Consider the following 72,089-nt stretch of genomic DNA (forward strand, 5'->3'; position numbering starts at 1 on the left):
TATCCACTGCCTTTCAGCATTCTATTATTGTGTACTGTCTTTACTCAGCCAACGTGACTCCCTTCCTCTCTTCTGCCTACCCTACTTTTTTCAATTTCCCTTTTAACCTGTAAGTATAAAAAAAAAAATAAATTACCTGTTTAGCTACAGTTGTGTTGTATGTTTTTAAAGGCAACAATGTGGCAAACAATGGCTCGTTATTTGATACGTTGAAGATTTGATGAGAATTCATGATATAATCTTAGGAAATTATTACACAACATATATACAGTGAAATAATATGCATTATTTCTTTAAGTGCATACCTCTAATATCTATACCAAGCCATCATGCTCTCTCTCTCTCTATATATATATATATACACACATATATGTATACACACACATAAAAATAAATGTGTTCTTAATGTCGTATAACTGACTAAGGCTTTGCTTACTTAAGGTTCACTTGGAGGAGCCTGAGTTGACTGTGTTTGGAAATAAAGGCATTGACAACCATGAAACATTGTTCATGCTAGTTTCCTGTGATAGGGCAGTAAGGAAATGAGAGTTTGTGGTACCGGTTTTGACAAAAAGTGAGATAATATAACATAGTAAAATATAGTATTCACGTATCCTTATATTCATGTTCAGCTTGAAGCAATAACAAACAATAAAAATATTAAATATATAGGCTCCACCTCTCCACTTACTAGGCTTAAATATTGTATTGCTCTTTTGGGAAATAACAATTCAAAACTGCGTGTCTCACATTTATGAAAACCCTACTGACAGTAATAGAGACCAACTTGTCTTGGTTAGTCCCGCTGCCGAACCCTGCTCTTCTTCAGGAGGATCTGATACAGACTAAATGAAGAGTTGATGTTACTTAGGTGCACAGACTGTGAGGAGGTGTAGCATTCTAACACCCCAGAGCTGGTTGGTGCACATGGGCTGCAAAATTGGATGACACATGAGGCCTTATTATAGGGTCAGGTGCAGCCCTTTGTTAACAAGGGGGACAGGGCAGCACAGGCCTAAATGATTACAGAAATTAAGCAATTTCTCTTTATAAGCTGCTTCAAAAATCTTGATTTGGAGGTTTGGACATGGAATAAACTGCAGGATGGCAGCAACCTTTCAGTTCCTCAGATGATCCCAGCTACGTGAGTATGACTGAGGCTTAACAGCAGTATATGGCCCTGATTAAGCAAAAAGATAAACGAGAATACAGTTAAGTGCAGGCCAAAGAAGTACCTGGTCCACGGAGTTTCTCAGGCTGCAAAGCTTTCTTGGCACTCCTGGTCTCTAATTTAGAAACTAGTCAATTACCTAATGTAGCTCCAACTTGAAAAAGTCGATTAATCTGATATTCTGTGTATAATTCAAAGATGTAGCACAATTGCTTGAAACCTTACATTGTAGAAGAAAAAAATGGCAAATTTTCAGAAGGTGATTTGATGTAAGTAATCAACAAGCATGAAAAAATCATAGACATTTTTCAATCTTAATTATTGTCTCAAGATTTTGGGTTTTTTAGAAGGGTGGCATATAATATAGTGTTACACAAGGATGAATGACAGAGTAAGCTTTTAGAAAGATTAAAATAGCAATTGTGTGCAGGAAGAGTGAAAGAGTAAAGATTCTTAAAAAAAATTAAGTAACATGTGTCATAGTTATCTACACAACAGGGACTGAGTTGCTAGATAAGCATTATGAATGTGAGAAACATTTCTAAGAGAATTTAAAACAATTAAGAATTTAGGATGTAGAAACGTCTCTGTTAGAATTGTTGAGTTAGATTCACAGACTAGGTGAACAATGCTCCGACAGAATTTAGAAGGAAATAATAGTGAAAGAGACAGGGCACGCCTACAGTTTGTTCACAGGATTAGCAAGGGAGACATTTAAAATGACAATTTATTACACTGGAATATGGTAGGTACAAATATAGAGTTATGTTTTAAACTTTATAGATAGGCTTCTAGTTATTGAGAATTCAACGAGAAATGAGTTTTTTACAATAATTATGGTAAGAAGTAATTAAAAGTTTAGAGATGTCAACAAATATTAGAGTGAGAGAAAGTAGACAGAAATTGGTGGATGAATAAATCAAAGTCCCAACACAGATATAGGAATAAAAGAGGAAGCTTAGAAGAAATATTCACCACATAATGGCTCCGAATGCCTTGAAATCTCCTGGGAAGAATGGAAGAGAATGAAATATGTAGCTTTGAGAGGAAGATCAAGTGAATGACTTCTACTAAAAAAGCTGCACACCTGACCCCCAGAGTCCTTTTCTTCCCTACCTCCACAAAAGTGCAGTCAGAAAGGAAACACTTACTAGAAACAAAAATATCCAAGGATATGTTGGAATTACACTGATCAGACTGCCTGGAGGTGTTAAGGCTTCTAGAGTGATATATGCAGCCAAGGAAAGCTTTTCTCCTTTTGGCATGTGTCCCCTCCAGATCAACAATCTGTTTCTACAGCCACAACATAAAGTTTATTCAATCAATCAGGCCAGCACACTGAGTTTTGTGAACTCCTAAACCAACCATCCCCTTTGCAGGAGAGGGCTGGAGCAGAAAGGAAGATATCTGAATCACAAAAGAAAAAAACAAGCATCTCCTACAATAAACATGCCTTGATTCACCAAGTATCTATTGAATGTGACTCATTAAATCTCTGCCTTGATGGAATTTGCATCCTAATAAGGAGAGTCAGACAAAAACCATATAAATTAGTATGGTATTAGATGGGGGAAATACCAAGTAGGGGGGAAAAGAAAAAAAAAAAACAAGGCAGGGAAGGCAGCATAGGTAGAGAGAGGCAGTGAAGCTTTAGGAAGCAGAAAGCATTTGAATAAGAGCCTGAAAGCAGTGAGGGACTTGGTCTAAGGAGTAGAGTGTGGTCAGAGGGAACAGCCAGTGCAAACACCCTGGATTAGAGCATTCCAAGTGTGTTCCAGAGACAAAGAGGCTAGTGTGGCTGGAGAGGAGTTGAGCCAATGAGTCGGCAGGTGCACAGATCAGGAGTATAATGAGTTCCATTTCTGTGCACGTAAAAGAGAGCAAACTCTATGATTTATGTGATATCAAGAACAGGCAGAATATAAGTCTTTGAGATATATATAAACTATAGGTTATGTCCAGGGCGTGGTTGACTGTAAAAGGGCATGAGGAAATCCTTTGGAATTGGTCCCTATTTTGTTCAGCATGGTAGTCACATAGCTTTAGACATGTACAAAATTTTATCCATGGTATGTTGAAGATGAATTCACTCAACAGTCTTTTCTATATGTACATTTCACTTCCATAAGAAGTATATAAAAATATCAGGAGACAACAGTATAATATTGCCATATTATACCTAAGCCATCCCTAATAAAATTAATGTGTATTTATTGATTATGTTAAAAGATAGTAAGTAAATAAGTGTGCAGCAATTTTTTTTTATGCAAGTGACAATTACTTCATTTTTTTTCCTTTAAAACATTTTATGTAATCTGTTCACATATAAAACTTATGGCAAACTGAATTTCCATGCATAATTTAGCAGCATGGAATATGTCTAGTAGCAGGTATATATATCTATATATATTAATCATGGACTGGGATTCAGCCCCCATTCACCCTGTTGGCCAGGCATTTGTGTTGGACATAACATGCACAGCATTACCAGTCATCCTTGTTTGAGTAAACTCCTAGTAATTCTTCAATATACATATATATATATATATATATATATATATATATATATAAATAAAACTTGGCAGAGTTTATATATATATACATAAAGAGTAGAGTATACATACATTGGTTAAAATACTTTTGAATGCATTGAAAAATAAGTGCTCTTAATTTAAAACATTTTTTACACTTATTTGCATGATAACATGTTCGTTAGAGTTTAATTGATTTTAAATCTATTATTGTAGGGGCATTTTATTTATTTATTTTGTTTATTTATTTTTTTTGTTTATTGCAGTACCATTGGTTTATAACATTGTATAAATTTCAGGTGTACATCATTATACTTCTATTTCTGCATAGATTACATCATGTTCACCACCCAAATACTAATTACAACCCATCACCACACACATGTACCGAATTATCCCTTTCACCCTCCTCCCTCCCCCCTTCCCCTCTGGTAACCACCAATCCAATCTCTGTCTCTATGTGTTTGTTTGTTGTTGTTATTATCTACTACTTAATGAGGAGGTATTTGACCTCCCTCTGACTTATTTCACTTTGCATAATACCCTCAGTGTCCATCCACGTTGTCACAAATGGCTGGATTTCATCATTTCTTATGGCTGAGTAGTATTCCCTTGTGTATATATACCACATCTTCTTTATCTATTCGTCCTGTAGGGGCATTTTAAATGGTACTGGGCTAATATGATTACTTTTGCTAGACATTAATACAAAACAGGTAAGATAATGCATAATAATATCATGTTTTGAATCAGTTTTTGTCAAATAAAATGCACAATTTTAATAAATTTGGTAGAACCACAAGGAAATTTTTTATTCTCCAAAAGTTAAGATAAAAATATCAAGACACTTGTCTAAATTACTCCCAGAAGAGGAATAGCCCATGAAAAGGGATAGAAAGGAAGCTAATGCCTTGACCATTAAAGAGAGTCAAGAGAAAGAAGAGAAAGAGAAGCAAGAGAGAAGAAAAGAAATAGGTGAGAATATAGAAAAATAAAAATATGCTACTGTGTAGCTAAAGAAATCCTGTGGAAGAGTCTTGCAAAGGAAATGGAAGATTGATTTTATATAAACTAGAATAATCTAAAGACAAAGTCTCTCTTCCCTCCAACAGTATTTATTTATTAAAAAATTTATATGGTACAAACTATATTCCAGGTAATGTTCACACACTATGAATGTGATCTCAGTCTTAGGAACACCCTACAATATAAATATTAACAAATATCAAAAATTACAGAGTAGAAAATAAGGCTTGCAAAAATTAATTATCTAAGGTGTGTGACCAAAATAATCTATTCCAGATGTTTGAACTATGCTCTTGCACTCTCCTCTAGTTTGCTCTGCACTAAAATGGCATATACCAGAATGTCTCGTGAATACACTCATTTTAAGAGATGGAATAAAGGATGGGCAAATTGGTGAGGAACTACTTCCACTACAACTCACCATTATTAACAATAAATATTATTTAATAGACTTCTGATTGATGATTTCTCAATGTCTTCTGTTGACCAGGCATTTGACTAACCCTATTTCATTTTCAGTGGTGCATGCTTCCCCCTACACTTTGGTAGATAGAATTGTTATTAGTGTCATGGTGTGATATTCTAAGTTCCATGGAAAATGCCATTGATTTCCCAGCATTTCATGAGTCTTATGACTTTTAGTGTATTTCTGAAGGGATGATCTGCAGTACATATTTGAGTTGACTGGCTGCTAAAATTAGATTATATGCAATTTTGGCAACCTCCTATGGCCTAATGATAACACTTTTTATGTCTGTTAGCTAATGTGCTTTATATTTAAAATTGCATCAAGATAAAAATAAGCTTTAATATTACTAGTCTATGAATTAAAAAAATTGATGTCCAGAGAAATAATTTTTCATATCTAGAAAATATTGTAAGTGTGATGATCTAGGCTGGAAGTCCTTGACACTTCCATAATACAATCCTGGCTATTTCTCACATGCTGTGTTCTCCACAGTGAATATATTCATCATGGCATGGGAAAATCAGACTTTGAACTCTGATTTCATCCTGCTGGGAATCTTCAATCACAGCCCCACCCACATCTTCCTCTTCTCTCTGGTCTTGGGCATCTTCACAGTGGCCTTCATGGGAAACACAGCCATGGTTCTCCTCATCTACCTGGACACTCAGCTCCACATGCCTATGTACTTCCTCCTCAGCCAACTGTCCCTCATGGACCTCATGCTCATCTGCACTACTGTACCCAAGATGGCCTTCAACTATTTGTCTGGCAAGAAGTCCATCTCTTTGGCTGGTTGTGGTGCCCAGATATTCTTATATGTGTCCCTGCTTGGAGCTGAATGTTTCCTGTTGGCTGCAATGGCCTATGATCGTTATGTCGCCATTTGCCACCCGTTACGATACTCAGTTCTCATGAGCCAGAAAACCTGTGGTCTTATGGCTGTTTCTTCCTGGATTTTTGGCTCCCTTGATGGTATAATTGTCATTGCTGTTGCATTGTCCTTTTCATATTGTAGTGCCTGGGAAATACCCCATTTTTTCTGTGATGTCCCAGCCCTTCTCACTCTCTCATGCACTAACACATTGCTATTTGAAAGGCTAATGTTTATTTGCTGTGTAATTATGCTTCTCCTACCTGTAGCAGTCATTATTGCTTCCTATACTCATGTTATTCTGGCTGTCATTCGCATGGGGTCTGGGGAAGGTCGCCGCAAAGCTTTCACCACCTGTTCCTCTCACCTCATGGTGGTGGGAATGTACTATGGAGCTGCCATGTTCATATACATGCGGCCTGTTTCTGATCGTTCCCCCACCCAGGACAAAATGGTGTCAGCCTTCTACACCATCCTCACTCCCATGCTGAATCCCCTCATCTACAGCCTCCGCAACAAGGAAGTGGCCAGAGCTTTCATGAAGGTGTTAGGTAAGGGCAAATCTGGAGAGCAAATTGCCTAGATTTATAGGTAAGCACACAAGACTTTGAAAGTGGAAAACTGTCTGCATGCTTGTTTGTTCAAATATTATATTTCTTTTGCTATGGAAATTCAAAGTATGGCTATAAGTAAATATTTGCTGCAAGACAATATGAACAACTGTATACTTTGTTTTATATAACACCAGTTAACAAATGAGAGGTATTTACCCATCACGATACCACATGATACCATAATACCACAGAGCACAGTAAACGTTCTGTGTTTTAACATATAATAGTTTTACCTTTGGCCAATCAAAGAGTTCTGCCGAGTTCAATATCATATCTTGGATTGACCGATTTGTTAAAATGAATGACAAAGTTAATTATTTACAAAGTTATAGCTATATTTATAAGATGGTTATAAGATTTAATAAAATACCCAGATAGAGAACAGAGGTATTGGATTGGTGGTCAAGATTTTGGAGCCTATCTTGTAATGGACACTGTCCCTCTTCAGGATACTGGAGGACTGGGGAGCTCCCATCTATTTCCTTTTTTTACAGAAATCAGCCTTATACATGGGAGACCGATATGTGAATATGAATCCTCAAAGTTTGGACTTTTCATCTTCAGATATCTTGATCCTTATCAATGTCATGTTTTCATCATGTAATTCATAACTCCTAAATCACAAAATCTGTTTGCCTGACAGTGTTGTAATTGGTTTTAATTCTGTTTTCATTTAGAAGATAAAAACAACAACAAACACCTAGAGACAGAGATTGGATTGGTGGTTACCAGAGGGGGAAGCAGTGGGGAGGAGGGCGAAAGGGATGATTAGGCACATGTGTGTGGTGATGGGTTGTAATTAGTATTTGGGTGGCAAACACGATGTAATGTATGCAGAAATAGAAGTATAATGATGTACACCTGAAATTTATACAATGGTATAAACCAATGTGATCACAATAAAATTAAAAATAATAATAAATAAATAAGAAAATTAAAAAAAAAGAAAATATGGACTTCTTGAGAGTTCATGTTCAGTCCAGTTATTGCCAGATCTTAGGTACTATTTCTTCAAAACCCTTATCAACAAATAGGCAAAGCTACCCACTTTTTTCACCTGCACATATATGAAGAATATAAGGTATGGTTGGACCACAGTTTTGTTTCTAATCATTTCCTCACTTTGATTCTATCACTTTTACATAGTGGGAAAATTCTGTTTTCTCATCTTTAAACATACACATTAACTAAAAGAATTTAAGTACAAACTACATCCTCTAGTTCCATGTTGGCTGAGATGCTTTCTTATGGTGTGCTTGGTTTTCCTACCTCAAAATTCCTTCCTTTTTTCTTGCCTCACTCCTTTACTTCTTCCTTTCCTTCTTTCTTTACTTATTCACTCATTCCCAAACTTTCTTTATTTCTATATCTGTCACCTCCTAATAACAACTTATTTACATCTTTCTTCAGTCCCTATCTTCCCTCTCCCACCCACCCATTGTCTTTTTTTTTTTTCCTGAGGAAGATTAACCCTGAGTTAACATCTATGTCAGTCTTCCTCCACTTTATATTTGGGTCACCACCACTTCATGGCTGATGAGTGGTATATGTCCACACTCGGGATCCGAACCTGCAAACCCAGGCTGCTGAAGCGGAGTGCACCAAACTGAACCACTATGCTATGGGGCCGGCCTCATCCACCCATTGTCTTTTAACTGACTATTCCACATTCACAATATACCTTTCTCATTTTTGCCTTCATGTCTTTGTTCATGCTGCCAAAGAGATTCTTATATAGAAAAGTGTGCACAGATGTTTATAAGGTTGATTTATGGTTAAATACCTTGAAATTGGTCTAATAATTAACTTGTGAGTGTTTATTGGAGGCTTTGAGCCAGGCAGTGATGTATGGAGGGTGGTATATAAAAAGCCTAGTAGTTATTTTTAAGAGAGACATTGTCTAGCGTTGGCGTACATTATGGATGCAAAAGGTAGTAATATTCAGTTGGTGGGGGAAAATTTAAAATAAGAGGGAGGATATGGACAGCACGGTAAAGGTAGAATAAAGGAAGAAGGAGTAGGAGGAAGGGGAGAAGAAGGAAAAAGAGGATGAGGGGATAGAGGCTAACTCTGGGGCTGCATACATAGATGGTGTAAAGAAGGTAAGAGTTTATTTTTAGGCCACTTGTGTTTGAAGTTCTGTGGGCACAAAAGAAGATACTTAAAACTTGTTGCTGAATGTGCAATAATAAGCTTCAGGGTATAATTCTGAGATCAGAGATTAAGATTTAGAAAACATCATGGAAAACAATGAGAACATTGAAGGGAGTCACAAATTAAGAAAAATAATGTTCATTACACAACTGAAGATCAACATTACATAGAAGAATTTAGGTTAAGAGCAATATATATATATATATGCATACGTATATATATATGTGTATATATATACAATCATCTCAGAAGTATATATATTTTAGGAATAAGGTATAGAAGCAAATATACAAATTGTAGGTATAGGTTAAAAAATTGAACTTATTTAGAATTTAAGGGCATTATTCTTTGTTATGCAGCTAATAGAGGGAATATCTATATGAAAACTTGACCTTGTATATGCCATTAATATTATTTACCCCTCAGTTATCTCATCTGTATAATTGAGATAATGTAATAATAATAATAACAACCTTCCTATCTACTTTACCTTCCTAGACTTTACAGATCTATTGTGATAAAATATAGCATTTAGCACATAATAAAGTACCACAATAATATTTTTATTTTATCTTTTCCCAATTTGATGTACAACCTGAAACTAATATGATATTGAACGTCAATTATGCTTCAATAAAAAAATGCTCCCGGAGCTGGCCTGGTGGCGTAGAGGTTAAGTTCGCATGCTCCACTTCAGTGGCCTGGGGTTCGCAGGTTCGGATCCTAAACATGGACCTATGCACCAAGCCATGCTGTGGCAGGCGACCCACATATAAAGTAGAGGAAGATGGCACAGATGTTAGCCCAGGGCCAATCTTCCTCAGCAAAAAGAGGAGGACCAGCAACAGATGTGAGCTCGTGGCTAATTGTCCTCACCGAAAAAAAAAAAAAAAGCCCTTATTATGCTATTTTAATTTACTTCTCTAACTTTATGTTTATTCATTGAATGTGTTTTTACCTCATCAAAGCTGTTAGTCATTCAAAATCACTTAATATGGATTTATCTCTGTAATGTCTTGCAAAGAAAAGATGCTCTCAAATATTTATTGAATATTTCACATTTGAAAATTAATAATGGCTTAAAACACTTATTTTCAATAAGATACAAATGTAAAAATTTGAGTGAAGCAACCATCAGTCTTTAAAATAAGATTTAAAAATTGTTTTCTTTTCAATTCTGTGTAAATTAAACCTATTTATAGCCTTACTTGTGAATCAATTTTATTTTAACAATATGTGAGATATTGACACTATAATCTTGGATTAAAGGGGTAGAAATTTAGATGACTTGGAAAGTGAACAGGAGAGTTCTGTTTAGATTTCTTTTTACCTCTGTTGTGGACAGAGCCCCAGAAAAAGGTGATGGTGCTGCAGCTCTTCTAAACAGAGAGTCTAAGGGAGACAAGTGAGACAGGGTGGCATATGATGAAATAAAACATCTAAAGTACAGAATATAAAATTTATTAGAAGAAAATACAGTGGAAAAGGGACAGCAGAATTTGCTGTTTTAAAGAACTGGTAGTATGAATAATAAACTCAAACACTTAAGTGTATTAATATTTATGTTTTTAAAGTAGCCAAACATTATGCAAGAACTACCATTCTTGACATACGTGTCCCAACCATCTCTCCACTTATTCTTTCCGATTTATGACAGCCTCTCAGCAAGCCCCCTGTCAAGGTGAGAGCTTCCTCCACTTCCTGTCTCAGATCTAGGATCTGAGCTCCGGGGAGTTTTACCTGGGCCCCCAGGTGAGGTCATGACACCTCAGATTCTCACAACCTTCTACAGTTACCCTATGAAAATTAAGGACCAACTCATTGACAGCTGAATTCAATTTATTAAATTAGTATCTTTTTAAACACTCATCTCCTTCATTAGAATATGAACTAGGCAGAGATTATAACATTTAGTTGACATAACTTTGGCACAGCTGATACTCCAAATATATGTTGTGTTAACAAAGCGTAATTACTAATGATGGCTATTATTGATCATTTGAAAATTACAAATGGTCTCAAACCACAGAAAGGTTTACATGAAAAGATGGAACTGAGAAGATTGATGTGATAGGACCCAGAGAGCACAAGATGCCACACACAAAATGTTAAAATTGGCTCCAGTTGGCTTTATGGTAAACCAGATTATTGAACAATAGTTCCTAATAAAAAAATAAGAAGGCATTTTTAATGATACTTAAAACAAACTTGAACAAAATTTGCTAAATATGATATTTCCATGGAGCAAACAAAAGAAGATGAAAAATAAAAGCAAGAAATGTGAAAACAGGAAGAGTAAATTTAAGGATAAAAATAAAATAGATCATATCAGTTTTCACAGGTAATTTCAATGTCTTAAATTGCTTATTAAAAGGCAACATTGGGGCCGGCCCAGTGGCTTAGTGGTTAAGTGCGTGTGCTCCACTGCTAGTGGCCTGGGTTTGGATCCCGGGTGCGCACCGACGCACCGCTTCTCCAGCCATGCTGAGGCCGCGCCCCACATACAGCAACTAGAAGGATGTGCAGCTATGACATACAACTATCTACTGGGGCCTTGGGGGAAAAAAGGAGGAGGATTGGCAATAGATGTTAGCTCAGGGCCAGTCTTCCTCAGCAAAGAGAGGCGGATTGGCATGGATGTTCCTCACCAAAAAAAAAAAAAAAAAGGCAACATTGCCCAAAATTTAAAAATAAAGATAAATACAAATAAAAGATAATTAAAATAGAATTCCTATAAAAAATTAAGATTAAAGAGTTAAAAATGAATGGTTGTTGAAGATGTGGTACATGTAATAAGAAAGTAGAGTTTAATGAATTAATTTCAGATAAAAATTTCAGATAAAAGAACATTTAAGGAAATCAATAGCAAATGGGACAAAATGCCATATTATGTAAACATTAAAATCCACAATGATTTGTGAATTAAGATATTATTTAAATACCAGGAGTACTCTCTTTCATTGTAACACACCAAAATTCTCCTTGATGAACAGACTTGCCAAAAATTGAAAAGGTAAATATGTAGATGGCACCATCATAGAGCTATCCTACCATAAATGTTACCAGCACTATGACCACAACAAAAGAGTGATCAACATTTCCATTCTAAATGGACAATTAAATAGATAAACGTGTTCAAAACAATGGCAATACAGTATATTACACAATAATGGAACTAAAAATATAGGACAAAAAGCAGAAACTGAAAGCAACAATAAAAATTAAAACTTCTCTCAAAAAAGTTGCCCCCCACATTGGAGAAAAAATAAATAAACAATTGAAAATTAAAACAAACAGCTCTGGCAAACAATGCTACATAAAAATATAATATTAAATAATATTTATTCTCCACTTAATCTGGAGTATACTCTATATGAGGTACTTCACATAAATCAAAACCTTTCATTCTAATAATGTAAATGGAGGAATAGATCAACTTTACTCCCAATTTACAAATAATGACATTGAAGCACATAAAGAAAAAAACTTTCCCAAATAATTAACCAGATAACTACAATTTATTTTCATCTTTTTTACTATGAGAAATTTCAAAAAAATAAAACACATACATAGATACATAATACAGTATAAAGAACCCATTACTTAATTTCAATAATCATTATATATTGTATTATATAATACATACATATGTGTATAATATATACATCTGTATATATTGTATAATATATATATTATACATGTATAACAATATTATACATGTATAATATTGTTTTTCCTACCTAATTTGTTCTTTCCCCTCCTAAAATTCTGAAACAATTCCAAATTATATAATATCATCAATATACACTTAGTATATATCTCTAAAAGAAAAAGACTACTTTACAAATGTAACTACAATATCGTTATGCTTCTTCAAAATTGTAAAGATATATTTTTCACATTTTCCCAATTGTCTCATAGCTTTTTTTTTTATGAGGAAGATCAGCCCTGAGCTAACATCCATGCCCATCTTCCTCCACTTTATATGGGATGCCGCTGCAGCATGGCCTGACAAGCAGTGCATCAGTCTGCACCCAGGATCCGAACCCAGACCGCCAGCAGCGGAGCACGCACACTTAACCGCTATGCCACCGGGCCGGCCCCAAGGCCCTCATAAGTTTTAATCTAGTATAGAATACATTCTTCAAATACAGGTTGAAATGAGGTCCATATATATGTAATAAAAGTCTTCTTTAATCTTCAAGGTACTGCCAATACAATAGACACCAGCTGCATGTGGCTATTTAATTTTAAATTTAAATGAACTAAATTCAAAAAAATTAAAACTTCATCTCCTCATTCCCACTGGTCTTTTCAAGTGCTCAGAAGACATTCAGTTACTAGTGGACATTGTATTAGGCAGAATAAATAAAGAGCATTTACATCATCGCAAGAAATTTCTCTTGATATGCTTCAAGTTCAACTTTTAGTGAGACTACCTCACATGTTACATCAACAAGGAGGCACATACTGTGTAACAGTCTCATTGTGGTATTAGGGTGTTGAAGACAGCATTAAGACAGTCCAAATCCAGCATTTCATTATGGAGTGAAAACTGCTGACATTATAATGATATTACTCCTTATCTTCTGATCATTTACAGTACTTCTACAAAAATAAATGTCTATTCATTAGCTATTTGGCTACCAATGGATAGAATCCACACATAAATGACAAAATAAATGTTTAACTGTTTTCCTCTCTTTACTGGTTTTTTTTGTTGTTTTGTTTTGTTTTTCAATTACTTTATTGAGGTCATAATGGTTTATAACGTTATGCAATTTCTGGTGTACAATATTACACATCAGTTTCTGTATAGACTGCATCGTGCTCACCACCAATAGTCTATTTTTCATCCATCACCATACATACGTTCCCCTATACCCATTTCACCCACCCCCCCCATCCACTTCCCCTCTGGTAACCACTAATCTGTTCTCCTTATGCATTTGTTTGTCTATCTTCCACATATGAGTGAAATCATGTGGTATTGTCTTTGTCAGGCTAATTTTGCTTAATGTCATCCCCTCCAGGTTCATCCATGTTGTTGCAAATGGGATGATTTTGTCTTTTTTATGGCTATGTAGTATTCCATTGTGTGTGTGTGTATATATATATATATATATATATATATATATATATATATATATACATATATATATATACACACACACACACACATATTCTTTATCCATTCATCAGATAATGGGCACTTGGGTTGCTTCTATGTCTTGGCTATAGTGAATAATGCTCCAATGAACATGGGGTACATAAATCTCTTTGAATTGTTGATTTCAAATTCTTTGGATAAACACCCAGTAGTGGGATAGCTGGATCATATGGTATGTCTATTTTTAATTTTTTGATCTCCACACTGTTTTCCATAGTGGCTGCACCAGTTTGCATTCCCACCAGCTGTGTATGAGGGTTCCCTTTTCTCCAGAACCTCTCCAACATTTGTTATTTTTTGTCTCGGCAATTATAGCCATTCTAAGCAGTGTAAGGTGATATATCATTGTAGTTTTGATTTGCATTTCCCTAATAATTAGCCTTGTTGAACATATTTTCATGTGCCTGTTGATCATCTGTATATCTTCTTTGGAAAAATTTCTGTTCCTATCCTCCGCCTATTTTGTTTTGTTGAGGCAGACTCGCCCTGAGCCAACATCCATTGTCAATCCTCCTCTTTTTGTGGTTGAGGAAGTTTAGCCCTGAGCTATTATCTGTGCCAGTCCTCCTCTATTTTGTATGTGGGACACCACCACAGCATGGCTGGTGAGTAGAGCAGGTCCACGCCCAGGATCTGAACCCACAAACCCGGGCCACTGAAGTGGAATGTGCAGAACATTAACCACTTGACCATGGAGCCAGGCCCTCCTCTGCCCATTTTTTGATTAGGTTGTTTGTTTTCTTGCTGTTGAGTTGTATGTGTTCTTTACTGGATTTTAAAATAATGAATTGTTTTCCTAGCATCCGCCACAGTTGACCAAGAAGCATGTTGTTGTTTTGTTATTTTGGCATCATTATAAATGGGTGGAATTAAAGTCATTTGCAATGTTTCTATTCATTGATGTAATAATCCTTTTTGATGTTTAAATTGTCCAATTTTAGTCTAGCGTGATCCTCTTCCATTTGCCTCCTGAAGCTTTACACATCACCCAGGTGAACTTGGATATATCTCTTGCTGTATATCTGACACAATGAGATGTTCCAGTCTCATCTTGTATATTTCCTGCCATGCAACTGACATAAAGTATTTGTTCAATGGTAAATTTAGTGTGAAATTACATTAATCTACTGAAATCATGGCACCAGAGCTGCACTTTTCTGTTGACTTTGTTTCTAGATTTTATCAATGAAGAAAGCTGAGAACTAAATAAATAAATATCTGTATTATATAAATATTTGAACACAAAATATAATCATGTGGGTTCCTAATTCAGCATGTAAGGCACATGGAAGTTGTTGCTGCATTCTAACGATAAACAAAAAGATGACCAAACACAAAATCAATGACTCTTCTTAGGTCTGTCAGAGAATCGAGGTCACTAGGCAAACTGATGCCTCAAAAATTGGAGAGAAAAATAGATGGATACAGAAAATGACAACTTACCTGAGCATAAATCTCCAGAGAATCTCCATGGGACCCAGGGCAGAAACCTCTGAGGAAAACAGTATTGAATACCTTTTACCCAGTATTATGCCTGGATTTCAACAAAAATTACAAGGCATACAAAAGGTCACAAAAGCTTAGTTTGAGGAGACAAAACAAGCCCTAGAATCATACTGAGATATGCTAAGAATGTTGGAATTTTCAGACCAGGAATTTAAAATAGCCATGGCTAATATGCTAAAAACCCTAATGGAAAAAGTATATAAAATGTAAGAATAGATGGTAATGTAAGCAGTATATGAAAATTCTAAAAAAGAATAAAAGAGAAATGCTAGAGGTCAAAAACACTATAACATAAATATAGAATGCTTTTGGTAGGATCGTTAGTACACTAGGCTTGGCTATAGAATTTCTGTTCGAGGATATGTCAATAGAAACTTCCCAAACTGAAAAGTAAAGAGAAGGAGATTTAAAAAAAGAAACAGGATGTCCATGACTTGTGGGGCAAATTCAAGAGGTGTAACATACACACAACGGGAATATCAGAAGGAGAAGAAAGAAATAAAGGAAGAGAAGAAATATTCAAAACAATAATTCCCCCCAAAATAATAATTTTGGAGAGAATTTCCCCCAAATTCATGACAGACACCAAATCACAGAGCCAAGAAGCTCAGAGAGTAAATGATCTCAAAAGAAGCCTGAGGGGGGAAATACAGATTTCCTATAGAAGAGTAAAAGATAAGAATTACATTTACCTTTGCATAAACCATGCAAGAAGAAGAGAGTGGAGTGAAATTTTTAAAGTGTTGAAGGAAAAATAAAACATAATTCTAGAATTTTGAAACCTGGAAAATTATCCCACAAAAGTAGATAGAAATAAATTCCTTTTTTAGAGAAACAAAAATTGTAGGAATTTGTTGCCAGTACCTGCCTTTCAAGAAATGTTAAAAGAAGTTCTTCAGAGAGAAGGAAAATTGTCTAGACCAGAAATTTGACTCCACATAAAGAAAGGAAGAGCATGAGAGAAGGCATAAATGAAGGCAAAATAAAAATTTATTTTTCTTAGTCTTAATTGATCTAATATAACATTTTGTCCAAAATAATAAAAACAACAATGCATTTGATGATTATAGATGATGCAGAAGTGAAATGCATGAGAACAATGATGCAAGAATGGGAAGGAAGAGAATACTCGACTATTAGTAGATATGTGCAGTATCAGTGAAAAGATATAGTGTTATCTTAAAGCAGACTTAGATTAGTTGTAATTGCACATTGCAAACTCTAAGTCAACTACTGAAAAAGTAAAAGAAAAAATGTATAAGTGACATGCTTGAAAAAGAGAACATGGAATCACATATAAAGCTCAATCAAAAACACAAAAGGTAGAAAACGAGTACAAGACAAAAATAAGACAAAAGAACAAGGACAACAGGTAGAAAAGAGTAACATAAGTAGGTATTAATCCAAATATAGCAACAATCAATTTAAATCTCAATGGTCTAAATGAACCAATTAAAAGACAGTGATTGTCAGAGTGGATCAAAAAACAGACGCAACTATATGTTGTCTGCCAGAAATCCACTTTAAATATAAAGATACAAATAAATTAAAATTATTATTTTTTACTGTTTATTTTTTGTTTTTTATTGAAGTAACATTGGTTTATAACCTTACATAAATTTTATGTGTACATCATTATATTTCAACTTGATGTATAGACTACATCATGTTCACCATCAAAAGTCTAATTTCCATCTGTCACTGTACACAGGTGCCCCTTTACCCCTTATGCCTTCCCCCCAACTCCAATCCCCTCTGGTAACTACCAATCTGTTCTCCATATCCATGTGTTTGTTTATCTTCCAATATGAGTGAAATCATATAATTAAAAGGGATGGAGAAAGATATATCATGTTAACAATAATTAAGAAGAATATTGGAGGAACTATATTAATTTCAGGCAGATCAGATATCAGAGCATGGAGAATTATCAGGGATAAAGAGTGGCATTAAATAATGATAAAGAAGGCAATTCTACAAAAAGATATAACAATCCTTAATGTGTATGCACCTAAGTTATCAAAATATATGAGGCAAAATCTGATAGAACTGCAAGGAGAAACAAATGAATATACTATTATAGTTGGAGATTTCAACCCCCTCTATCAGAAATGAACAAACCTAACAGGCAGAACAATTAGTAAGGGTATAGTTAAACTCAAAAGCATTATCAGTCAACTGAATGTTATTGACATCTATAAAATACTTCACCCAACAACAGCAGGGTACACAATCTTTTCAAGCTCATATAGAACATTCACCAAGATAGACCACATTCTGAGCCATATAGCACATAAATTTAGAAAATATAAATTATACAATTTATGCTTTCAGACCACAATAGAAATAAATTAGAAATCAATAAGAGAAAAAAAGTGGAAAAATCCCCAATATGTGGAGATTAAACAATACACTTCTAAACAACACACAGGTCAAAGAAGATATCTAAAGATAAAGTAAAAGAAATAGTTCGAACTAAATGAAAATAAAAACACAACTTATCAAAATTTGTGAGATGCAGTAATAGTGTTCTTAAAGTGGAATTTTAACATTTAATACATATATTAGAGAAGAAGAAAGGTCTAAAATTAATAACCTAAACTTTTACATTAGGAAACTAGAAAAAGAAGAGGAAATTAAAGTCAAAGTAATGACAAGAAAAAAATAGAGCTAAAATCAATGAAATTAAAAATAGGAAATAAGTAGAGAAAATCAACCAAACCAAGAGCTGGTTCTTTTAAAGGATCAATAAAATCAATAAGCCTCTAGCTAGGCTAAGAAAAAAAAAAGGAAGAGAGAGAACACAAAGTGCTCATATCAGAAATGGAAGAGGGAACATCACCACAGATACAATGCATGCTAAAAAGGTAATAAAGGAGCTCTATTAACAACTCTATGCAAAGAAATTTGATAATCTAGATGAAACGCACCAATTTTTTTAAGTGCATGTTGTGCCTAAACTCGCGCAAGAAGAAATAGACAATCTGAATAGGGCTTTACATGTTAAAGAATTTGAATCAACAATTACTAACTTTCCCAAATAGAAAGCAACAAGCCCAGATGGGCTCAATGGAGAATTCTGCCAACATTTCAAGGAAGAAATTATGCCCATTCTTTTCAATCATTTCCAGCAGATAGAAGTAGAGGGAATACTTCCTAACTCATTCTATGAGCCAGCATTACCCTAATGCCAAAACCAAACAAAGACATTACAAACAAATGCGTACTATTGACCAATAACTCTCATGAATGTTTTTGCAAAAATTCTCAACTAAATATTTTCAAATTCATTTCAACACTGCATAAACTTAATTATACAGCAGGACCTAGTGGGATTTATTTCAGACATGCAAGGCTGGTTTAACATTCAAAAATAAATTAATGTAATTTATCACATCAACAATTTTTTTAAAAATAACATGATCATATCAATATATGCAGAACAAAACAATTGATATAATGGAACATCTGTTCTTTTTATTTTTTATTTTTTATTTTTTTTGTTGAGGAAGATTCACCCTGAGCTACCATCTGTGCCAGTCTGCCTCTATTTTGTATGTGGGTTGCTGCCATAGCATGGCTGATGAGTGGTGTAGGTCCACGCCTGGGATCTGAACCCATGAACCCAGGTGGCCAAAGTGGAGTGCACTGAACTTAACCACTATGCCACAGGGCTGGCCCCTTGAATATCTATTCTTGGTAAAAATTCTCAGCAAACTAGGAATGCAGGGGATTTCCTCAACTTGATAAAGAACATCTACAAAACACCTACAACTAACATCATACTTATTGATGACAAATCGGAATCTATTCTGCTAAGATCGGAAAAAGATATCGCCTTTCTTCACTTTGACTCAACGTTGTACTGGAGTTCTAGCAAATAAAATAAGGAAAATAAATAAAAAGAATACAGACTGGGAAAAAAGAAATAAAACCTCTATTTGTTCACAGATGGCAATATATCTATGTAAAAAAATTGAAAGAATCAACCAAAAAACCCTTGGAACTAATAAATGATTACAGCAAGTTTGCATAATTGAAGATTAACATGCAAAAGTTCATTGTCTTTTTATATACTAGCATTGAATAATTGTAATTTGAAATTAAAAACACATTACCATTTGCATTAGCACCATCAAGAATGAAATACAAAGGTCTATATATATATATATATAAATCTAACAAAGGTCTATATAAGGAAACTAGAAGATTTTGATGAAAGACATAAAAGAAAAAACTAAGTAAATGGAGAGAATTCATGTTCATGAATAGGAAGTTTCAATATGAGTCAAGATGTTTTTTTTTATCCTCAAGTTCAACTGAAGATTCAATGCAATCCCAATCAAATCCCTGAAAGTTATTTTGTGTATATCAAAAATGTGTTACTAAAGTTTATACAGAAGACAAAGAATCTAGAGGAGACAACAAAATGTTGAAGGAGAAGAACAAAGTTGGAGAACTGCCATTACCCAGCTTGAAGGCAAGGATTACGCACATGTGTAGTGATGGATTGTAATCAGTATTTGGGTGGTGAACATGATGTAATCTATGCAGAAATAGAAGTATAATGACGTACACCTGAAATTTATACAATGTTATAAACCAATGTTAACTGCAATAAAAAAAAGATATCCTATAAAACTACAGTAATCAAGACAGTGGAGAAATAGATAAATCAATGGAGCATAACAGAGAGCCCAGAAATAGACCCTCACAAAATGATTTTTGACAAAGCAACAAAGTCAACAGAATGGAGCAAAGACAGTCTTCTTAACAAATGGTACTGCAACAACTGGATATTCACATGCTGAAAAATGTATTTAGATACAGACAACACTTTCCACAAAAATTAACACAAAATGAATCATAGACCTAAATGTAAAACACAAAATTATAAAACTCCAAAAAGATAAAATAGGAGGTAATTTGGATGACCCTGGCTATGAAGATCATTTTTTAAATAAAATACCAAACAGACAATTCATGTAAGAAATTGATAAACTGGACTTCTTTAAACTTAAAACCTTCTCTGTGAAAGATGCCATCAAAAGAATAAGAAAACCCAAACTGGGAGAATATATTGGCAAATACCTATCTGAAAAATGACTGTTATCCAAAACACATAAATCCTTAAAACTCAAGAATAAGAAAATGAACCACCAAATTAAAAAAAGAGCAAAAGATCTGAATAGATACTTCACCAAAGAAGATATACAGATGGAAAAGAAGGGTATAAAAAGATGCTCAACATCATATGTCACTAGGGAATTGCAAATTAAAACAACGAGATACAACCACAACAATGAGATACCTATTAGAACAGCCAAACCCAGAACACTGACAACACCAAATGCTGGGTAAGACATGGATTAACAGGAACTCTCATTCAAAGCTGGTGGAATACAAAATGGTACAGCCACTTTGGAAGAAAATTTGACAATTTCTTACAACGCCAAACATGCTCTTACCATACAACCCACCAATTGAGTTGTTTGATATTTATCCCAATGAGTTGAAAACTTTTGTCCACATGAAAAGCTACACAATTATTTGTTTTATCCTCCAAAACTCACACAGCACACATAGAATAATAGTACCCACAAAATCATCACTATTATGAATTTCTGAGACATTTAGTGTGTTTCCATTTTATTTTTTCCCTAGATGTTTTCCACTAAGGATATATAGTCAAATTATTATGTTCCAAAGTTACTTGAATCAATTCTTTAGCTACCTTGTGATAATATCTTGACATATTTCAATTTGTTTGCTATATTTTTCTTCTTATTTTTCTGAAGTTTTAAATTTTTTTTAATTAGAAATAATGTTATAGTGATGGAATTAGTGAAAATAGGAAAAAAAAACTTTAGAGAAACTGAACAAAGAAAATCATTCTCAGACAACACAATCCATGACAAGTGTCATTAATCAAATTCAGTATGGACAATGATATATTGAAATGGAAAAAGGAATATAGAAAAAGACAATAAAAACATCTTTTTTAAAAAAAGCATATTGTGAAAATCTTCCCACTAATAGACTATGAAACCTTAGATAGAATGATTTAGTTACCCCAACTGACTCAAAAAATGTATAAAAATGTATGAAAAGGTTACACATATAATGTAATCCTAAAATAAATTGTCCTAAAACATCTACTTAAAAGGAAAGAACATAGAACAGGATGTTTCTCTAGGTATATGCAAGTTACTGTTCTAAAGACATTTACATAACTTCAAATAATATTACGAGACAGCAGTTGCCATGTAATTTCATGATATCTAAACTGCAAAATAATATTTCAAAAAATATTTAGTCTTTCTCAATTGTCAATAATAATTTAACAAATAATCAAAATATATGCAAATAAAATCTAACAAGACAGGAGAAAACAAACAAAACAAATCTTGTGGGAGTCACCCATGAACGCTGGGTTCCAAAATTAAACATTCTAGTCCCAATTATCCATTGTTGCATAACAATCACCCCAAATTTAGTGGCTTTAACCAATATGATGATTTTATTATCTCTCATGTTTTCTGAGTCAGGAATCCAAGCAGACCTCGTCCGGGCGATCGTAGCACAGATTCCCTCACGTGGTCGGTCATACGGAGGCTGACCCTGGAATAGCAGGGTTCTGAGGCAGTTGGGAGCTGCCTGAGGATCTTTCCCTCTCTCTCTCTCTATCACATCCTTTCTCTCCATATAGTCTCTGCATATGGCAAATTTGTTCTCCACATCATGAAAACCTCAGGGAAGTAGATTGTTTATAACATGGTTGACATATTTAAAAACAAGTATCCCCAAAAGAACAAAGTAGAAATACAGAGTCTCTTCATGGCCTTGCCTCAGACGTCACAGAGTATTATTTTGGCCACTCTATTTGTCAATGCAATTTTCCTAATATACAGATCTTCCTCAACTTATGATCGGGTTACATCGCAATAAACCCATTGTAAGTTGAAAATATCATAAGTCAAAAATACATTTAGTGCACCTAACCTACCAAACACCATAGCTTAGCCTAGCGTACCTTATACATGGTCAGAACACATACATTAACCTACAGGTGACAAAATCATCTAACACAAAGCTTAATTTATGATAAATTGTTGAATATCTCATGTAATTTATTGAGTACTGTGCTGAAAGTGAAAAACAGAATGGTTGTCCGTGTGCAGAATGGTTGTGTGTCAGTTGTTTACCCTCGTGGTGGTGTGACCGACTGGGTGCTGTGGCTCACTGCCCCTGCCCAGCACCATGAGAGAAGACTGCACCACATATCACCATCCCAGGAGAAGATCAAAATTCAAAATCTGAAGTACAGTTAATTTTGAATGTGTATCACCTTCACACCATCATAAAGTCAAAAAATTATAAGTTGAATCATAATAAGTTGAGGACCATCTATATATTTACGTATAACACAAAGATATATTTATGAAGCTATCCTGGTACAAGCATCATAAAATTAAAGGAGATCATTGAGACATTATTGAGATCTCAAAACACAACTTAAAGCATTACAAAAAAAAATTCATATAAAAATGACAAAAAAATTGTGACCTGGTGTAGAGAAAGCTTGCTTATTACATAGAGGAAAAACAAATTTAGATTCTTACTTAAACATATATTCAAGCTGGACTCTAGATTGGTTAAAGTCTTAAGTATGGAATGCAATGGTACAGAATTATTTCAACATAAAATAAAACAATCTATTTCATATGAAGAGAAATCAATTTATTATACTATAAAAGTTTAATATAATGTTATTTAATTACTTTAACATTAAGAATATTCATCTGGTAAAGGACCGCATGGCCAAAATTATCACACTGAAACAGACTGTAGGAACATATTTTCTATGTTAAAACCAACAAACCAATAAAAACTAAAATATTCAAGGAACCACTACACATTCAAAATTTGTGAAACAAAACAAAGTAACATTTATCTGAAGAGACATATAATTTTATTAATAATCAGACAAATAGCAATTTAACAATGATAAACTATCACTTTGTGCCCAATAGACATGTAAAATTTCAGAAGCTGAGTAATGCTAACTGATGGCAAGGATGAAGACAGAAAAAAATTCTCAGAACTGCTTTTGAAAACGTTCTGATATTGGCACCTTGGAGAGCAATCAGCTGGTATCTAGTTAATTTATATTTACATATAAATTAGAAGGGCATTTCTGTTCATGGCTATTAACACTAAACAAATTCTAATTATAATCCAGAATTAAGAAATCATCCAAATAATTTAGAAATTTCTTTTAGTTATAAATAACTGATTTTCTATCATATGTGACTTCATATGTGACTGAAACACAAAATAATTCATTTTGTCATGTTAAAACCCGGACTTAAGCAGTTTGAGGATAACATGGGGCTTCTCAAAGGCTCCAGTGAACCACATGTGCTGTAATTACAATACTATAAGTCACAACAGTTTTTGAAGAAATTAAAAAAAACTCATTATAAGATTAATATGGAAAATAAAGTGGAAAGAATACTTACTAAATCTTTAAAAGTAAAGAATATAACAAGGGATGAAATTGTTGGTGGCGCAAATATTTGTTTTTAGCCATAGAAATAAAAACCAAGTAATAATCTAATAAAAAAAATGAATCCATTTAAAGAGTCCAGAATCAGAATCTTTAACATGAGAATTTGGTTAATGATAATAGATGGCATTATAATGCAGTGTAGAAAGAGGGTCCAAGCCCCCAACATAATTCTACAAAAATTGACTATCTATATAAAAAGTATGAAATTATATTTCTATACTTTTGCTTTCACAAAAGATAAATTAATGATGATTTATTTTTCAATGCAATTCATTGAAAAGCAAATACAAATAGCCAATAATTACATGAGACAACCACACCAGTCAGTAAAGAAAATGCGCATTAATGTAGGAGTGAGAGACCATTTCTCACAACATAGGTTCACAAAAGTTTAAAAAAAACAAGCAAGCAATATCAAATGAACTTGAGAACATGATGAAAGCAACTGCTTTTTCTGTTTACATAGCTAGTGAGTACGTAAAACAGTCCAAGAACTCTTGCATGCAATCATGAAGTAATCCTGAAAATGATGGTATTTCTTCTCTAAGATATTGTTCCTGCATAACACCTAGTGAGGAGCATCATTAACAACGTGGAGGGTGACTTACAAGCTGAAATGGACTTTTTTAAAGCAGTAGATTCATTGGCAGATGAAAGTTCAGAATTTGGCAGTCAGTATGAGGCAAGAAAGAACTATCAAAGTACTATAAATGGTAGGCTTGTGGTAACATCTGTAATTCAGAAAAAACATACATGTTGGAAACATGCAGATGGAGTCATCATAAGTGTGAACAAATCGGAAAGAGAAGCAAGTGCCTAAAAATCATGGGGAATCAAATTATTCCATGGAGAGAAAATTAAGCCAGTATATTAGAGGATATATATTTCATAAGGCAACTAATAGTAGAATCAGAAAAGAATAACAACCAATGGCAAGTTTTCAAACAAAGAATAATTTGCAATAGTGCTGAAATCTCAAACATAGGAATCTCAAGTTTAATGATGCCCAGAATAAGACCACTTAATTTATCAGTTTGAAAATATTGTTGAACTTTAACAGAGTTCTATTTACTGGTAACTAAGGCCAAAGCACAATGAGGAATTTATCTATTCTATATAAAATGAGAAATTCAACTGCAATTTTTACCTTAATTTTATGGAATTAATAGAAAGAGTTTGAAAATATGAGAGAGAAAAAAAGGAGAGTGAAAGTGGTATCAATATATGAATGAGTCAGGAGAAAGAGGAGAAAATAATAGAGTTTATATTATTAGTCAAGGTAACAGAACTTTTTACTTGATTTTAAAATCAATAAAATTTATATTTCCTAGTTGGAAACTAATTCTACATGAGGCCCTAGGAGAAAAAGTGGATGATAACTCACAGTACTATAATTGAAGACAAGGGACTGAATTCCTTGGAGGGATATAAAATTAAATCACAGATGACTTAGTAAAATTGTGTTGTGTAGGTTTTCTCTAGAAGTTTAAAGGTTTTCAGTGACTCTGTGAGTAATATCACTTCTTGTTGAGAACATCTAGAAGGTAAGACCGAGGGAGACATACATTCCAAAATATCTAAGGCATTCAGTTCAATCAAATGAAACCAAATTGTATTCAAAAGTTATATACAGTAGAATTTTTGATATTTTAAAATCCTTGAAATAGATAATTTTTCAGGTTGAACTACAACTTATCTCTATATTCTCTGTAAAATCATTATGTTTCTTATATGTCACAGGTTTCTTTGAAGATTAACTGAAATAATACATGTGAAGATGCAAGTAAACATAAGGCATGATTTAGAACAATGTAATATATGCTAAATTATGAATAATTGCAACATTTTCCAGTGGATCTAGTCTATTTGATAATGCTCTCAATCACTTATGGGGATCTTATGTCCTCCATCTGTGTCCAAACCTCTCTTGTTTGATTAAGAGCATATAAAATAAGCATATAGCTTATGAAACAGGAACCAATGATACAGTAAAGAAAACAGAATATTTTCAAAAATAATCACAGGTGAATAACGGTGGAGGTTATTGGAAGATTACAAAAAAATAAAAATGTGACAAGAATCTGTATAATGATGGTAATGCTCACGTAGTAAATTCATACTGTGAAACATGTATCTGATGTGGAATTTTTAAGAATTAACTCATTCTGTCTTTGCATCAACCCTGTGAGGAGTGGAGAGAATTAAAAAATAGTCTCAGAGATGTTAGTTAACCTACTTGGTGACATAAGAATTGGTGGCAGAGCAAGATGGCAGACCCAGGTTTGTGTGCTCTGAAGGTCCATGATATTCTCTTTCATACAGAAAGAGGTAGAGGCCACACTTCTGTGAGTTCAATATACGCAGAACTTGCTGTCTACAGAAGAAACAGGCATGAGGAAAGATACGTGCGTGTGTTGGAACTTGAAGGAGAGATATGATGTACAAAGGTAACGGGTTGTGGGATATGAAACACATTCAGGGAAGAGAAACCTCCTCAGAAGAGCCCTAAGCTCAGTTTTACGTGTTGTATTATTGGGACCTGTAAGGAGAAATGCAGAGTTTGCACTGGGAAATGGAGAACAGATTACTGGAAATAGAGGCTTGAATGACTCTCTGCAGTACCTCACAAGCAAGATCCATAAGGAGATGGAAGTCTGTTCTGCAGATAATTTGAGCCATTTGAGAGTTGAATTTTTAAGTGGAGTGACACAATCCAATGGTGCTTTGGGAAAATCAAAAAGTAGTGTATGGTACAAACTGAAGAATAGAAAGTTATTTTTATCCATAATATCAGTGGGTGCAGATGCAAAGAACAGGGGGTTTACACACGCACTGAAGAGCCTTTCCAAAAGGCATCAGCAATCATTTTTGTGAGTTGTGATTTGAAGATTCTGCCTGTACGCAGGGGATGTATTAGGTGAATAATGTCAAGTTTCAGCAATGACAGTTCCTATGTGCCACTGTATTTATAATGTAGGGTCTAGTTGTTGTATCTTTGTTAGGAGGTGGGGGCATGACTTCTCTGTGGACAGAATGCAGCACATCTAGGGCAGCCATGAGATCTCAGTGATCCCAATCGGCATTCAACCTGCTCCTTCTTGTCTCATTTTTATGTCCCTTATTCACTGTTCTTCTCAAATTTCTCTCCAACTCCATTTTTCCCTTTAATACACACTCTTTCAGTATTCTGCTGATGTAAACTGTCTTTACTCAGTCAACATGACTCCTTTCCTCTGCTTTTCCTACCCACTCCCTCAAATTCCCTGTCATCAGAATATACTCCTTGTAGCCTGTGAATATAATTACTAAAAACAAAAATTAACTGTTAAACTAAAGTTGTATCGTAGACTATTTTTGATGTATTTGGGGGCAAATAAAGGCTATTAATTTTATACCATGAGGGATTTGATTGAATTTATGATGTGCATAAGCTTGTGATGAAATTATTATACAATTTATAAAGCAATGAAGTCATGAACATTATGTTTCTAAGTTCATAGCCATAATGTCTACATCAGTTTCTCATGCTATTGTATCTATAACAAAATGTATTCTTATGAATATTACATAACTGACTTTCACTAAGACGTCACGTACATGAGGTTGATGTGGAGGAGCCTGAGTCGAAGGTGTTCAGAAGTAAGTGCCTTGACAACCATGACATTTTCACAGTTGTTTCCTGTAACATGGTAGTAAAAGCAATAAAAATTTATGGGAGGGGTTTGCCAAAAAGAGAGATAATACAATACAATACAATACAATACCGTTCCATACAATATAATATCATATAATAGTTATATCCTTCTATGCATGTCGACCTTGAAGAAATAAGAAACAGAAAAATTACAGAAATATATAGGCTAAACTTCTCCACCTACTATACTGTAAACACTACATTTCTCTACTGGGAATGAACAACTTAAAACTGCCTCTCAACTCAGACTGATCAAGATTTTACTAACTGACGTTAATAGAAACCAGCTTGTCATGATTAGTTCTATTATCCCACACTGCTATACTTCCGGAGGGTTCTATCACAAGCTAAAATGAATGGATAATTTTACAGATGTGGACCTAAAGTGAAGAGACAGAAACTTAAAATATATTGCAGTTTGTTGTTAACACAGGGATCATGAAAAGCATCCATGAGCAAAACTCGGGATGGCAAATGAGCCCTAATAACAGAGTGAGGTCTTGCCATTAGTTAATAGTGGGGACTAGGGCAGTATGGTGCTGAACAATTACAGCACTGCCTTAAGCAATTTCTATTTTAAAAGACGCTCCAAAGAAATTTGATTTTGAGGTTTGGACATAGAATGAACTTCAGGATGGCAGCAACATTTCACTTTCCCAGATGATCCCAATATGTGAATAAGATTGAAGCTCAACAGCAGTATATGGCTGTGGCTAGGTGGAAAGATAAACAATAAGAAAATTAAATACAGGTCAAAATATTATCTGGCCCATGGAATTCCTCAGGCTGAACAGCTTTCATGGCACTCCTAATCTCCTAAATTATAGAGAAATCGATTATGCAATTTAGGCCCAAATTGAAAGAATTGATGATTCTGTTGTTCTGGATATTATTCCAGGATGCAACACAATTGACTGAAACACTGCTTTATACAACAGACAAAAGGAGCAAATTATCAGGAGGCGACTTCATGTGTGCTGTTTTTCATAAGTATTAACATTTATTTTTTAAAACACACGGAGAGAGAATATCCACCCATGTGTAACATCATGAGTGAACTTGAAATAGAAAATACATGTCACTTTTTGGGACTGAAATTATACTGAGTCAAGTGATATGATAATTTTCTATTGGGCAATAAATTTCAGTCAAGTGGTATGAAAAATCAAGGGCAATTTTCAATAGAAATGTTTGAAGGTTTTCCTGTGGTGTGTATAATGACAGGTTTGCAAAACATTAAAAGAATGTTTTAGAGATTTAATTAGCAGTTTTGTGTAAGAAGAGTGGAAAAATAAAAATACCTGAAAAAAATTGAGTAGAATTCTTTATAATTATTCACACAGTGTGGGTTTAATTTCCTGATAAGCATTGTATATGAAAGAAATATTTGTAAATGTGTTTATAACTAATTAGAAATTTCGGATGCAGTGAACACTGGCTTATAATTGAAATGTTGTTATATGCACAAAATTGGTGACTACTACACAGGTAAAGCGTTTAGGAGAACACAAATGTGGAAGAGACAGAGTTATGTCTACAATTTGTTCAGGCGGTATTAGGGGAGAAAGAAAGTAAAAGAATGTCTTGTTCCTTGGAGAGGGAGGTAAAGAAAGAAAAATAAATAGATGCGAAAATAGAGAATTATAAATATGCTATTGTGTAGCCAAAGAAATCTCGTTAAAGGGACTTGCTAAGAAAATGAAAGAGATTAATTTTATGTAAACAAGAATAGTCTAGAGATAAAGTAGGAGTAGCCTTTCTTCCCTCCAATAGTGTTTACTTATTTTAAAAAAATACTTATACAATACAAACTATATCCCAGATAATGTTCATACTTTATGAATATGATCTCATTTAGTGTTCATAACATCCTATGATACAGATATTATAAATATTCAAATTTGAAGAGTGGAAAATAAATCTTGGAGAAATTAATAATTGCCTAAGATCACACAGCTAAAGTGATCTGTAGCAGGCATTTGAACTATGCTCTTGCCGTCTCCTCTATCTTCCTTCTTGAGTAAAATGTCCTATATCTGACTTTCTCATGGACACACCTCATTTTTAGAGATGGAGTGAAGAAAGAGCATATTAATAAGGAACTACTTCCACTATAATTCAGCATTATTCAAATAAGTATTACTTAACAGACTTCTCATTGTTGATTGCTAGATGTCTCCTGTTTACCTGGCATTTGACTAACAATGTCTCAATTACACAAATACATGCTTCCCTGTACACTTTGAAAGAATTTTTATTAGCATAGTAGTATGATATACTGAGTTCCATGGAAAACCAATGAAAATGACTTCCCAGAAATTCATGAGTCTTTCATGATATCAGTGTAATTATAAAGGGATGATCTACACTACACATAGAAGTTGACTTGTTGCCCTACTTGATTATATGACTTGAAAAAACTCTCATATATTTATTATCTCTATTAACAATGTATTTTGCATTAAAAATCACATAAAGCTAAAAATAAGCTTTAATATCCCTAGTATAAAAATATAAAAATCAATGACCAGAGAAACAATTTTCCCATGCTTAGACAATTGGATAGATGTGATGACACAGGAGGAAAGTCCTTGATATTTTGATAACACAATCCCAGCCATTTCTCACATGACATGTTGTATTCTATGTAGTGAACATATTTATCATGGCATGGGAGAATCAGACCACCAACTCAGACTTCATCCTGCTAGGAATCTTCAATCACAGCCCCACTCACATCTTCTTCTTCTCTCTGGTCTTGGGCATCTTCACAGCGGCCTTCATGGGAAACACAGCCATGGTTCTCCTTATCTGCCTGGACACTCAGCTCCACACGCCCATGTACTTCCTCCTCAGCCAACTCTCCCTCATGGACCTCATGCTCATCTGCACCACCGTACCCAAGATGGCTTTCAACTATTTGTCGGGCATAAAGTCCATCTCTCTGGCCAGTTGTGGAACTCAGATATTTTCCTATGTGTCCCTGCTTGGAGCTGAATGTTTCCTGTTGGCTGCAATGGCCTATGATCGTTATGTTGCCATTTGCCACCCATTACGATACTCAGTTCTCATGAGCCAGAAAACCTGTGGTTTCATGGCAGCTTCTTCCTGGAGTCTTGGCTCCCTTGATGGTGTAATTGAAGTGGCAGTCGCATTATCCTTCTCATATTGCAGTACCAGGGAAATTCCTCATTTTTTCTGTGATGTCCCTGCCCTTCTCACTCTCTCATGCACTGACACATTGCTATTTGAAAGAATGATATTTATTTGCTGTGTAATTATGCTTCTCTTCCCTGTAGCAGTCATCATCGCTTCTTATGTTCGTGTTATTCTGGCTGTCATTCGCATGGGGTCTGGGGAAGGTCGCCGCAAAGCTTTCATCACCTGTTCCTCCCACCTCATGGTGGTGGGAATGTACTATGGGGCAGCCATGTTTATATACATGCGACCCACTTCAGATCGTTCCCCGACCTGGGACAAGATGCTGTCAGCTTTCTACACTATTCTTACACCCATGCTGAATCCCCTCATCTACAGCCTTCGCAACAAGGAAGTGGCCAGAGCTTTCATGAAGGTTTTAGGGAAGGGCAAGACTGGAGAGTAAATTGCCTAATAATCCTTATGCTTTGCTTTTTTCCCTACATCCTTTGCTTTATGCTTAAATTGATTTATTCAACCTATACAATTCAGTATCTAACATTTACCCATTATTATAGATTTATAGCAACAACATAAGGTTTAGAATCTGAAAAAACTGTTTGCATTCTTTTTTTTCAAATATTTCATGTTTTTTATAATAAATTCAACATATGATTATAAGGAAATATTTATTGGAAGACAAAAACGCATAGTTTATACTTTTTTAATCACATCAGTTAACAAATGGGAGACATTTTCCCATCATAATGCCCATCAACTGATGGTTGGATAAAGATGTGGTATATATATATAATGGAATACTACTCAGCTGTTGAAAAAAACAAAATCATCCCATTTGCAATGACATGGATGGACCTTGAGAGTATGATGTGAAGTGAAACAAGCCAGACAAAGACAAATTCTGCATGATTTCACTCATATGTGGAAGGTAACAAATACGTGGATAAAGAGAACAGATTAGTGGTTACCAGAGAGGAGGGGGGGTGCGGGGTGGGTGAAAGGGATACATATGTACGGTGATGGACAATAATTAGACTACTTGGGGTGACCACGATGAAGTCTACTGAGAAATTGATAAACAATAACGTACACCCGAAATTACACAATGTTATAAACCATTATGATCTCAAAAAGTTACTGGGGAAAAAACAGAGTTAAATAGTGTCTCAATTAATAAATTTTAATCGAGTAGGAAAAGAAAATGTTTTTAAGAGTGGAAAAATATAAACTTATTACATAATGATAAAGGAGCAATTCTTCAAGAATACATAACAATCTTTAACGTGTACATGCCTAAAAACAGAGTGTCAACTTACATGAGGCAAACTATGATGGAACTGTAAGGAGAAATGGACAAATCCACTATCATAGTTGGAGACTTCAACACTCCTAGATCAGAAATGGACAAATACAGCAGACAGAAAGCAGGAAACATACCTGAACTCAACAACACAATCAGGCAGTTATATAATATTGACATCTATAGACTACTTAACATAATAACAGCAAAATATACATTTTTCTCAAACTCACAGGGAACATCACCATGGTAGGCCACATTCTGGACCATAAGGCACAGCTTAACAAATACAACATAATAGATATCATACATCTGCTCTCAGACCACAATGAAATTAAACTAGAAATCAATAATGGAAAGAAAACTGGAAAATCTGAAAAAAAAAGTGAAGATTAAACCACACAATTCTAAATAACACATGAATCAGACAAGAAATCTTACCATAAATTTAAAAAATATTTTGAACTAAATAAAAATGAAAACACAATGTATCAAAATTTGTGGAATGTAGCAAAGGCAGTGCTTAGTGGAAAATATAGATCATTGAATGCATGTATTAGAAAAGAAAAAAGATCTGAAACTAATAATTTAAGATTTGATGTTAGGAAACTAAAGAAATGAATCTGAAGTAAGTAGAAGATAAGAAAATAATAATTAGTATAGAAATCAGTAAAAATGAAAACAGAAAACAATTTGAGAAAATCAGTGATATCAAGAGCTTTTTATTTGGAAAGATCAACAAAAAGAAGAAGCTTCTAGCTAGGTTAACTAAGAAAAAAATAGAAAGAGCATAAATTACTAATATCAGAAATTAGACAGGAGATATCACTTCATGCCCAATGACTATTAAAAGGAAAATAAAAGAATACTTTATAACCAGAAATTTCATAACCTACATGAAATGGACCAATTCCTTGCAAGATATAAGCTGCCAAAATTCACACAAAAATAAATAGAAATCTGAATAAGCCTATATATATATAATATATTAATATAAACAAAATCAAATCAAAGTTAGTAACATTCCAAGAGAGAAGACACCAGGCCCAGACGTGTTCACTAGTGAATTCTACCAAACATATACAAAAGAAATTATACTGATTCTCTACAATCTCTTCCAGAAAATAGAAGAGAGGGAATACTATACCATGGCTAACTGGGAATTAGAATAGAAATTCAAGGTTGATTTAACATTCAAAAACATTCTTTGTAGTTAAACATAGTATATAAATAATAAGAAAATTTATGTGATTATCAGCATGGATGCAGAAAAAATGACAATATCAGATCTCCATTTTTTAAAATAACAGTAAATATAATAGAGATATAAAGAAAATTCTACAACCTAATGCAGAGAATCTATGAAAACCCTACAATTAATATCACATTTAATGGTAAAAATATGAATGTTTTCCCTTTAAAATTAGGGAAAAAACAAGGATTTTCCTCTCTTACCATTTCTATTGAACATTGTACTGGAGGTTCCACCAAGTGTAGTAAAGTAAAGGGAAAAAAATAAATCCAGATTAAAATAGGGAGGGGTGACTATCTTTATTCACAGAGACTAAGATCATTTATGTAAAAATATCAGACTTTTGATTTCCAGTCTGGCAAATAAAAAGCTTAGATTTTGTCTCTTTTGTCCACACAACAGAAAAAAGTTGAACAAAGTGAAAATCAACAACTCTTTACACATTTTTGAAAACTAAAGTTATAAAGCAAATAGCTATCCCAAATTTAAAAGGACAAAAAGGTGGATACAGAGAAAATAAACTTACAAGAACGGAAGCCACGGATCAGAGAAATCTGTGAGAACAAGGAGTAGGGCAGGAAAATAAAGTAACTGGTGAATTCCTGGAGGCTCACACACAAAAGTTTGAGAGCTAAAAGCTCCAGTCGGGATCTGGAACCCCCAAACCTTTAAGTTTTACTTCCAGAAGTCTTACCACAGTCTCACAGCAAAGATCTGAGCATATCCCCTTGTACTTCTGGCAGGAAGAGCTATAAAGGAGCCATTTTTAGGTGAATTCACACAATTATATTCTTCTTATCAAGGCTTACATATAATAGAAACAATTTTACCATAACCTATAAAGAATTTTCTAGAGAAACCCAAAGACAAGTGGGGAGACAAAAACTATTATAGACAGAAAAGTTTATCCTCTGACACCTACGATGACAACAAACAGTAAAAACAGTATACCCTCTCGCAAGAAAAAACATTAAACATCATACTAATGTCCTATTTACCTGTTACTTTTATGCAGAAAGTTATGTTCAGGTTAAAACAGAAAATTACAAGGGACACAAAGAAAAAATAAAGAGAGGGAGAAAGAGTCAGAATCAGAATCAGATATGATAAAACTGTTGGAATGACCAGATCTGCAATTTAAAACAACTGTGTTTGTCAAGTTTTCCAGAAAAACAGAACTAAAAGTAGATTTTGTATATACATACATGTAACTTATAATAATTAATGATTTAAATTATGAATAAATATAAATTTATAATTTATACATTTCTAATGTATAATATATATTTATATATTATATTATAGCATTATTAGATTTATATTATATATAAAGAATTTATATAATAATTATATATCTGGTTATGGAGGCTGAGGAGCCCCACAATCTGCCATCTGGAAGCCAGAAAACCAGGAAAGCAGGTGGTACAATTCACTCTGAGGCTAAAGGCCTACAGTCTTGAGGTGAATGATGTAAAAGCCAGAGTATAAAGGTCAGAGAACCAAGAAAACCTGATGTCCAAGGACAGAGAGAGATGGATGTTCCAGCTCAAAAAGAGAGGAGGAATATACCCTTTCTTTGTCTTTGTTCTATCTGTCCCTCAACAGATTAAATAATTTCTTTCCACATTGTTCAGGGTGGATATTCTTTACTCAGTCTACTGAATCAAATATTAATTTCCTCAAGCACATCACTATAATCCAGTCAAGTTAACACATAAAATTAACCATCACAACAAACATGATTAATATGCTAATAGCTCTAATGAAAAGAGAAGAATACAGAAGATCAGATGTATAATCTGTGCAAATTGATGGAAACTTTAAGAAAGTATCGAAAGGAAGAGCTACAAGTCAAGAATATCATAACAGAAAAAATAATGCCTTTGATAGGCCCATCAAGAGACCAGAAAATTCCAAGGAAAGACTCAGACAGTTTGAAGAAATGTCTATAAAAGTATCAAAAACTAAATATCAAAAACCTGGCTGCTTATTTCTTGTAAGAGGTTTAATAATAATATCCAATAAAAGTATTTTGCTTATCTCTATAAAGCATTCATGCCATGGACTATTAGTGCTCTCTTTACTACAGCAAATTAAGTCATTGGCATCTTTATATCTAATCAGACAAAGGAGTCAAGTTGAGAAACCCCAGGCCAATTCAGAAAACTCATCCTGGGCCGGCCCCGTGGCTTAGCAGTTAATTGCGTGCACTCCGCTACTGGCGGCCTGGGTTCGGATCCTGGGTGCACATCGATGCACTGCTTCTCCGGCTGTGCTGAGGCCGTGTCCCACATACAGCAACTAGAAGGATGTGCAACTATGACATACAACTGTCTACTGGGGCTTTGGGGCTAAAAAAAAGAAAAAAAAGAGGAGGATTGGCAATAGATGTTAGCTCAGAGCCGGTCTTCCTCAGCAAAAAGAGGAGGATTGTCATGGATGTTAGCTCAGGGCTGATCTTCCTCACAAAAAAATAAAGAAAGAAAGAAAACTCATCCTTAAAATTTTATTCTTCTATACTCATTTATGCTACCCAAATCTGTATTAGTTATTATTCTCCAGATAAATAGAACCAATAGGAGATTTTATATATATATAATTTGGCAAAACCAGTAGAGTATCCCTGAGTCTGCTGACGAGCTGAGAACCAAGAAAGCTGATGGTATGGATTCCAGTTTGAGCCTAAGGACCAGAGAATCAGGAGAGCTGAGGGTAGGAGAATATTGGTGCCTCTGCTCAAGCAATCAGAAGAAAGGGCTGAAATCTTCCTTTTTACATTTTTTGATCTACTAAGGCTTTCAAAATACGGTGGAGGGAAAATTGCCTTATGAATCCACCCATTTGAATGCTAATTTCATCCAGAAATGCCCTAACAGTCAAACTCAGAAATAATACCTAGCCAAATATTGGGGCATTCTAGATCCAGTCAGGTTGAGGCATAAAATTAACCATCATAATAATCAGCAGGGAAATGCAAATTAAGACTACAATAAGATATCACTTCACATTTGTTGTGATGGCTATCATAAAAAAATATGTAACAAGTGTGTTAACAAGGAGAAAATGCATCTACACTTTTGTTCATAATGTAAATTGGAGCAACCACTATGAAAAACAACATGGAGATCTCTCAACAACTTAAAAATTGAACTGCCATATTATCTAGTAATCCACTTCTGGATATATATACATCTACAAAAGAATCTCAAAGAGATAACTGAACTTCTATGTTTATTAGAGCATTATTTACAATAGTCAATATGTGAAAGCCACCTAAATATCACGGTGAATGAAAGGGTAAAGAAAATGTAATGCATACATACAGTGAAATATTATTCAGCATAGAAAAAGAGGAAAATCCTGACATCTGCAGCAACATAGATGAACCATGAGGACATTATGCTAAGTAAAATTAGCCAGACACAGAAGAAAAAGTATTACATAATCCCACTTATATGAGAATTATAAAATTGCCCAAATCATAGAAACAGAGAGTAGAATGGTAATTATCAGAAGTGAGGGGATTGGGGCTGGCCTGGTGGCACAGGTGTTTAAGTATGTGCACTCCACTGCGGCAGCCCGGGGTCCACCGGTTCAGATCCCAGGCGTGCACCGATGCACCGCTTGTCAAGCCATGCTGTGGCGGTGTCCCATATAAAGTAGAGGAAGATGGGCATGGATGTTAGCCCAGGGCCAGTCTTCCTCAGCAAAACAAAGAGGAGGATTGGCAGATGTTAGTTTAGGGCGGATCTTCCTCACAAAAAAATAAAAAAGAAGTGAGGGGATTGACAAATGGGGAGATATTGGACAAGGGTACCAAGTTTCACTTACACAAAATTAATTATTCTTAAAGATATACTCTACCTATAGTATCATTAGTTAACCATACTGTATTGTATATTTAAGAATTTTCTAAATGTATAGGATCAAAGAACGAGGACACAAATATAAAACAGTAACAAATATGATAGATATTAATCAAATTATATCAATAATCACTTTAAATATCAATGGTCTAAATGCACAAATTAAAAAACAGAGATTGTTAGAATGGATTAAGAAACAAAATCTAGTTTATGCTGTATATAAAAAAAACACTTTAAATGTAAAGACACATACTATTAAATGTATGTGGATGAAAAATAATGTATCATGCTAATGCTGACTAAAGAAAAGCAGTAGTTGTCATTGTTAGTGATAAATTGATTCCAACTGGTAGTGACCCCGTGTACAGCAGAGCAGAACCCTGCTTGGTTTTCTTGTGCCATCCTCTCACTTTCTGGTGCTATATCAGACAAAGCTTTAGTGCTGTTCATAGAGCTTTCATGGCCAATAATTTTGGAAGTGTGTGGCCAGGTCCTTCATCCTAGTCTGTCTTAGTCTGAAATCTCTGCTGAAATCTGTCCACCATGGGTGCCTCTGCTGGTATTTGAAATACCAGTGGCATAGCTTTCAGCATCACAGCAACATGCAGCCACCACAATATGATAACTGACATACAGGTGATATTGGTGCATGACTGGAAGACAAACCTGGGCTTTGGTGGTGAGAGAACCACATCTTAACCACTAGACCAGCAGGTCTGGCTAAAGCAGGAGTAGCTATATTAATTATAGAAGAAGCAAAATTCAAAGCTCAGAAAGGTATTGGGATAAATATGGGAATTACATATTGATAATGGGGTCAATTCTTCAAGAAGACATAATAATCCTTAATTGATATATGTATAACAACAGAATATCAAGTTATGTGAGATGAAAACTCATAGAATTACAAAGAGAAATAGAGGAATCCATTACCATTCTGTTGCAAATTTTGCTTCCCTCTGGTGGGACTTGAACCCACAAGCAGAGGGCACCCAAGGAAGAGCCCAGGGCCAGTGGGCCGCAAACCCACAATCAGCCCTTTTCTTCCTTGGAGGGTTCTTTTCTGTTTGGTGTCACAGATCTGAAACAAAACTGAAGCTGAGCATGCCACAGCACAAGCTTTATTCAATGGCCAAAGAATGGAGACATGGGAACTATGCTCACAAATCAACTTCTCAGCTCTTGGGGTGATCCAGCAGTGATTATAAATGTTCAAGGCAATGCAGGGGAGGAATATTCATAGCAATACAGGGAACTGTGCAGGCATTTCTGATAAATGGGGTTGTCACTCATCTTTGGTCCTTACATGGTTTGTTTCCATTGTTGTTGTGGCAATTGTAAACTGTCATGGCACTAGTAGGTGTGTTATGTAGCATGATAATGTATTACATGCTAATGTATACATGAGTGTATAATGAGCTGTGAGGTCTATGTCAGGTCAAGTCAGACTGCCATGTTGCTTTCAACTGTCTTTAACTGGTTTCAACTTTACCTCAGCCTTCTTCTTCCTCTTTTTGTGGTTTCCTGTAAGCTAGAGATAATATGTTAAGCTTGTTCTGTGCCTTGTTGTGGTTAATGTCTTATGGGGTCGGTGGGCTGGGTAACAATAAGAGGAGATTTCAACACCCATCTATGAGAAATAGAAAGATTCAGCAGGTAGAAAATCTGTGAAGACACAATCGAATTCGACAGCACCATACACCAACTGATTATATAACTCTCATCTCTAGACTACTTCACCCAACAACAGTAGAAAGTACATTCTTCTCAAGCTCACATTAAACATTCACCAAGATAAATCACATTCTGGGTCATGAAACACAGTTAGCAAATTGAAAAGAATATATATCATACGATGTCTGCTATCAGACAACAATAGAATTAAACTAGAAATCAATAACAGAAAGATAACTAAAAAAATTCCAAAATATGTGATGATTAAACAACACACTTCTAAATAATACCTTTCAAAGAAGCAATGTCAAGAAAACAAAAATATTTGAAATAATTGTAAATGAAAATCCATTTATAAATTCTGAAACTTAGCAGAATTTGTGGAGTGGAGAGGAAAACAGCTCTTAGAAGGCAATTTGCAGGATTGACTGAATATATCCAAAAAGAAGAAAAGATCTAAATCAATAATCTATGTTCACAAATAAGGAAACTAGAAAAAAAGAATCAAATAAATCCAAAGTAAGGAGAAGAGAAGAAATAACAAGAATTAGAGCAGAAATCAATGAAATTGTAAATAAGACATCAGTAGAGAAAACCAACAGAACCCAAAGCTAGTTTATTGAAAAGGTCAATAATATCAATAAACCTTTGTTAAGTTAAGGTTAACTTAACAAAGAGAAAATGATAATACAGGAAAACTATGAAAAACTCTATTTCCACATTTTGATAACCTAGATAAAATACACCAGTTCTTTGAAACACACAAGCTTCTAAATTTTATACAAAAATAAATAAACAATATTAATAGGCTTATATCTATTTAATAAACTGAATCAATAACTGAAAATTTTCCAAAATAACGCAAGCCCAGAAGGGGTTTCTGGTGAATTATATCAAACATTTAAGAAAAAAATACCAATTTTATACAGACTCTTTCAGAAGACAGAAACAAAGGGAATACTTCCTAACATTCTTTGAGGCCAGCATTATCCTAATACCAATACTAAACAAGGACATTACAAGAAAAAAAACCTACTAATTAATATCTCTCTTAAACATGGTTGCAAAAATTCTCAACAAAATGTCAGCAAAGCAAATCTAATAATGTGTAAAGAGAACTATACACCTGATCAACCAACTAGGATTTATGCAGTGTATACAAGGCTGGTTCAATATTAAAAGATCAATAGGCTAAAAACCAATCAATAGGTTAAAATAGCTAAATAGGCTAAAAACAAAATCACATAATCATGTCAATACATACAGAAAAATAATTCAACACACATCCATGATACAAGGTCTCAGAGAACTAGGAATAAAGGTTATCTTTCTCAACTCAATAAAGAATATGTACAAAACAATCTGCAGGCATCATATTTAACAGTGAAAAACATGAAGCTGACCCACCATGATCAGGAGCAAAGCAAGAATGTTCCTTCTCACCACTTCTTTTTAATGTTATCCTGGAAGATTAGCTAATGCAATAAGACAAGAAAATGAAAAAAAATATATACAGATTGGGAAGAAAAAAATAAAACTGTCTTTCTTTGCAGATGATATGACCGTCTATGTAAAAATCCAAAAGAAAAGACAAAAACTCCTTCAACTAATAAGCCATTATAGAAAGTTTTCAGGCTACAAGGTTAATATACAAAAATCAATAGTTCGACTATATACTTGCAATGAACAAGTGGAAATAGAAATTTAAAACACAATACCATTTACATGAGGAACAATAAAAATTAAATACTAAGGTATAAATTTAACTAGATATGTACAATATCTATATATGAACAACTGCATACCTCTGATAAACAAAATCAAAGAATAACTAAGTAAATTAAATAAGATATTCCAGCAGTAGTAGTAAAAGTATACACATAGGCCCAGAAAGTATGCCTTTCTAGAAAGCAGTTAAGAAAATGTTTATTCACCACAGGTGGTTCTCAAGGCTCAGTGTCCTACTCTTTGGTAAAGATCTTCCACACATGTCTTCAACGATAGAGAAAGGAAGCTATTAAAATATCCTATTAAAAAAGAATACAGTGCAATAAAAGAAAAAAAAAGAATAACGGTTCAAACAACAGAAAAAATAAATCTCCAGAAGCAGTCAATAAAGAAAGAAATAAACCAGACATACTAGACAAAATTCTAAAAACAACTGTCTTAAGTATACTAAAAGAGCTAAAAGAAAACACAGGCAGATAATTCAAGAGATTCAGAAAAATTATATATAAGCAAAATGAGACTATCAACAAAGAGATATAAATTATTTTTAAAAACAAACAATGCAAATTCTGGGGCCAAAACATACAAAATCTTAATTGAACAATTTACTAAAGGTTTTCAACAGAAGACTGAACAGGCAAAAGAATCAGTGAACATGAAGATAGGCGATTTGAAATGATGAAATCTGAAGAGCAAAAATTTAAAACAGAAGAAAGAAATGTGAACAGATCCTAAGGCACTTATAGGATGCCAACAAGCAGACCAATATATGTAGAGGGGTGTCCCAGGAACTGAAGAGAAGGAAAAAGAGAAAGAAAGAATATTTGAAGAGATAATGGCATAAATATGCCCAAATTTGAGGGATGATATGGCTATACATATCAGAGAAGCTCAGAGACTCCCATTCTTCTAAAATTTTTGCAAAAAATTGAAAAGATAGGATTATTTCCTAACAATCTATGAAGCCAGCATTACCTTGATACCAAAGCCAGACGAAGACAGCACATGAAAACTACAGGCCACTGTTTCTGATAAATAAGGATGCAAAAGTCCTCAACAAAATGTTAGTACACAAATTCAACAGCAAACTAAAAGTACTATGTGCCACGACCAGGTGGGATTTATTTATGGAATGGAACGGGGCTTCAAAATAAGAAAATCAATCAATGAAATACACTTCAAAATGTTAAGTGTAATGAATTTAGAAATACATCACTTGCCCATGCATTGGAAGACTAAATATTGCTAAGATGCCATTACTACCAAAAATGATCCATAGACTCAATGCAATAACTACCAAAATCTTAAATTTTGTTTGAATAAATAGCAAAATCCATTTTAAAATTTACATGAGATGTTACGGAGCTTCAAATAAGAAAAAACTGAAAAAGAACAAAGTTGGAGTTCTCACACTTCCTAATTTCAAACTTACTACAAGTTACGGTAGTCAGTACAGGTAGTACTAGCATAGGTATAGACCTATAAACCAATGGAATAAAAATGAGAGCTGAAAAATAATCCCACACATATATAGAAAAATGATTATGAAAAGGGTACTTAGACCATTCAGTTGGAAAGTACTTTCTGTTCATAAATGGTTCTTGAAAAACGATATCAATATGCAAAAAAAAATACATTGGATCCTCAACTAAATATATTTATAAACTCCTACAAAAACTCCTATAGCCATCATAAAAGATGTAAAGAGGTATCTCTTTCACGACTTTTTTTCTTTTCGGTGAGGAAGATTCGTCCTGAGCTAAAACTTGTTGATAATCTTCTGCTTTTTGCTTCAGGAAGAGTGGCCATGAGCTAATATTTGTGCCTATCTCCCTCTATTTTATACGCGGGACACCACCACAGCACTCAGCATCCAGTGTGTTGTGAAAAAGTAACAGCTAGGTCATTTATCTTGGCACTGGCCACTGCAATGTGAAAATGTGACATACAGGTAATTTAGCCAGGTAGTGTCCAGTGCTGTGTGAAAAGATGATGTCTGGGGCACTTAGCCAGGCACTGTCCAGTGCATTGTGAAAAGGTGACATCTGGCTGACTTAGCCTGGCACTGTCCAATGCAGTGTGAAAAGGTTACGTCCAGTTCATTTAGCTGGGCACTATCAAGTGCGGTGTGAAAAGGTGACGTCTGTATCATTTAGCTGGGCGCTGTCCTATGCAGTGTGTAAAGGTGACTTCTGATCATACACTTGTGCCCTGCCCAGTGTGGTGTGAAAAAGTGAAATATGAGTCATTTAGTTCATCACTATCCAGTGCAGTGTGAAAAGGTGATGTCATTTCATTTATCTAGGCACTGTCCAGTGAGGTGTGAAAAGGTCATGTCTGGGTCATTCATCTGTGCACTGTGCAGTGCAACTGGGGGCTATCTACCATGTCAGGCACACCAGATGACCAGCAGCTTCTTCCCCTGACGTGGCTGATGACACCTCCCAGAAAACTCTCAGGATTCCAGGCTCTTTCCTCCCTAGTAGTCCTGCTGACAGAGTCTTGGCCCCAGAGACTGGGATGGCTGGCCTCCTTGAATAAAGCAGGCAAGCTGTAGGGTGTTCCTCTCCCTCTCCCTCTAATCTGCGCACTCAGGGAGTGGTCAGGAGAGAACCTATCACAGCCCTTATTGTCCGATTTCTCCCAAGGGTAGCGCCCTAGACAGCAGGAAACAGGGCTTTCCTGATGCCAGAGTTGAGGGTGGGTCATGCTGATGGAAGAGCGTGCCCTGTGTGTTCCCGGTTCATTTCCGCAGTGGCCTGCCTCTTGTGCCACACTCCTTTGCAAACCTCTCTCAGCTTTCAGACTTGACAGTCTTTCCTCCTCCTGAAGTGAGAAGTCCACTCTCGAGGTGAGGCCATGATTTTGAGCAATAAATCAGCCCAGAAACTAACCACCTGGCAGAGGGATATCTTTGGTGTACTCCGCAGTCCGTTGTTGGCAAACAGAGCCAGAAAACCACCTCCAGGTATTCAGCAGGGTCCTGAGCACAAGGGCTAAGGGGATGTGAGGCTCAGCTGAAGGAAATGTGAACCTGAGTGCTCCTGCACCTGAACCTGGTCTCCACCAGAGGGCGCCCCTACACCCTTAGAGCCCTGCGGACCCATTGCTTAGCAATTACATTGACAATTCTCCATGGACTCTGTCACCATGCATGTGCAGTTGGAGTGACGGGTTTAAAACAAGGCCATCATGCTCCCAGAGGGGTGAGAGTCAGTAGGACCAATGGGAGAGGTCAGGGAGGTGGGGAAGGTGCAGATGTGCCCATCATCCTCTCCTCATACCCCCAAGATCCCAGATGACTGAGTTGCAGATGACCCTGCCACCAAAGTTGCCACCGACCAACCACCATTTCTGCGGCTACTGCACACAAAATCACAGTGTAGGCCAGACATGGCAGTGAAAAGTGGATTCCCGGTCACATCCGTGGCCTCCAATCTGGACCTCCGTGCTTGGTGAATGGATTAGAGGGGGCTCATGGGGCAGGATGAAATCCACTTATTTAGTGGTGATGAAGATGCCCATATCCCACTCTAGGTGAGGACTGTGGCAACCGTCAATCTCTTGACCCTGAGACTGGTCCCTCCCTCAGACGTGGACAGAGGCAGCCCATTCCCTGATGCCACACAGGGATCTCTACCTCTACAAGGGCGACCCAGGAAACTATGGAATGCCTCTCTCACTGCCAGCCTCCCTCCACCCACCACCGCCAACAGAATCATCCTCCCTCGGGAGGCTTGGCATGTCAGCAACTACCCGGATGTGGCAGGCGCTACCTCCCAGGTTGGGCATCCAACATGACCAGCAGTTTGCTCCACCAACAGGGCCGATGACACCTCCCAGAAAACTTTCAGGACTCAGGGCTCTTTCTTCCAAAACTGTTCCACTGAGAGAGTCTTGGCTCGAGTGGCTGGGACAGCTGGCCTGTTTTGGATAAAGCAAGCCAGCCATCGGCTGCTGCTCTCCCTCTGCCCAGCACCTGTGCACTCAGGGAGTGGGCCAAGACAGGGCGTATCTCAGCTGTTATTGTCAGATATCTCCCAAGGTTTGTGCCTTAGGTGAGAGGAAAGTGGACTTTCCTTTGTCCAGGTTGACGGTGGGAACTGCTGATGGGAGAGCACGCCCGGAAGTTCCCTGTTCACTCCCTAGGAGGCCTGCGTAGTGTGCCACACACTCCTTTGGCAGCCTTCTGACTTGACAAATCTTTCTTCCTCCTGGAGTTGAAAGGTTCATTCGTAAGGTGATCCTGTGATTTCTGAGTAATAAGTGAAGCCTGGAATGAGTCAGCTGCTAGAGGGACAGTCTGGGTGTCCTCCCCGGTCCGTTTTCGGCAAATGGGCAGAAAACCATTTTTAAGAACGCAAGCAGTGAATGGAGCAGTAGAGAAGAAGGAATGTGAGACACAGCTGAACTAAATGTGAACACGAGGTCACCTGCAGCTGCACCTGGCCACAGTCAGAGGGCTCCCAACACCCTCAGAGCACAGGGGAGCCATCCCTTAGCAACCACGAACATCATTGTGAGGTCAGAGGCCCTTGTCGCTGTGCATGGGCAGTTGGAGTGACAGATTAACTCAAGTGAGCCAGCCTCACAGAATTGTGAGTCAGTATGACCGATGGGAGAGGTTGGGGAGGTGCCGAGGGTGTGGGTGCAACAACCATCCTCTCCTCAGGTCCCCGAGATGCTAGATATCTGAGTCACAGCTTCATATGCCGCCAAATTTGCCACCACCACAACCAACGCCATTTATCCCGCCACCGCCAACAAAATCTCAGACACGGTGGTGAAAGTGGGTTTCCCAGTCACGTCCATGTCCTCCAATCTGGACCTGGGTACGTGGGCAATGGATCAGATGGGGGTGGTTATGCAGGATAAAATCTGCTGTGGCAGGGGCAATGAAGATTGCTGAGTCCCTCTCCAAATGATGGTTGTGGCAACTTTCTCTCTCCTGACCCTGAGATGGGACCCTCCCCCAGAAGTGGCCAGAGGCAGCTTGTTTCCTGGGGCCACACTAGGGGGGGGTCCCTGCCTCTCCCAGGAAAACCCAGAAAACTATGGAATGCCCAACTCACTACCCACAACCCTCCACATGCCACCGCCAAAACCACCATCTGCCCTCAGGAGGCTGGGCTTGGCCAGCAAGGACCCAGAACTGGTGGGTGCTACCTCCCATGTCAGGAATATCAGGTGACTGGTGGCTTCCTCCACCTACAGGGCCAATGACACCTCCCAGAAAACATTCAGGACTCAAGGCTCTTTCTTCCATAGTGGCCTCACTTACAGAGTTTTGGCCCAGGGGACTGAGATGGCTGGCCTGCTTTGGATAATGTAAGCAAGCCATAGGGTGCTCCTCTCCCCCTGCCCTGCACCTGTGCACTCAAAGAGGGCCAGGAGAGGGCCTATCTCAGCTGTTACTCTCGGCTTCTCCCAAGGGTAGTGCCCTAGGCAGTAGGAAAGCCTAGCTTTCCTGACTCCAGAGTTGAGGGTAGGACCTGCCAATTGAAGAGTGTGCCTGGTTGGTTCCCCGTTTGTTCCTTAGGTGGCCTGCCTGCTGTGGCCACACTCCTTGGGCAAGCCTTCCTCAGCCTTCAGACTTGACAAAGTCTTTCCTCCTCCTGTAGTGGAAAGGTTCATTCCCGAGGTGAGGCGGTGATTTTGATCAGTAAATCAGGCCAGGAACGAACCAGCTGGCAGAGGGATAGGTTTGGTGTCCTCCCCAGGCCGTTATTGGCAATCAGGGCCAGAAAACCACTTCCAGGAATGCAAGTAGTGATCTGAACAGCAAGGTAGACAGGGATGTGAGACACAGCTTAAGGAAATGTAAACACAAGTGAGCCTGCACCTGCACAGGGTCACTGCCTGAGGGGCTGCTTCCAAACACTCAGAGCTCCGCGGACCTATCGCTTAGCAACCACGAGGGTCACTGTGAAGCCAGAGTCCCCAGTCGCCTTGCAAGTGCATTTGGAATGTTGCATTTAAACCAAGACCGCCTGGCTCCCAGATGAGTGAGAGTCAGTAGGACCGATGGGAGAGGTAGGGTAGGTGGGGAGGGTGTGGGTGCGCCCATGGCCCCCTCCTCAGGTTCCTGAGTTCCCACATCTATGTGTCTCAGCTGCCCCCGCCACCAATATTGCTGCTGACCCCATTGCCATTTCTCCCACAACCGCCAGCGAAATTGCAGAGTTGGCTGGACATGGCAGTGAAAGGCAGGTTCCTCGGTCACATTTGTGGCCTCACATCTCAACCAGGGTATGTGGGGTATGGGTCAGAGGGGGTGGTGGGGCAGGATGATATCTGCTGAGGCAGGGGCCCTAATGGTCCCCGAGTCCAGCTCCAAGTGACGGTCGTGTCAACCATCAATCTCTTGACCCTGAGATGGTTCTTCCCTCAGATGTGGCCAGAGGAAGCCCATTCCCTGGCACCACACCACAGGGGTCCCTGCCTCTCCCAAGGCAACCCAGGAAACTATTGGATGCTCCCCTCACCATCTGCATCTCTCCACCTGCCAACGCTAAGACCATCATCCCACATTGGGAGGTTGGTCTTTGCTGGCAATGACCCAGAATTGGCAGGTGCTACTCTCCATGTCTGGCAAACTAGATGACTGGTGGCTTCCTCTCCTGACAGGGCCGATGAGACCTCCGAGCAAACTTTCAGGACCCAGGGCTCTTTCCTCTGTAGTTGTCCCACTGACAGTTTCTTGGCCCTGGTGGCTGGGAGGGTTGGCCTCCTTTGGATACAGTAGGAAAGCCATAGAGTGTCCCTCTTCCTCTGCCCTCTTCCTCTGTGCACACAAGGACAGAGCCAGGAGAGGGCCTACCTTGGCCCTTATTGTCAGGTATCTCCCAAGATTTGTGCCCTAGGTGGCAGGAAAGCACGTCTTTCCTGACTCCGGGGTCTAGGGTGGGAACTGCCAATGGAAGAGCATGCCCGGTGGCTACCGCATTCCTCTCTTATGTGTCCTGCCTGCTGTGGCCACACTCCTTTAGCAAGCCTTTCTCAGCCGTCTGACTTGACAAAGTCTTTCCTCCTCCTGGAGTTGAAAGCTTCATTCCTCAGGTGAGGCCGTGTTTTTTGATCAATAAATCAAGCTCGGAACAAACCAGCTGGCAGAAGGATAGCCTGGTGTCTTCCTCAGTCCGTTGTTGGCAAATAGAGACAGAAGACAACTTCCAGGAATGCAACTAGTGACCCGAGCAGAAGGTTTGAAGGGGATGTGAGACACAGCTGGAAGACAGACACGTGAAACCGAGTTCACCTGCACATGCACGGGGCCACGGTCAGAGGGCGCCCTCACACACTCATATCCCTGCTGACCTATCACTTAGCAACCACAAGTGGCATTGTGAAGACAGAGGCGCCAGTTTGCCAAGCATGTACAGTTGGGGTGACGGGTTTATCTCAAGGGAGCAGGACTTCCTGAGGGCTGAGAATCAATAGAATTGATGGGAGAGGTTAGGGAGGTTGGGAGGGTGTGGGTATGCCCACCATCCTATCCTCAGTTCCCTGAGATCCCAGATCTCAAGTTCGCAGCTGCCCGCACCACCAATGTTGCCGCCATCCCCACTGTGATATCCCCCACAGCAGCCAATAAAATCGCAGTGTAGGCCAGACATGGTGGTGAATGGAGGGTTCCCTGTTCACAACCATGGCCTCAAATCCAGACCTGGGTGTGCGGGGAATGGATCAGATGGGGGTGGTGGGGCAGGATGTAATCCACTGAAGCAGGGGCCATGAAGATCCCCGAGTCCCAATCCAAGTGACCGTCAATCTCTTGACCCTGAGACGGGTCCCTCCCCAACACGAGGCGAGAGGCAGCCCGTTTCATTGCACTACACCACAGGGGTCCCTGCCCACCCAGGACAATCCAGGAAACAATGCACTACCCCCCTCAAGGCCCACATCCTTTCGACAACCACCGCCAAGACTGTCATCCCCCCTCAGAAGGCTGATCATGGCCAGAAAGGACCCAGAAGTGACAGGTGCTACCTCCATGTCAGGAAAACCAAATGACCGGCAGCTGTCTCCCCAGACAGGGCAGATGACACCTCCCAGAATACTTTCAGGACACAGGCTCTATCCTCGTAGTTGTCCCACTGACAGAGTCTTGGCTCAGGTGGCTGCGACAGCTGGCCTCCTTTGGAGAAATAGGTCAAGCCATGGGGTGCTCCTCTCCCTCTGCCCCCTATTTGTGAACTCGGGGTGAGAGCCAGGAGAGGGCCTATCTCAGTGCTTAGTCGTGGATTTCTCCAAAGTTTAGTGTCATGGGGAGCAGAAAAGCGTGGCTTTCCTGACTCCAGAGTGGAGGGAGGGGCCTCCTGTGGGAGAGCATGCCCGGTGGGTTCCCTGTTCATTCCCTTGGTTGCCCGCCTGCTGTGGCGACACTCATTTGCAGGCCTTTCTCAGCCTATGACTTGTCAAAGTCTTTCCTCCTCCTGGAGTGTAAAGGCTCGTTCCTGAGGTGAGGCCCTGTTTTCTGAGCAATAAATAAGCCCAAGAATGTACCAGCTGGTAGAGAGATAGCCTGGATGTCCTCCCCAGTCCATTGTTGGCAAACGTGGCAGAAAACCACTTCCAGGAATGCAAGCAGGGACCTGAGCAGAAGGGTAGAAGGGGATGTGAGACACAGCTGAAGGAAATGTGAAACCAAGTGGGCGTGCATCTGCACCTGACCACTGAAATAGTGCATATCCACACCCTCATAGCGCTACAGATCCATCACCACAACAGCGAGGGTCATTGTGAGGCCAGAGGTCCCAGTTGCTGCACATGTGCAGTAGGAGTGATGGGTTTTCCTCAAGGGAGCAGGGCTCCCAGAGGAATGAGACTCAGCAGGATCGATGGGAGAGGTCAAGGAGGTGAGAAGTGTATGGGTGCACCCACCATTCTGTCCTCAGGTCCTTGAGATCCCTGATCTCCTGGACGCAGCTCTACCTTCCCCCTATGCTTCCTCCACAGCCACCACCATTTCTCCCACTACTGCCAAAAAAAATGGAAGTGTACGCCAGACATGGAGTGAAAGGCATGTTCCCCGTTCAAATCCTTGGCCTCATATCTGGACCTGGGTTTGAGGGGAAAGGATCAGATGGGGGTGGTGGGGCAGGATGAAATCTACTGAGGCAGGGGCCATGAGGATCCCCTTGTCACACTCCAAGTGACTGTCACTGCAACCATCAATCTCTTGACCTTAGGATGGGTCCCTCCCCGAGACGTCGCCAAAGGCAGCCCATTACCTGGCAGAACACCACAGGTGTCCCTGCCTCTCCCAGGCCAACCCAGAAATCTATGGAACCCACCCCTCACCTCAGGCATCCCTCCTCCCACCGTCACCAAGACCATCATTCTCCCTTGGGAAGCTGGGAGTGGCGGGCAAGGACCTGGACGTGGTGGGGCTAACTCCCATGTCAGGCACATCAGCTGATGAGGAGCTTCTTCCCCCGACATGGCCGATGACACCTCCCAGAAAACTTTCAGGACTCTGGGATTTTTCTTCCCTAGTTGTCCCACTGACAGAGCCTTCTGCAAGAGGCTGGGACAACTGGCCTCCTTTGGTTAAAGTAGGTAATCCATATGGTGCTCCTCTTCCTCCGCCTTAAATTTGTGCACTAAGGGAGAAGGCCAGGAGAGGGCCAATCTCCGCATTTATTGTCAGATATCTCCCAAGGGGAGTGCCCTAGGGAGCAGGAAACTGGGTTTTCCTGACTCCACACTTGAGGGGTGGGACCTGCTGAGGGAAGAGCATTCCCATTGAGTTCCCCATTTGTTCCCTAGGTGGCCTGCTGACTGTGCCATGCACCTTTTGCAAGTCTGTCTTGGCCTTCTGACTTGACAAAGTCTTTCCTCCTCCTGGAATCAAAGGTTCATTTGTGATGTAAGGCCATGTATTTTTGAGAAATAAATGAGGCACGGAATGAGCCAGCTGGCAGAGGGATAGCCTTGGTGTCCTCTCCTTTCTGTTGTTGGCAAACTGGTCCAGAAAACCACTTCCAGGGAGACAAGGAGTGACCTGGGCAGAAAGGTAGATGGGGATGTGAGACACAGCTGAAGGAAACGTGAACCTGAGTTTGCTTGCAGCTGCACCTGGCCACAGCCAGAGGGCGCCCCCACACCCTTAGAGCTCTACAGACCCACTGGTTAGCAACCCTGAGGGTCATTGTGAGGCCAGAGGCCCCAGGCAGCATGCATGTGCAGCAGGAGTGATGGGTTTAACTCAGGGGAGCAGGGCTCCCAGTGTGGTGATAGTCAGTAGGACTGATGGAGGAGGTCAGGGAGGTAAGGAGGCTGTGGGAGCACCCATCCTCCTCTCCTCAGGTCCCCATGATCCCAGATGTCTGCATCACAGCTGCCCCTGCCTCCAATATTGCCAACACCTCCACCACCATTTCTCACCCCATGGCCAAAAAAATCGTAGTGTAGAACAACATGGTGGTGAGAAGCGTGTTCCCCAGTCACATCCATGGCCTCCAATCAGGACCTGGGTTTGTGGAAATGCATCAGATTGGGGTGGCGGGGTGTGCTGAAATCCACTGAGGCTGGAGTGGTGGAGATCCCAGAGTTCTGTTCCATGCGGCGGTCATAGCAACCATCAATCTCTTGACCCTGATATGGATCCCTCCACAAGATGTGGCCAAAAGCAGAGGAGTGGGATTCCCTGTCGCCACACCACAGGGGTCCCTGCCTCTACCAGAGCAACCTGGGAAAATATGGAATGCCCGCCTCACTGACAGAGAACCTACACCCACCAACCCCAAGGTCATCCTCCTCCCTTGTGGGGCTTGGCATGGCTGGCAAAGACCTGGAAGTGACAGGCGCTACCTCTCATGTCAGGAACAAGGTGTACAGCGTCTTTTTCATCTGACAGAGCCGATGACACCTCCCAGAAAAATTTGGGGACTCAGGACTCTTTCCTCTGTTGTTGTCTCACTGACTGAGTCCTGGCCCCTGTGGCTGGGACAGCTGGCCTCCTTTTGGATACAGTGTGCAAGCCACAAGGTGTTCCCGTCCCTCTGCACTGCATCTGTGCACTCAGGAAGAGGGCCATGAGAGGACCTATCTAGGCTCTTATTTTTGGATATCTCTCAAGGATAGTGCCCTAGGCAGCAGGAAATCATGGCTTTCCTGACTCCAGGGCTGAGGCTGGGTCCTGCCGATGGAAAAGCGTGCCCAGTGGGCTCCCACTTTGTTCCACAGGTGGCCTGCCTACTGTGGCCACAATCCTTTGGTAAAGTGTTCTTGGCCTTCTGACCTGACGAAGTATTTCCTCTTCCTGGAGTCAAAAGGTTCATTCCTGAGGTGAGTCGATGTTTATGAAAAATAAATTTGGCCTGGAACACACAAGATGGCAGAGGGATAGCCTTTGTGTCCTCCCCAGTCCATTGTTTGTAAACAGGCCCAGAAAACCACTTCCAGGGAATGCAATTAGTGACCTGAGCTTAAGGGTAGAAGGGGATGTGAGACACAGCTGAAGGAAATGAGAACCCAAATTCCCCTGCAGGTGCACATTGCTACTGCCAGAGGGCGCCCCCTCACCAGCAATGCCCCGCAGACCCATCTCTTAACAACCGCAAGGATCATTGTGAAGCCAGTGGCCAAGGTCGTCCTGCAGGCGCAGTTGGATTGACAGGTTTAACTCAAGGGAGCAGATCTCCCAGAGAGGTGAGATTCAGTAGGACTGATGGGAGAGGTCGGGGAGGTGGAGAGGGTGCATGTGTGCCCACCACCATCTCTTCAGTTCCCTGAGATCCTGTATGCCTGAGGGCAGCTGCTGCTGCCCCCAAAGTTGCCGCCACCCCCCACTGCCATTTCTCCCATCACTACCAACAAAATCATAGGGCAGCCCGACATGGTTGTGAAAGGTGGTTTCCACGATCACATCCATGGCCTCCAATTGAGACCTGGGTGCATGGGGAAGGATCAGATGGGATTGGTGGGGCAGGATGAAATCCGCTGAGGCAGGGTCAATGAAGATGCCCAAGTCCAGCTCCAAGTGACAGTTGTGGCGACTATCAGTCTTCTGACACTGAGATGATTCCCTTCCCCAGATGTGGCCAGAGGCAGCCCAGTCCCTAATGCCACACCACAGGCATCCCTGCCTCTCAACAGGTCAACCCAAGAAACTGGAATTCCCCACTTACCACCAGCATTTGTCCACCCACCACTGCCAAGGAGGCTGGGCATGGCAGACAATGATGTAGATGTGGAGGTGCGACCTCTCATCTAGGTCACACCACATGACTGGTGGCTTCCTCCCCAGACAGGGCTGATGAACCTCCCAGAAAACTTTCAGGACTCAGGGCTATTTCCTCCATAGTTCTCCCACTGACAGAATCTTAGCCCAAATGGCTGGGGTAGCTGGTCTCTTCAGATAAAGTAGACAAGCCATAGGGTGCTCCTTTCCCTCTGCCCCGCATCTGTGCACTCAGGGAGTGGGCCAGGAGAGGGCTTATCTCGTCCTTTGTTGTTGGATATCTCCCAAGTGTAGTGCCCTAGGTACAGGAAAGTGGGATTTCTTGACTCCAGAGTTAAGGGTTGGACCTGCTGATGGAAGAAAATGACTGGTGGGTTCCTCATTCTTTCCCTAAGTGGCCTGCCTACTGTGCCACCCTCCTTTGGCAAGCCTTTCTCCGTCTTCAGACTTGACAAAATCTTTCCTTCTCCTGGAGACAATTGGTTCATTCGTGATGTGAGGCCATATTTCTCTGAGCAATAAATGAGGCACGGAAAGAGCCAGCTGGCCCAGGGATAGCCTCGGTGTTCTCCCCAGTCCATTATTGGAAAACAGGCAGAAAACCTCTTCCAAGAATGCAAGCAGTGGCCTGAGGAGAAGGGTAGAGGGGGATGTGAGACACAGCTTAAGGAAATGTAAAATCAAGTTTTTCCTGAACCTGCACCTGGCCACTGCCAGAGGGCACGCCCACACCCTCAGAGCCCCGGGCACCCATGGGTTAGCAACCACGAGGCCCTTGTGGGGCCAGAGGCCACGGTTGCCATGCAAGTGCAGTTGGAGTGACAGGTTAACTCAAGGGAGCAGGACTCCCAGAGGGGTGACAGTCAGTAGGACCCACGGGAGAGGCAGGGAGTATGGGAGGGTGTGCATGCACCCACCATCCTCTCCTCTGCTCCCCAAGAAGTAAGATCTCTGAGTCACAGCTGTCCCCACCGCCAATGTTGCTGCCACCCCCACCATAATTTCTCCCACCACTGCCAACAAAATCCCAGTGTAGGACAGACACGGCGGTGAAAGGTGGGTTCCTGGGTCACATCTGTGCCCTCCAATCAGGACATGGGTGTGTGGGGAATGGATCAGATGGGGGTCAGGGGACAGGATGAAATATGCTGAGGCAGGAGCATTGAAGATCCCTGAGTCCAATTCGAAGTGATGTTCGTGGAACCTTCAATCTCTTGACCCTGAGACAGATCCCTCCCCCAGACGTGGCCAGAGGCAGCCTGTTTCCCGGCACCATACCACAGGAGCCACAGCCTCTCCCAGGGCAGGCCAGGAAACTATGGAATGCCCCCCTCACCTCTGGTGTTCCTCCAACCACCACCACCAAGACCATTCTCCTCCCCCAGGAGACTGCACATGGCCACAAGGACCCAGAATTGTGGGGTGCTACCTCCCATTTTGGGCACAAGATGACCAGTGGCTTTCTCCCCCAACAGGGCTGACGACAACTCCCAGAAAATTTTCAGGACTCCAGGCTCTGTCCTCCATAGTTGTCCCACCGACAGATTCATAACTCAGGTTGCTGGGATGGCTGGTCTCCTTTGGAAAAAGTAGGCAAGCCGTACAGTGCTCTTTGCCCTCTGCCCCGCATCTGTGCACTCAGGGCTAGGCCCAGGAGAGGGCCTATCTCGGCCCTTATTGTTGGATATCTCTCAAGGGTAGTGCCCTAAACAGCAGGAAAGCAGGCTTTCCTGACTCCAGAGTTGAGGGTGGGTCCTGCCGGAGGAAGAGCATTCGCAGTGGCTACCCGTTCATTCCCTATGTGGCCTGCATGGCAAGCCTTTCTCAGTCTTCTGACTTGACAAATTCTTTCCTCATCCTGGAGTCAAAGGTTCATTCCTGCAGTGAGGCTGTGTTTCTTGAGCAAAAAATAAGGCCCGGAATGAGCCAGCAGTCTGAGGAATCGCCTCGGTGTCCTCCGCAGTCTGTTGTTGGCACACAGGGCCAGAAAACCTGTTCCAGGAATGCAAGCAGCGTCCTGAGCAGAAGGGTAAAAAAGGATGTGAGACACAGCTGAAGGAAGTGTGAAACCGAGATGTCAGCACCTGCACCTGGCCACCGCCAGAGGGCGCCCCCACATTCTCAGAACCCCGCGGACCCACCGCTTAGCAATCATTGTGAGAGTTATTGTGAGCCCAGAGGCCCCAGTTGCCCGCACATGCGCAGTTGCGATGACGGGTTTAACAAGGGAGCAGGGCTCCCAGAGCAGTGAATCAGAGGGATGGGAGAGGTTAGGGAGGTGTGGAGGGTGGCCGTACGACCACCGTCATCTCCTCAGGTCACTGAGAACCCAGATCTCTGGGTCGCAGCTGCCTCTGCCGTCAATGTTGCTGCCCCCCCACCGCCACTTCTCCCACCACTGCCAACAAAATCACAGTGTAGGACAGAATTGGCAGCAAAAGGCGTCTTCCCTGGTCACAGCCCAGGCCTCCAGTGCGGACATTGGTGCATGGGGAATGGATCAGATGGGGGTGGGTGGGCAGGAGGGGAATCCACTGAGGCAGGGGCCCTGAAGATCAATGGGCCTGCAGAGCTCGGAGGGTGTGGGGGCACACTCTTGTGGCGGCCAGGTGCAGATGAAGGCACACTGGGTTCACATTTGCTTCAGCTGTGTCTCACATCCGATTCAACACTCCTGCTCAGGTCGTTGATTGAGTTCTTTGGAAGCGGCAGCCTGGCTCTGTTTTTCAACACTGGGTTGGGGAGGAGATCAAGGCTATCCCTCAGCCAGCTAGTTGGTCCCAGGCCTTGTTTCTTCCTTGAAGAAAAACACGGCCTCACGTCATGCCCACACCCTTCGGCTCTGGGGCCGGAGAGACTTTGTCAAGTCAGAAGGCTGAGACAGGCATGTCAAAGGAGTGTGGCCACACTAGCCAGGATGGCTAGGGAATGGGGAACTCACCAGGCATGCCCCTTCCATCAGCAGATCCCAACCTCTTCTCTGGAGTTGGGAAAGCCTGGCTTTCCAACAGCCTAGGGCACAACCCTTGGGAGATATCCATGAATAAGGGCTGAGATAGGCCCTCTACTGGCTCTCTCCCTGAGTGCACAGATGCGGGGCAGAGGGAGAGGAGCACCCTACAACTTGCCTACTTTGTCAAAGGGAGGCCAGCCGTCCCAGCCACCTGGGCCAGGCCCTTGTCAGGGGGACAATTTTTGGAGGAAAGAGACTTGAGTCCTGAAAGTTTTCTGGGGGGTGTCATTGGCCACATCAGGGGAGGAAGCTGCTGGGCAACTGGTGTGCCCGACCTGGGACGTGGCAGGCTGCCACATCTGGGTCCCTATTGCACCTGCCCAGGCTCCTGAGGCAGGACGATGGTCTTGGCAGTGGCGAGAGGAGGGGCACTGGTGGTGAGGGAGGCATTCAATAGTTTCCTGGGATGCACTGTGAGAGTCAAGGGCCACTCTGGTATGGTGCCTGGGAATGGGCTGCTTCTGGCCAGGTCTGGGGGAGGAACCCATCTCAGGGTCAACAGACTGATGGATGCCATGGCCGTAACTTGGAGTGGGACTCGGGGCTCTTCATCACCCCGGCCTCACTGGCTATCTTCCTGCCCCACCACCCCCGTATGACCCATTCCCCATGCACCCAGGTCTGGATTTGAGACCACAGATGTGACGGGGGAATGCTGCCTCTCACTGCCATGTGCATGCAGCCCATCCTGCGGTGGTCTTGGCAATGGTGGGGGAAATGGCACTAGTGGTGGCGGCAGCAGTGGCAGCAATGGCGGCGGTGGCAGTGGCGGCAGCAGAAGCAGCGTCCCGGCGGGCTGGGATCTCGGGACCTGAGGATAGGATGGTGGGTGCAATCACACCCTCCCCACCCTCCCGAGCTCTCTCATGAGCCCTACTGTCTCTCCTCTGGCCTCACAATGACATTTGTGGTTCTTAAGCAGTGGGCCTGTGGGGCTCTGAGGGTGGGGGGCACTCCTGCAGTGTCCGGGTGCAGGGGAAGGTGCGCTGGGTTCACACTTGCTTCAGCTGTGTCCCACACCCCCTTGGACGCTTCTGCTCAGGTGGCTGCTTGTATTCTTTGGAAGCAGTGGTCTGGCCCTGTTTGCCAGCACTGGGCTGGGGAGGAGATCAAGGATATCCCTCCATCAGCTGGTTCATCCTGAGCCTCATTTCTTCCTCAAAAATAAACACAGCTTCACGTCACGCCCACTACTTTCAATTCCTTGGAGAGGAGAGACTTGGTCAAGTCAGAAGGCTGAGACAGGTGGGGCCGTGTATTTTGAGCAATAAATCAGGCCTGGAATGAAGCAGCTGGCAGAGGGATAGTCTTGGTGTCCACCCAAGTCCACTGTTGTCAAACAGGGAAAGAATACCACTTCCAGGAACAGAAGCAGTGACCTTAGCAGAAAGGCAGAAGGGGATTTGAGGCCCAGCTGAAGGGAATGTGAACCCAAGTTCCCTGCACCCGCACCTGGCCACCGCCAGAAGGTGCCCCCACACCCTCACAGTGCCACAGACCAATCATTTAGCAGGCTCGAGTATCATTGTGAGGCCAGAGTCTCAGGTCACTGTGCATGCACAGTTGCAAGGACAGGTTTAACTCAAGGAAGCAGGGCTCCCGGAGTGGTGAGATTCAGTAGGACCTACAGGAGAGTTCGGGTAGGTGGGGATGGTGCTGATGTGCCCAAGATCGTCTCCTCATGTCCCCAATATCCAGGATGTCTGAGTCTCAGCTGACCAGCCTCCAAATTTGCCACCCCATCCACTGTCATTTCTCCCACCATCATCAACAAAATCGCGGTGTAGGCTGGACATGGCAGTGAAAGACTGAATCCTTGGTCACACCTGTGGCCTCCAACCTGGACCTGGGTGTGTGTGGAATGGATAATATGGGGGTGGTGGGGCAGGACTAAATCCTCTGAGGCAAGGGTGATGAAAATCCCTGAGTTCTGCTCCAAGTACAGTCATTGCAACCGTCCATCTCTTGAACCTGAGACGAGTCCCTTTCCCAGATGTGGCCAGAGGAATCCCGTTCCCTGGCACCACAGCACAGGAGTCCCTGCCTCTCCTAGGGCAACCCAAGAAACTATGAATTGCCCCACTCATCATTGGTGTCCCTCCACCCACTACCACCAAGACCATCATCCTCCTGGGTGGGGTGGGGGGGGCTCCTGGGCATGGCCAGCAAGGACCTGGACATGGCGAGTGCTAACTCTGATGTCAGGCATACAACATGACCTATTTCTTCTTCCACTGACAGGGCCAATGACACCTCCCAGAAAACTTTCAAGACACAGGCTCTATTCTCCGTAGGAGGATTCATGATGTGAGGCCGTGTTTTTTTGAGCAAAAATGAGGCCAAAACAAGCCCGCTGCTAGAGGGATAGCCTTGGTGTCCCCCTAGCCTGTTGTTGGCAAACAGGGTCATAAACCTCCTCCAAAAACACAAGCAGTGCCCAGAACAGAAGGGTAGAAGGGGCTGTGAGACACAGCTGAAAGAAGTGTGAACCTGAATTCACCAGCAACTGAACCTGGCTGCTACCAGAGGGGGTCCCCTCACCCTCAGAGACGCACGGACCCATTGTTTAGCAACCACAAGGGTCATTGTCAGGCCAGAGGCCCCAGCCGCCATGCATGTGCAGTTGGAGTGACGGGTTTAATTCAAGGCAACAGGGTTCCCAGAGTGATGAGAGTCAGTAGGACCAATGGGAGAGGTTGGGGAGGTGGAAAGGGTGCAGGTGTGCTCATATCCTCTCCTCAGGTCCCTTAGATCTCAGATGTCTGCGTCACATCTGCCCCTGCCGCCAAAGCTGACACCACCAACACCGCCATTGATCTCACCTCAGCCCCTACAATTGGAGTGTAGGCTGGAAATGGTGGTGAAAGATGGGTTCCCTGGTCACATCAGGGGCCTACAATCTGGACCTGGGTGTGTGAGGTATGGATTAGATGGGGGTGGTGGGGCAGAATGAAATCTGCTGAGGCAGGGGCTATGAAGATTCTGGAGTCCTGCTCCAAGTGATGGTCATGGCAACCATTAATCTCTTTACCCTAAGATGTGTGCTTCCTCCAGACATCGCCAGAGGCAGCCCGCTTCCTGGAGCCACACCACAGGGGTCCCTGCCTCTCCCAGAGTAAGCCAGGAAACTATGGAATACCTTCATCAAAGCTGGCTTTCCTACACCTACAACCACCAAGAACCATCATTCTCACTTGGGAAGCTGGGCATGGCAGGCAGTGCCCTGATGTTTTGGGTGCTACCTCCCATGTCAGGCACACCACATGACTGGTGGCTTCCTCCCCCTACACGGCCAATAAGAGCTCCCAGAAAAACTTCAGGACACAGGTCTCTTTCCTCCATAGTTGTCCCACTAACAGAGTCTTGCCCCAAGTTTCTGGGTTGGCTGGCCTACTTTCAATAAAGTAGACAAGCCATAGGGAGCTCCTTTCCCTCTACCTTGCATCTGTGCACTCAGGAAGGGGTCCAAGAGACGACATATCTTGGCCGTTATTGCCAGATGTCTCCAAAGGCTAGCGCCCAAAGCAGCTGGAAAGCGGGATTTCCTGACCCAAGAGTTGAAGGTGGGACCTGCTGATGGAAGAGCATGCCCGGTATGTTCCCCGTTCATTCCCTAGGTGTCCTGCCTACTGTGCCACACTGCTTTTGCAAGCCTTTCTCAGCCTTCTGACTTGACAAAGTCTTTCTTCCTCCTGGAGACAAAAGTTCCATTCATGATGTGAGGCCATGCTTTTTTGAGCAATAAATGAGCCCCAGAACTAGAAAGCTGGCAGAGGGATAACCGTGGTGTCCTCCCCAGTCCATTGATGAGAAACAGGGCTAGAAAACCACTGTGAACAATGCAAGCAGTGTCCTGAGCAGAAAGGTAGAAGTGGATGTGAGACACAGCTGAAGGAAATGTGTAGCCAAGTTCACCTGCAGCTGCACCTGGCCACCGCCAGAGGGCTCCACCACTTCCTCAGAAACGCAGGGCCCATTGCTTAGTAACCACGAGGGTCATTGTGATGCCTGAGTCCCCATTTGCTGTGAATTGGCAGTTGGAGTGAGGGGTTTAACTCAAGGGAGCTGGGCTCCCAGAGTGGTGAGTTAGTGGGACCGATGGGAGAGGTTGGGGAGGTGGGGAAGGTGCAGTTGCATCCACCATTGTCTCCTCAGTTCCTCTATATCCCAGATGTCTGGGTCGCAGCTGCCCCCACAGCCAAAGTTGCCACCGTGCTCACTGAAATTTCTCCCACCACCTCCATCAAAATAGCAGTGTAGGCCAGACATGACAGTGACAGGGGCATTCCTTGGTGACATCCGTGACCTCCGATCCAAACTTGTGTTGGTGGGGAATGGAACAGATGGGGTTGGTGGGGTAAGATGAAATCTGCTGAGGCAGAGTCGAGAAGCTTCCCGAGTCCCACCCAAGTGATGGTCGTGGCAACTGTCAGTCTCTTGACCCTTAGACGGGTCCCTCCCCTAGACATGACCAGAGGGAGCCTGTTCCCTGTCACCACATCACAGCTTCCCTGCCTCTCCCAGGGGAATGCTGGAAACTACTGAATGCGTGCCTGATCACCCACCACCAGAAAGACCATCATTTTCCCTCGGAAGCCTGGGCACAGCCGATAAGGACCCGGATGTGGCATATGATACCTTCTGTGTCGGGTACAACACATGACACATGACTTCCTCCCCTGAAAGCACCAATGAGACCTCCCAGAATACTTTGAGGAATCATGGCTCTTTCCTCTGTAGTTTTACCACTGTCAGAGTATCACCACAAGTGGCTGGGATGGATGGTCTCCTTTGGATGAAGTAGGGAAGCCATAGGGTGTTCCTCTCCCTGCGACCTGCATCGGTGCACTCAGGGAGTGGGCCATCAGTGGGCCTACCTCACCCCTTATTGTCAGATATCTCCCAAGAGTAGTGTTCTAGACAGCAGGAAAGAGGGCTTTCCTGACTTCATAGTTGAGGGTGGGACCTGTTGATGGGAGATCATGCTGAATGCATCCCTGATTCATTCCTTAGCCAGGCTGCCTGCTGTGCCACACTCCTGGAAGGCTTCTTGGCCTGCTGACTTAACAAAGTCTTTCCTCCTCCTGGGGTCCAGAGATTCATTGGTAATGTGAGGCCGTGTTTTTTCAAGCAATAAATGAGGCCCATAATGAGCCAGCCAGCAGAGGGATGACATTGGTGTTCTCTCCTGTCCGTTGTCGGCAAACAGCGCCAGAAAACCACTTCAAAGAACACAAGCAGTGACCTGAGCAGAAGGGTAGAAGGGGAAGAGAGACACAGCTGAAGGAAATGTGAATCCGAGTTCACCTGCAGGCTCACCTGGCCACCTCCAGGTGGTCCACCCAAACCCTCATAGCCCCAGGCACCGATCGCTTAGCAGCCGCGAGGGTCATTGTGAGGCAGAGACCCCAGTCATCACGCAAGAACAGTTGCAGGGATAGGTTTAACTCAAGGAAGCACAGCTCTCAGAGTGGTGAAAGTCAGAGGGCCAATGGGAGAGTCCAGGGAAGTGGGGAGGGTGAGGGTGCAGCTTCCACTCTCCCCTCAGGTCCCTGAGATACCAGATCTCTGCATCACAGCTGTCCCCATGACCAAAGCTGCCACCACCCCCACCACCATTTCTCCCACCACTTCCAAGAAATTTGCAGACTAGGCTGGACATGGGAGTGAAAGGCAGGTTCCCCGGTCACATCTGTGGCCTCCAATCTGGACCTGGGTGCTTGGGGAATGGATCAGATGAGGATGGTGGGGCAAGATGAAATCCACTGAGACAAAGGAGATGAAGAGCCCCGAGTCCCACTCCAAGTGACAGTCGTGGCAACCGTCAATCTCTTGATCCTGAAATGGGTCCCTCTCCCAGATGGCAAGGACATCAATATGGCAACGCTACCTCCCATGTCAGGCACACCAGACGATCAACAGCTTCTTCCCCCGACAGGGCCAATGAAAGCTGCCTGAATACAGGGCTCTTTTCTCCATAGTTGTCCCACTGACAGAGTCTTGTCACAAGTGGATGGGATGGCTGGTCTCCTTTGGAGAAAGTGGGCAAGCCATAGGGTGCCCCTCTCCCTCTGGCCCACCTATGTGCACTCACGGAGAGGGCCAGGAGAGGGTCTATATTGGCCTTTATTGTCAGATATCTCCCAAGGGTAGTGAACTAGGCAGCAGTAAAGCGTGGCTTTCCTGAATCCAGAGTTGAGGGTGGGACCTGCTGATGGAAATGGATGCTCCTTGGGTTTCCCTTTCATTTTCTGGTGGCCTGCCTGCTGTGGCCACACTCCTTGGCAAGTCTTTCTCGGCCTTCTGACTTGACAAAGTCTCTCATTCTCCTTGAGTCGAAAGGTTCATTCCTGACTGAGGCCTAGATTTTGAGCAATAAATTAAACCAGGAATGATCAAGCTGGCAGAGTGATAGCCTTAATGTCCTCCCCAGTCCGTTGTTGGCAAACAGGTTCAGAACACAACTTCCAGGAACACAAGCAATGACCTGAGCAGAAGGGTAGAAGCAGATGTGAGGCACAGCTGAAGGAAATGTGAACCTGAGTGTGCCTGCAGCCTCACCTGTCTACTGTCAGAGGGCGCCCCCACACCCTCAGAGCCCCGCAGACCCATTGCTTAGCAAGCATGAGGGTCATTGTGAGGTCAGAGGCCCCGGGAGCCACGCATGCACATTTGGATTGATGAGTTTAAATGAAGGCTGCCTGGCTTCCAGAGGGGTGAGAGACAGTAAGACCAATGAGAGAGGGTGAGGAGGTGGGGAGGGTGTGGGTTCGGCACCGTCCTCTCCTCAGGCCCCCAAAAGCCCAGATCTCTGGGTCACAGCTGCCCCTTCTGCTAACGTTGCTGTGACCCCCACAGCCATTCTCCCACCACCACCAAAATCGCAGTGTAGACCAGACATGGCAGTGAAAGGAAGGTTCCACAGTCACATCCATGTGCTCCAATCCAGATTTGTGTCCATGCAGAATGGATCAGATGGAGGTAGTGGGGCAAGATGAAATCCGGTGAGGCATGAGCGATGAAGATCCCTGAGTCCCATTCCAAATGACGGTCATGGCAAGCATCAATCTCTTGACCCTGAGACAGGTCCCTCCCCCAACGTGGCCAGAGGCAGCCCATTCCCTGGCACCACAGCACAGGGGTCCCTGTCTCTCCCATGGCAACCCAGGAAACTATGGAATGCCCCCTCACCATTCGTGTCCCACCAACCTCCACCACCAAGAACATCATCATCCCTCAGGAGGCTGAGCATGGCCGGCAAGGACCAGGATGTGATGGGCACTACCACCCATGTTGGGCACAACACACGACCGGTGGCTTCCTCCCATGACAGTGCTGATGACACCACCAGGAAAACTTTCAGGACTCAGGACTCTTCCCCCATAATTGTCCCACTGACACAGTCTTGGCACAAGTGGCTGGGATGGTTGGCCTCTTTGGATAAAGTAGGCAAGCCATAGGGGGCTCCTTTCTCTCTGCCCTGCATTTGTGCACTCAGGGAGTGGGCCAGAAGAGGGCCTATTTTGGCCCTTATTATCAGATATCTCGCAATGGTAGTGCACAAGGCAGCAGGAAAGCAGGCTTTCTTGACTCCAGAGTTGAGAGTGGGACCCGCCGATGGAAAAGCATGCCTGGTGGGTTCTGCATTAGTTCCCTAGGTGGCCTCCCTACAGTGTCACACTCCTCCGGCAAGCCTTTCTTGGCCTTCTGACTTGACAAAGTCTTTCTTCCTCCTGGAGTGAAAAGGTTCATTCGTGATGTGAGGCCATGTTTTTTCAAGCAATAAATGCAGCCTGGAATGAGCCAGCTGGCAAGGGGACAGTTTGGGTGTCCTCCCTAGTCCGTTTTGGCAAACAAGCCCCCAAAACAACTTCCAAGAATGCAAGCAGTGATCTGAGCAGAAGGATAGGAAAAGATGTGAGACACAGCCGAAGGAAATGTATTATTGAGTTTCAAAAGAGAAAACACACAGCAACAATAGCATATACGTTGGGAAGGGAGTTTAAAGAAATTAAAGTGTGTTGACTGTTAGGTCTTTTTAAATGTAAAAACCCGTATCTCAGAGGTAGTTAGGAATACAGGACTAAAGATGAGGAGAGATCCATGCACAAGGTCAGCCATGAAGTAATCCTTGAGCCTTGAGAGTGAAAGAAAGCTCTCTGAAAAAGAACTAGAAGAGAAGGAGCCAGATACTGATCTGACGTTTCAGTAGGAGGACCCATTCAGTAGTGAGAACGTTGGGAGGAGATATTCCAAGAAAAAGAGCACTTCCTGTCACTGGAAACGTTCAAGCAATGGACAGGAGATTTGACTAATGATTTCCCAACTCTGCAGTTCTCTTATCCTGACCAATACCTAAAAACATCATTTCCTTCAGTACTAAAGAGCACTGCTTTCAGAATCACACATGTTCACTAGAGCTACCAAAATCAACCAGTGGCTTGATGACTCCGACGTGGACATGTTTAGGTATCATGGCGTGCTCAGCTCTAGGCTCTCTGTGCATTTTCACAGGCTTGGTCCCTGGCCCCCTAGAAGTATTGGTCAGACCACGTGGGTTCATGGATGTGTGACGCTAGAACCAGGGATGATATTCAGAATATCCAACAACTGGAATGACATAGGCGCCGACAATTAGGACAGACGCTGGCTAAACCATCAATATAGCCATACTAGTGCACACTGGCTGATTAAAACTAAAGTAAAAACTAATTCATGTTTTCTCTAAGGCGAGACATATAGTGTAATTCTTTTTGCATAGTTCTTGTTTACAAATTTGTGAAGACATTTTCTTCTAGCCACCAAAATGGTGGTTAAAAATAGTTATTTTTTTTCTTAGATAGTTATTTTTTTTCTTGAATGTTAGAATAAATATCAAGATGATGAGAGGCTGGTGAATTTCCAGAGATTTACAATGGCTGTAAAGTGATGAGACATATTTTAGTTTCAGGTTCATAACTCCATTTCCTATCTTTATGTCAGATCTTACCTGCCCTTCTCTTAACGTAATGGTCATAAATATAAATCTTTCCATTTGCTGCATGAGCCACTGAAGTATGGTGCTACGAATTTGTCATCAGACTTTTACATTTTTACTTGTTTCTTTGATCTTTCACAGATCCTTGTCAATACTATTCTTTATACTCTTTTCAGAGATATCATTTCCAATTCTCTCCTTTCTTTCCTAGCTTTCTTCAGTCCAGTTATTTGACGTTATTTCCTTAAGGAAGGTGAGAGACTGTTAAGGAAAGTCAATAGGAGATATTTTTGTGAGGACTCACTTTTTTTTTTAAATCTTAAGGCATTTATAAGTTTTAAACCAAACAGTTACCAGACAAAACTAAAATAATGTTCTGTCTTGGGGCTCTGGCTCTGTGAGAATGCTAAGATAAGTGTAAGACTCTGAGGATATTAAAAAAGGGGCTCTAAAAACCACAAAAACAAACATGGTTGGCTTTGTGAGTTCCAGGCTCAGTTCTGTCAGCACCATCTTATCAACACAGCTAAGTGCATAAGAGAAGGTGCAGGTATGCGTTAAATTTTAGTTTTTGAATATTCACATGTTCAAAATTAAAAATGGTATACAATAAAAAATCTTTCCCACCTCTTGTACTACAATCACCCAGTTTTTAAAGTCACCAGAGATATTTTATTCATATAAGAGTAAATATGTATAAAGATGCATGTATAGTCCACCTCCACCCACAGATAGTGGCTTTCCCTATACTTTGTCCTAGCCCTGGATGCCATGTTTGGTGCATATTTTTGTATGCCTACACAGGCTGTACAGTGTATCCTCAAGAACTATCATGATAAAATGTTATGCTTTAAATATTTCTATGTATTAATTTTATTTTGTTCCTTTTTTCTCAAGTTAACCTTGATTCTAGACTTACTACCAGAAGCATAAAGGAAAAGGGATGAAAAATAGCTCTAAAAACTTAGAGATAGGAGGGCAAGGGTGTCAGGACCAGCAGGATTCTCTGGACAGCTAGAGGCCTCCTATGCCCCAGTGTCTTGGGACATTCTAAGAATAGAGTAGACCCTCTTGTAGGCTGATGACAGCCTAGGCTGTGGACAGTCAGCTATGAGGGATGTTAGCAAAAAGAATCATGTGGTACTTTGCCCTAGCAAAACCTTCAGGACCTAAATGTAAAGCTTCTTTTAGTTAATGCTAAGGAAACTCTGATTACAAGGATATAGCAAATAGAATACTGTGAATGGGAGGCTTTGTAAATGGCAAAGTCCTATAGAAGTATGCTGCATCAGAGTAGATTTGAGCCGTTACCTGCAGCTGATGAGCTCCAAAAAGAGCAAAACCTATTAGGTCCTGCAGTACTGGCTTAAGAGTGTATAAAACCTTGACTCTGTTCCATTGTATGTTGTTGTCTTTTGTCATATTTTGTATTTGGGAAGGGAATAACTCCTATTTAGTCTCCTTGTGCTCGGGTATTTCCTCTCTAGTCCAGTCTTCTCAGAAATCACCTCAGTGAGATCATCCTGAAAGGGAAATATGATTGGATCCTGACCTGGTCTAATCTAAATGGCCTGGTTTTTCTCCATAGGAAATCTCGTTTACTACCATATGTTTAATTCCCGCTATATGATGACAACTCCAGAATCTTCTTTGCTAACGTCTTTTTCTGATCTCCTGAATCACTACTGGATTTGTGTACTTTGGATGTTCAACTGGTATTTCAAGTCAGCCAAGCTGATTGTTCCCTCCCTACCTCCTCTTCCCTCCACCTTACTGCTACACACCACCACGCACATACACATCCCCAAACAAAAACATTTCTTTTACATTTCTTGCTCAGTTGTTCCAGTACAGTCCCCCCAAGACATGTAAACTAAAAACCTCAGAGGTATTGTCTACTCTTTCCTCTTCTCACCATCTTCCACAAATAACTGGATATCAAGCCCTAAAAATTTGCCTCCAAAATACATCTTAAGTCTCCATGCCAGATCCTCAGTTACTGCCTTAGCTCAGGCCTTTATCCCACTTTTCTGGACTGCTGTGATAGCTGCCCGACTAGCTTTCCTGTCTCTAATTTCTCCTCTTATTCACTGTCTCCACTTCTCCTGGGGTGATCTCTTTGGAGACCAGATGTGGTCATGTCACTCCCTTCCTTAAACTCTTCAGTGGCTCACCTGCAGGATACATTCACGTTCCTCAGCCTGCTCTACCAAGCTTGTCTCGATCTAGCCCGACTCCTTTACCCTTCAGCAGCCTGCTACTCGTAACTTCCTGGACGGGCCATGTGTTTTATTTGTTAGTTGTAGTTGTATGACCTGTTTGCTCTCCCTGGAATTCCCTCTCCCTGGATCCATCCGATCACCCCGTCCGGTCGTGTGCTGGAGCCAGCTCCCACCAGCTGGGGAGAGCCAATCGTTACATATTCAGGGATTGTACAAACCAGCTTTTAACTTGGAAGCAGCCACGATGGGGGTATTTACACTGCAAACATCAGCAAATATTACAAATCAGGGCTACCCCCGCCACCACGCCTGCAAAAGATGGTCCCAACACATGACTACCCCTATCCGACTGGCAGCCTTGGCCCAAATTCTAGCTTAGGTGGTGCCTCTTTAAAACCTTTCCTTCCCAGCTCTCTTTTCTCCACACACATAAAATTGATTGCTACTTCTAAACATTTTACATGATTATTATAGCATTTGTCACCTTGTAGTGTAACTCTTTGTTTACATGTGACTTTTTAATACTAAACTCAGTTCCTGGGGGCAGAGTCCATGTCTCAATTGTCTTTGCATCTGTCATTCATTCATTCTCTCAGCATTCATTAAACAGATACACACTGAACTGATGCATTTAATGTGAATCAGGCAGTGTTTTCAGAGTACAAAGATGAAAGGATTTAGCCACTGTCTGCAGGAAGCTCATAGTCTAGTCTATGGGAAGACAGAAATTAAAATAGTCCATTACAATGCAGTGAGAAAAGTACTTTGCTAGAAGTCTGTACAAGACACATTGGAGCCTGGAGGAAAAAACCCTGCCCTGGGTAATTGGGAAGTCTTCATAGAAGGAGTAAGACTTAAAGAATAGACAAAAACTTGTTGCCTATAAGTGCTACAATTAGTATTTTTAGGTATGAGGACCTTCTTGGGCATTTCTTGTAATGGGGGTCTTGTGGCAATGAACTCCCTAAGCTTTTGTTTATCTGTGAAGGTTTTTATTTCTCCATCATATCTGAAGGATATTTTCACTGGATAGAGTAATCTTGGCTTAAAGCTTTTATCTTTCAGAATTTTGAATATATCATTTCACTCTTTCCTAGCCTGTAAAGTTTCTGCTGAGAAATCCGCAGAAAGCCTGATAGGACTTCCATTGTAAGTTATGTTCTTCTGCCTTGCTGCCCTTAATATTTTTTCTTTGTTACTGACTTTTGTCAGCTTTACTACTGTATGCCTTGGAGAGGGTCTTTTTACATTGATATAGTTAGGAGATCTGTTAGCTTCATTCACGTGTATTTCCAGCTCCTTCCCCAGGTTTGGGAAGTTCTCAGCTATTATATATTTGAAAAAACTCTCTGCTCCTTTTCCCCTCTCTTCTCTGTCTGGAATACCTATAATCATTAAGTTGCATTTCCTAATTGAGTTGGATATTTCTCAGAAAATTTCTTCATTTCTTTTTAGTCTTAGTTCTCTCTCCTCCTCCATCTGAAGCATTTTTGTATTCCTATCCTCTAGATTGCTAATTCTATCCTCCATATTGTCAGCTCTGTTATTGAAGGACTCTAGATTTTTCTTTATCTCCTCCATTGTGTTTTTCATCTCCAACATTTCTGATTGGTTTTTCTTTATACTTTCAATCTCTTTTGTGAAGTTCCTGATTTCATTGAACTGTCTATCTGTATTTTCTTGTAACTCGTTGAGCTCTTTTGTGATAGCTATTTTGAATTCTCCGTCACTTAGATTATAAATTTTTGTGCATTCAGGATTGATTTCTGAGTGCTTGTCATTTTCCTTCTGGTCTGGAGATTTAGTATATTTTTTCATATTGTTTGACAGTGTGGATTTGTGCCTCTGCATAATGATAGTATCTGGTCACAGCTTTCACCTGCAGCCACTGGTTGGGGGTCAAGAGCTGTGTATTCTGAGCCTGAAACTATCCCTGGCCTCTAGCTGCTGCTTTTCTAAGGAATGCATGGGGGCTCTGGCCGACCCTTTGAACTGGAACACTGGGCAGGGGGACGGGCGCTTTCTTTCACCTGTGTGATCCCAGGGGCTTCTCACTCTTCCCTCACTATCTGCTCTCCTGGTGTACTATCTTGATGAAGACACCCCCACAATAGTTGAGGCACCTCCATGTGGGGTTTTCCACAGGCTGTGGAGGGAACTTGGAGAGCAACAGTGTTCCTGCAGAGGGCTGCCCCTCACCCTTCTCCTCTCAGAGCTGCATGTGGCGGAGCCCAGGGTCACTGCCATTGGGGGTGGAGAGGAGGTCTCCTTACCTCCTTCCACTTCCTCTGGGGGGTCCAGCACCTCCACCTTCAGACATATGGCTGAGTGGGTCTCTCAGACGTCTTTTGTGTTGTGTGAATGCCCTCTATTGGTTTATGAATCTCCTTTTTGTTGAATCTTAGTGGGGGGATTCTAAAGGGAGAGCTCACTCTGCCATAATGCTGACATCACTTCAATTAGTGTTGTTATATACAGAATTTTTTAATAGACATTTTTTCCACTCTAGACATCTGAATTACACAAGGTTCTTTGTTTCACAGTAAATAACAGTTTTATGTGGAAACCCTGTGTAAATGTCTATGAATTAGACATTCTTTGAATGAGCAGAGAAAGCACTGAATACTGTTTCTGTTACACTGTAATGTGTAGCAAACCATCCCCAAACTCCATGGCTGAAAACAATAACAATTTATTATTTCCCATGAGTCTAAGGACCAACTAGGCAATTCTGATCTGGCCAGGATTAGCTGATTCTGGCTGGGCTCACTCATGCATCTGCCATCATTTGGCAGGTTAGCCTGAGCCTGACTGGTTAGGATGCCCTTGGCTAGGTCAGCTCAGCTCTCTGCCATGTGTCTCTCCCAGCTATCTAGCAGGATAGCTCATGCATGTTCCCATGGTGGTAGCAGGGGCTCAAGAGAGGAAGTGGAAACATGCAAGTGTGTGTGCAGGCCTCTGCTTGCTTCAAGCCTGCCTCTGTCCTCTCAACCAAAGCAAATTACATGGCTACATCCAGAGTTATTGTGAGAGAAATGGATGCAGGGAAATGTGAACAATTGGGGCCATTACTGCAGTCAGTCCACCACAAACACATTCTCTGTGCTAAGCTCTGTTCTAGACCTTGAGTTACGCTGCAGATGTTACTTGCCAGGGAATTTGCTTCCAGCTGGTTGGATGCTCTGTGGTGATAAAGAGCAAACTTCTCTGAGCAGTCTAGGCCTATTAATCTTTTTTCAGTTTTGGGTGTTCATTTTTATCCAACTATTGAAATAACATTTATTATTTAGGAGGCTGAAGAAATTGAAGAATCACTTGTTTAGTGATATCCATGTCATGATATTAAACTCCTTTACATATTCTAGTCATTGAGACTTTTTGACTTAAAAGCTGTGATATCCACAACAAGGAGGAAACATCTTGGAGAATTTTAAAAACATGTCTGTTTTGAAGGTCAATTATTTAATGTCTCTGACAGCATTTGATGAACTAGATTTCTCATATGAATGCAAGACCTCAAACTGGGAGAAATTTCAGCCTTTCTGTGAAAAGAAAACAGATTTTATTTATTGAGGCCTTAGAAACAGAGCAACTCCTTTACTTTTAACTAGTGACTTTGGGAATAGGAAACATTAAATAACAGTTTATTAAATGTGCTTTTTTGGGTCTTTGTCCAGATGTGACTAAACATCCAAAATTCAAACCTGTTGTTGTTGTTTTTATAAGATTCATATGATCAGTGTTTGCTTAGTTTGCTTCATTCTCATCTTTGGTGAGAATGGGAAAGGGAGCCGGAGGGGCTTGTAGTAGAAGAACAGTGGACAGAGAAAGGACTGAGACAAGTGGACAAATGGAAAAATGTTCCAATGGGGTCCCTGAAGTGGAAAAGTCGGTGGCTGGGACAGAAAGTACATCTGCAGAGCCAACTTCGGAGCAAGAGGTTGGACCAGCAGAATCCACCACCCAGATGCACCCCAATGGCTCTTGCCCCCAAAAGGAAGGTCAGTGTGGCATGAGGGATCACACAGGTAGCCTTCACCTCAGTGTCTCTCTGTATCTTAGTGTTTCTGCCGTGTTTTCCCACAGGTTACCTGCTTCCAGCACGAGGTGGAAGGGCTTGTTACAGTTCTATAAATCTAGTGGGGGGTGGGCAGGGAACTGGTTAATGAAAGCAGCTGCCTGAGGAAAGACTTCACAATCAAATTTTTTAAAGGGAGATAGAGTTAATCTCAAGAAAATGATTTTTTTTCACAATTTAAGGTGCTGATTTTAAAAATAGGATACTATTCAAACAGTCCATAAATTACTCTATGGGCATAAATTCATCCTTGCAGTGGCTGCTTTCAAAAAAATAATCCAAGATCTTCTCATAGTGTAGTGTCATGGGAGGGCAGTGGCCAAGTGGTCTGGGTTCTAGCCCCACTCTACCCTCTGCTTCCTGTGTACATCTGTCTCTCCAGTGTATGGTGAAGGCTTTTGGATTTGAAGATCTCTTGGGATGCTCTCAATTCCAGTACGCTGACATGTTCTTTGGGTCTCTGAGGTTGTGGTAGATCTTGACCTCAGTAACACCGTATTTCTGATCTATTCTAGAGTAAGATGAGTGGAGTGAGGGAACTGTTATGTGGAGGCACAAGGGGGTAGTATTGGTGGCAGAAAGTCCAAAGAGGCTCCATACAAGTGAGTATAAACCTCAGTTACCTCCTGCTTTTTCCCCCAGGTGGTGATCAGACCTTTGAAAGACAAGAATTGACTTTACTAAGACCCCAAGGTTGGCTATCTTAAGAAATGAAGAAACTTTAAGTTAATGCTGTAGCTCCTTATATGTATGTCTTAAGTGCTGTCAAACAAATCAGCAATAATTTAAGCAGTGAAAAGGTAGCGTTACCTGTAGATTGTACCTTAGGTATCGCTATCTAAGGTATAGTTTATA

At 41.0% G+C, this 72,089-nt stretch overlaps 2 protein-coding genes and 1 long non-coding RNA gene across 3 annotated transcripts; 2 read left to right on the plus strand and 1 right to left on the minus strand.

Annotated features, from left to right (window-relative positions):
* The first annotated feature begins 5,694 nt into the window (after positions 1–5,694).
* Positions 5,695–6,651, plus strand: LOC131394163 (olfactory receptor 2M3-like). The gene has a single exon (XM_058525412.1). The coding sequence runs from the start codon at positions 5,704–5,706 to the stop codon at positions 6,649–6,651; it is 948 nt and encodes a 315-aa protein (XP_058381395.1). The 5' UTR covers positions 5,695–5,703.
* Positions 6,652–24,795: 18,144 nt separating this feature from the next.
* On the minus strand, positions 24,796–27,760 carry LOC131394582 (uncharacterized). Its single transcript, XR_009216199.1, has 3 exons — positions 27,682–27,760; positions 26,321–26,458; positions 24,796–24,815 (listed from the first exon to the last, which is right to left on the minus strand). It is a non-coding gene; the product is annotated as an uncharacterized LOC131394582 (long non-coding RNA).
* A 2,674-nt stretch (positions 27,761–30,434) lies between these two features.
* Positions 30,435–31,382, plus strand: LOC131394583 (olfactory receptor 2M3-like). Its single transcript, XM_058525975.1, has one exon. The coding sequence runs from the start codon at positions 30,444–30,446 to the stop codon at positions 31,380–31,382; it is 939 nt and encodes a 312-aa protein (XP_058381958.1). The 5' UTR covers positions 30,435–30,443.
* The last annotated feature ends 40,707 nt before the right edge of the window (positions 31,383–72,089 follow it).

This window comes from Diceros bicornis, chromosome 30, assembly GCF_020826845.1.
Source record: "Diceros bicornis minor isolate mBicDic1 chromosome 30, mDicBic1.mat.cur, whole genome shotgun sequence".
Lineage (NCBI taxonomy): Eukaryota > Metazoa > Chordata > Mammalia > Perissodactyla > Rhinocerotidae > Diceros > Diceros bicornis.

Excerpts from the sequence above, each read along its gene's own strand:
- LOC131394163 (XM_058525412.1), top strand. The coding sequence starts at position 5,704 with ATGGCATGGGAAAATCAGACTTTGAACTCTGATTTCATCCTGCTGGGA.
- LOC131394583 (XM_058525975.1), top strand. The coding sequence starts at position 30,444 with ATGGCATGGGAGAATCAGACCACCAACTCAGACTTCATCCTGCTAGGA.